Genomic DNA, 72,089 nt, shown 5'->3' on the forward strand with positions numbered 1-72,089 from the left:
AGTCAACAAAGCGTCTGCCTTCAGCTCAGGTCATGAGTCTAGAGTCCTAGGATGGAGCCTCCAGGTCAGTCTCCCTGCTAAGTGGGGGGAAGTCCTCTTCTCCCTCTCTGCTCCCCTCATCCTGTCCTTGCTCATGCTCTCTTGCTCTCTTTCTCTTCAAATAAATAAAATAAAATAAAGGATTACCTTGCATGGTTTAATGTATTTAAAGCAAATTAACCTTTGTTTAAATATGCCTTTAATTATTCGCCATTTTTGTATGTTGAATTTTGTAACAGATATTTTTGTCTCTACAATATTTTAATCAATATTTTTGTAGATGAATATTATTTATCTCAGATTATTCTGCCAATGAATTATTAGAAGTAACTATTTTACTAGTCAAAATATATAAAGTTCAAAATATATCAAGTTCATTGGTGGATTTTACTTCTATTTTCAATATTTCAATGATGTTTTAAAATACTAACTTTTTGAATAGCCTCATTACAACTAACAAGGGAACTGTATTTCCAAATTAGCATCAAAATGGAGTATTCACACCATGAAACCTCTAAAATATATATAATTGTTATGTCATATTTTAAAACAGCTGGAAGTTTTATTGAAAGACCTCCAATGGTAAAGAAGAAATGATTTTTTCTTAAGGAACTATTTCAGGTAAAAATATTTTGTCTTCTATGTGTATATAAGCAAGGACAATAGAATACAAACAAAATTTAGAATAAATTATACTTACTTTAAAAAAACTTTGTTTTGAAAATACTGACAAAAAATTGATTTATGAAGCCTATATAATCAAGAATTTATATAATCAAGAATGCAATTCAAAGAAAATTCTTGTTATGTGAAAAAGTAAAATCTCTGTTTCTTTAAACTATTTAAAGTTCAGCTTTCTGTTTCTTGTAGTAAACATTTCCAACTAACACAAAAATTGAATTCTGATAAGTGAACATTGAGAACAACTAACAGTGTCTATAATAATTATATTTCAAACTGCTTTCCATAATGCAAAATTAAAATCTGTTGTAATTGTTATAGAAATAAACTACCTAAAGCAAATAAAAAGTAATTTGTATTTCAATATTTTTTGAGTAAAAAGTAGTTTGCATAACGCCACTAATTAAGGTAGGGATGAAGATGAATATTGGACACTGTGATTAGTGGTACAGAGAAAAGAAAAAATTAATTTCTTCTCGGGAAGAGGATAGGTTCTATAACATATTTTTTACAAGCAGGTAATCTGATGATTTTTGAGAGCAGTAGGGTGTCTATCTATCTATCATCTATCTATCTATCTATCTATCTATCTATCTATCTATCTATCATCTATCTATCATCTATCTATCATCTATCATCTATCTGTTTTAGAGAAGGAAAGCAAGGGGGCAGTGGAAAGACAGGCAGAGAGAGAAACAGAATCTGAAGCCAGCTCCACACCCAGCTTGGAGCCCAAAGCTTGGAGCCCAATCAATCTCACAACTCTGAGATCATGACCAGAGATCAAGACCTGAGCTGAAATCAAGAGTTAGATGCTTAACTGACTGAGCCACCCAGGAGCCAGGAGCAGCAGGGAATTCTATACCTTCACACTCTAAAACTGTAAGAGTAGACAATTTATCACTGAAATTAAACAAAACAAAACAAAACAAAACAAGAAACAACTCATTTTATTCCTCTAACTCAGAGAAATGCTTTGTTCACAAAGGGTATTATTTACTTCAGTTACTCCTTTATTTATTCAATTAGTTGACACAGTCTCTTTTCATTGTCTTCTATTTGTTTCTGGGCAGCCACGTCTCTATGCTACTGCATGGACGTTCCCTAGTCTCCCCACCTCCATGTCCCAGCCCAGTATTCATCTCCCAGAAAAAAAAAAGGGAGGCATTAACTGAGTGGCCCCCAGGCCACCTCAGGAAGAAGTTCTCTGAGGAAATTTGAATCATCCTTTGGCCATAAAAAAATAGGAGCTACCAGAAACAAAGATATGTGGCAACCCTGTGTTTTCCAGCTTGAACTGTTTATCCACATTCTCTTAAGAAACTGTTGGGGTTAATCTTGTCATTCTTCACTTTCTGATTTTCCTTAGCCATTTGGAGAGGCCCAAGACACCTCTGCCATCCATCATGGAGTGAACTCACATCCCTGCCCTACTAGACCATTAATCTCCTCTAATCTCTTAACTCCCAAACCCTTCAAGTGTGCCCTTTGCAAGGCACCTTCTGTCAACAGCAAAGCACTGATATGCTCCTAACACTGCTCTGAATGTTCTCTTTTCTCTAACTGAAACCTGGTTATTCTATGAACAGCACTTTCCCACAGGTTTCTCGAGACTTTTTGCCCTCTCAAGGCTTCACTACTAATAATTCCCCTTCCATTTTCTGTATATAGTCTCTCAGTTACTACAAATCATGCTCCTTTGCCTTCCTAAAAGTGGACAAACACAAATTAGCTTCCACATCCCACTCCCACCCATCCCTCGCTGTAGTGCCACATCTCTGCTCCCACTAAGCAAAACTTATTGAAACAGTCTTTTGTAAACAATACTGCCACTTTCTTGTGCACATTCTTCTTTTACACCACTAAGAGAGAGCTCTGTGTTCTTATTTATTATTTTATTTGTACAAATGATGATGATGATGATGATGATGCATCTCAACACCAGGATAGCAAATAAAGCATGGACAATTTCTCACACATCATCATCATCATCATCACTATTTGTACAAATACTTTTTCTATTTAGCAAACATCACACTAAAAGGATCAATCTTTTCAAAATATACAAATGATACAGGCTAGCTAACCACTAGCATCATTCTTCTCCAGACAATTAATTAGCCTTCTAATGTTTCCTCAATACAATTGCCTTATTACAAAATTACAATATATTTAGCAGTCAAAATAAAATAATAAATAAGAACATGTTCTTGTTGGCTCAAAATTCTTGCTTAACTTAAAGTTATACACAAACTATGCTCTGCTTACTTATTCAAGTTTATCTGGTATCATTTTAGAGACATTTGGCACATCATGCTACATGAAGTGTAGAGATGCATAAGGATACATTTCACTTTCCCACCTTTCTTGCCTGTGTGTTTCCTTTACTACACACACAGTAAACTATACCTCTGACATTTCTGATCACCAAATATGTGGAAATTTTTCTTCATAAGAATCCTTCTCTGCAATACCAGCTGGGTGTCCTACAATTTAACTCAATTCTAATCCTATTTTCCTGGAAATAGCATAAGATCCCCCTGGTTTAAAGCTCAGTCCCATAAGACTGATTTTATGTGAGTTCAGAAGCCAATCATAAGTACTAGGTCTCCATGTTATCCACAACTTCTGTCTGACTTGGCTACAAATTGGAGGCTATCAGAAACCCCACCTCAGATCTGATTAATTTGCTGAAGCAGCTCAAGGACTTAGGGAAACACTTACTTATGTTTACCAGTTCATTAGGGATGTAACAAAGGATACAGATAAACAATCAAATGAAGAGATATACATGGTAAGGTCTGGGAGGGTCCCAAGCAAAGGAACTTATGTCTGCATGTAGTTGGGATCCATCACCCTCCTGAAGTGAATGTGTTTTACAACCTGGAAACCCTCTGAACCCCATACTATTGGGAATTTTAGGGAAGCATTAAATAGGCATGATAGATCATTAACTCCATTTTCAGCCCTTCCTCCTCTAGAGGCTGAAAATTCCAAGCTTCCAATCATGGGTTGGTCTTTCCATTGACAAGCCTTCATCCAGGGCCCACCCAAAATTGCCTCATTAGAACAAAAGACACTCTTATCACCCAGGAAATGACAAGAGTTTGAGGACTCTTATGTCAGGGACAGGGTCAAAGGTAGAATATTAGAACAAAACATGTTCTTAGTGCTCTTATCATTTAGGAAATTACAAAGATTTTAGAAGCTTTATGTTAGGAGCCAGAAGCAGAGCCAATATGTGTTTTTTCTGTTATCTCACAATAAGGAACTTTGTTTTAATGTTCCCTTTTTTCCTCAGGCCTGTTTCCATCATTTGTGGTTGGATCCTTCTTATCATGTAGAACTCAGTGTGATGATCACATCCTTAAGGCTTTCTCTAAGGATCCAAACTAAATAGGTTTTATTTTAACTTGTTAGTCATTTATTAATAACTCATTCTTCACTTATCATTGTATCTATTTATTATTAAATCTATGTCTCTCTTCTCTAAAATATAAGCTTCTTGTCTGTCATGTTCACTGCTACTTACCAGCATTTTGAATTGTGTGTGGCCCATAGTAGGCCTATGATAAATACTTGTCCAGTGGCTTTCTGGATATTTTTTTTTCTAAAGATTTATTTATTTGAGAGGGAAAGAGAGAGAGTAGGTGGGACGGGCCAAGAGAGAGGAAAAGAGTTTTGAGCAGACTTTCCACTGAGCAAGGAGCCTAACACAGGGCTTGATCCCCAATCCTGAGATCATGGCCTTAGCCAAATCAAGAGTCTGACCTTTAAATAACTGTGCTACCCAGATACCTTGATTTTCTGAATATCTTAAGTGCTGCTCAGGAAGTCACATAGTAAGTCATTATGGGATATCACTGAGTGCTAACTAGAGCCAAACCAAACCAAACAAAAAAACAACCAAATCCTTATCCTTTGAGACATGAGATGTAGCTAAAAAATAATTTCAATGAAGTCATTTCCTTCCTAAAGCCCATGAATCAGAAACTCGTTGAAAAGGAATGTTCATTTTTAAAGGAAAAAATGATCAGTTATTACTTGGTTCTATTTATGATGAGGACAAAGCTGAAAGATAGAGATTTGAGATTCACACAATTCAATAATCTGGGAAATAGAAGACCAAAGAGAATAAAGGTCTAAAAAAAAAAAAAGAGGAACCAAAGAGAATAAAGGTCTAAAAAAAAAAAAAAAAAAAAAAAAGAGGAACTAACATAGTAAAACAAATTGTTGATGTTAGGAAAGAAGTCTGTAAGTCAGAATAGTGTAGAACCTCATAGTAGAAGAAATATAAATGTAATTAATTTTATAATTTCTATATGAATTGACATGGCTTTAGCTTTCTAAGTGTAGCTAATTTACCATGCTACAAGATTTTTAAAAGAATTTACTACTGAGACTTAATCAAGGGAAAGTGAGATACTGATCTGCAATCTCCTTATCCAGTTTTCTCAAAGCTCCACATTTTTAAAATAAGTGATAGAGTAATAAAATGATAAGTCCAGAATACAATGTAATAAGGAAAATGGACTCATTTGGTAACTGTTTTATTGTCTGTCACATTTGATGTAATTCCAGTTCACATTTTGTAGCTCAGTTTTTTAAAAAAAGTTTTTTTTTTTTTTTTTGTTTTGTTTTAGAGAGAGAGAGAGAGAGAGCAAGCATGAGCACATGCATGAGTAGGGGAGGGCCAGAGGGAGAGACTCTTAGGCAGGCTCTGCACTCAGCACAGAGCCCCAAGCAGGGCTGGATTTCATGACTCTGAGCTCATGACCTGCTGAAATCGATTGCTGGCTGCTTAACCAACTGAGCCACTCAGGTGCCCTTAAAGTAGGTAAATTTTTATACATTCTTCTAATTGGATTTTAGAATCACGCACAAGGTACTGTAATTGTGTTAGTTTACATCTTATAGTATATGAGAGATAAGAGGAATTTGGGAAAATTGAGTTTAAAATCCTGAGTCTATTGTGTACCCAGTAACATTGGGAAATTATAAAATCTCCTTAAGTCTAAATTCTCTCACTTGTAAGTGGATCTATGTTATTTTAAATTGTTGTAAAAATAAGTGATAGAATATGTCTAAAGCTACTGAATCATTGCTTAGCACCACACAGAAGTGCTCAATATGTAGGAGCTTTTATTTATTTGAAAAGTAAATTATTCCAAGGTAGAAGGACATTATGTTGCCCTTAAAAAAAAATAGTCAATGTTTCAAAACATGTGTCTGTAATATAGACTTGCTACCTCATGTACCATGTATTTTTCTTTTATTGTAAGAAAATAATATTTTTAAATGTTCAAAGTTTCAATATTTATAAACATATTCCTTTAAAATCGTGAGAGTTATCGAGAGAAATAAGTATGTAAAGTGAGAAAAATTGTATAATAAACTCAATGTTGCAAATGGTAGTAAAATCTATTATTTTGTCCTTCATCATCTGGGGCAACTGTTTTCTCCGCACCATCCTCATCACTGCTTCAACCTTGTGGTTTAAATAAGAGCTAACATTTTATAAGTCTCAACTCTGACCATTATTAATTAGAAAAAGTTGCATATGTACTCAAAGATGTACTATTTAGCTACCTTCTCCAGAAATTTTGAAATTAGAATTTAGGAAAGGTAAAATTTTTGGAACTACATATGGTAACAGGTGTTAACTAGACTTACTGTGGTGATCATTTTACAGTGTATATAAATTTTAATTATTATGATATATACCTGAAACAAATACAATGTCACATGTCAATTATATTTCAAGGAAGGAAGGAAGGAAGAACGAATGAACGAACTAGTTCTTATCAATTGGTGAGGGGTGGCAGATTATGGCTATGGAAGCAATTTGTGGACATGACATCCACAGCTTAGAGGAAACACATCTGCACAAAGAGAGATTAAAGTTGACAATGTGAGATGGAGAAGCTGAAAATATTCCTTTACTTGTTTACAATTGTCCCTAAAGCCAGCTGCTCACGTGACTTGTGGTGGTTTGTTTCTGCGAAAAAATGTACTTCCCTTTTGGCCTAAGTTTGTTCAAGCTGGGTTTCCTTCAGTTCAAAACAAAAGTGTTCTGAGAAATGTTTATTGTCAAAAAATACTGTGTATAATTAACACATCTGAAGAGCAAAGCACAACAAACAAAACTAAATCATCTTTACATCATGTCATTTACATTTGAGAATTTCTGGGTGGAAAGACAACTTTTGGGAAATCGAGAATATTTTTAGAGGACAAAATTTTGATCTTCAGAGATATTTGGATCTACCCTTCTTGAGTCGTTAATTTCTCCTTCTAGGAGAAAATATTAGTAAACCCCCCCTCCCCCAAAGAGTACAGTTTGGCTTGATTGAAATTCATCCTTTTAGCCCCAAAGTATTCTTTTTTAGCAGCTGCATAAACAAAGGATTTAGTGCTTTCTATTGAGGATGCAACTCTTACTGGTGTTTGCATTATCCCTGGGTTCATCTGTTGGGTGTTCAATTTGTTAGGAAATGTAAAAAGCCTGCAATATGATAGGATTCTTGGTTTTAACCTTTGGCAGATATTTTAATTTCCTAAGTTTTTTTTTTTTTTTTTTACACTCTTCCATTCCCACCACTTAAATATTTTAGTTGTTACATATAATCATCTATAGACATTTTCAAAAAATAATTTCCTAATAAATTCACCCCACAGTGTTTTATTTAGAAATCATTTGAATTGACTACCATAAAAAATCAAGCACTGTCACCAAATGAAATCAAAAGTGAATAAGAAAATAGTGCTATTCGAGACTTAAGCAGTATCATAGGATTATCCGCCCGCTATTCTGATACTAAAGAGAAATGAGAATAGTGGTTTCTAAAATAAACATCAGGAAAATTATTTAATTTTGTTATTTATTTGAATGTGGTATTAGCAGATTTACCCAGAGAAGATGTTGCAGTCGTTTCTCTTTTAGTAGGCTATAGAGAGAAAAACAAATCAAAACTTCCTCTTTTTCTTTTTTTTAGCACATGAGGGGTTATAAAAGCAGAGCTTGTTCTGTAAAAAGATTGAGACACTTCTCCCAGCTATAAAAGCTGGACTGTATATATACACACTGAACATATTGAACAATGAACACATGCTCTTTGATGGCCCTGAGATCATCTTTTGAGCTGTTCCAGTTTACAATCCTTAATGCTCCAGCACCGATTGCCCTCCCTCCCACCTCCTCTGAACATGAAAACTCTTGTTTCTCCATTCAGCCTTTAATTATGTCTCATGTTACTCTTCACCACATGCAGTTTCTGAAGAAATGTCTGTCTTGTATCCCCTGTACTGGCCAAACAGGAGATAGTAACCCAGAGTTCTGACTAACTGAATGGAAAGAGAACTGAAGATGCCGTAATAAATAACATACTGAGAAAATATCTCCTTGATACAATCTAGTAAGAGGTGCTGTTTCTCTTGTTTTATCAATCAGTCACCAGAACACCTCTGTCGAATACGACTCACCTCGCTGAGATATCCAGCTATGACCACATCAGGAAAGACACTAAGCTGTGTGTTTATGAAGAAAAGAAAAACAAAAATGTAAGTTTACTTAAAATGACTAAATTCACACTCTGGGAATGAGAATAGTATATATTTTATTCTAAGTTTAACGTGTACCCTTTAGTAGATAACAAACACTAATGAGATAGTGGATTCTGACATAGTTTTATATCCTATATAGAAAAAGCTTCTTGGTATTGACATGGCCCGATTGTTCCATACACATTAATCTACACATAATTGTATAAAGCTCTGAAAGAACAATCTAGATGGAGAGAGAAAGAAATCGTCATTCGTGTACCGGCTGAGAGAATCGCCTTTGTATTTGTCCGTGGATTTTCTCAATTCTAGAGATACTGTTGCTCTTGTTCTTCTAGGTTTATCTACCATGAGCAGCCACTTCTATCTAATTAGTGTCCTACTACTCTTTGCAAAATATGACTTGATTTGTTAAGAAGACATCACTCCATGTGCTGAGTCTACTATCTGCATTTTCTTAAGTGTTCGTTCAAGAATGGTTTCTCTCCCTCTCCTTCATGATCTTGAGGTGCTCTGCCTCTTGTGCACTACCTATTGATGTGAGGCATCCTCTACAAATTCATGGGATAAATGTCTAAAGCATTTTTTGTCATATAAATAGCAACTTTTAGATGAAGATCCTGTATGAACAGAACTAACTCCCTCCTCAGTCGGATGGTAATAGAGATTGTACGACTTCCCGCGTGCCTTCCATAAGAAAGCTTCAGAAGAGTATAAGAGCCAAATAAAAAATGCTTAAAAATAAAAGTAATTGTAGAATAAAAAAAAAAAAAAAAAAAGAAGAGCATAGCTCAGTGGCCTAGACGTTAGACAATATTACCATAGCTACATCAGAAATAAAAGCATCTGCACTTTGAAATGCTTTTAAAAACTCACTTCCCATGATGGTTAAAATTAAATTAGTATATATAAAATATTATGTAAACAGTAAATGACTAACAAACAGTAAGAGCATCATTATTCATCATTAGATGAAGTCCATTCCCGTGTTATTCGGGGTTGGGAAGTGACTTCTAGTTCTGGTTGTTGAAGTCAAGTTTTGCAATCCACTGCTTTCCCTCCTCACTTCCAATGGATCTAAAACAAAATAACTAGTGAATGAGGGTATGCTCGTGATTATCTTGAGGATAAAAGCTGAACTCTTCAGGATATTTGCAGGCTGTTTAATGATACCTGCATTTTCCTTAAACTGATTTGTTGGCATGGTTTGCAACTAATTACTTTACATGATGTACAGTACAGTACTTTTTAATGCAATATTATACAAGGAGATTGATTTGGACAGTGACAGAGTCCCATCTGCAATCACTTATTTTCAGACTACACATTTTTCACTTTTTGCAGAGATATCCTCCAAATATTATATAATTTCATGATTTTTTTTAATAACTTCTCTCTGAAAAAACAAAAGAGGAAATGAGGTATGATTGACTTCTTTTTGATTCTCTATCCAAAACTTCATATGTTGTTGGGGGAAAAAAAGGCTACTCATAACTTTTGCAATTGTTTTGCCATCCTCTGGGTTGAATATGGTGTATAATGACACAAACTGAATTCTGAGGCATGTTTTGAAATAATGATGTGGACCAAAATATTCCTTTTACTTCTTAAAACTTCTGGGTTTGATTGTCTTTCTCTCTTCTTGCTTCTGTGACTAGGAAAGTTTGGTTAATTTAGTAATTATTGGAAATTGCATTTGGTGGACAGTGTGAGAGGAGAGGATTACAATCAGAAGAGCATTGTCCAATGTTTCAAAAACTTGACCAGCTATTGGCTTCGGAAACATGAGTATGGAGACACTGTATGGTTACAGGAGTGAACCATCTGGTCCAGATGCAAGTGGATTCCTTGGCATTATAGACTCACCTGGGTAGGAAGCATGCAAATGAGCAGAGGCCTCATGAGAAGTCAGTTGGTGGGAAGAAACAGCAGAGTAAGGCCACTTAGAACAGACACAATAATATTAAAAGGCAAGTATTTTTAACTTTTGAACACACATTTGAGGTTTCATCGGCAAGAGGGTCGGTCACAGCAAGAGACAAAAAAATGATGAGAAACATATACGTTAACCTCTCTGAATAGTAATGCCATATGTAGGAGTTTCCCAGCCATCAGCTCTGTCCCTGAAGACCATTTATACTTCACGGCATTAATATTCATTAGGTGTAATGCCATATGTTGCACAGCAAGACACATTGCCAGCAGACTGTTTGTCATAAAGCCAGATTTAATAAAGCATTGTAAAACAAACATTATGATGATAAATACAAAATGACAGGCTAATTAAGAGAATCTTAATTGCCATTTTTCCATAATAACATTTGTTTAGTTATATCTGTCTCGGTGCTCGCATCCTTCTTGTTCAGTTTGCATTCCGTGCATCTCCCTCACCACTCTGCCCAGGGGAAAATGATGCCACATATGATTTACAGCACTTAATGCCTCCTTTTCCCCTCCCCAAATCGATTATAAAGTAATGAATAGCTGCGTGCCATTGATGTTCACAAACATTGACCTTTAATCCTAAAGTCATGGAGAGCATCTCTAATGGAGGTGTGTGCTCACATAGCAGGTGAAATAATAAGTTGCACAAATCAATAAAAACTTGAAATCATTCACGAAATGTTTGGAGTTTACTTTTTTCAGCCTGAAAAAAGCCATCCTAGATTTCAAAAGTCACTATTACCTTTTCAAAAGGAAATTGAAACCCATCCAATTTTGCTGAACAGCTCTTTGGCCAAGCAAGGAGAGGTGATTTACCTGCCTTCATCATGTTGGTGAATCAAGGGTCTCTAATTTTCACTCAAGACATCTGTGTCATATGTCACAAGCTCCCTAACTGGCATCGTCCGTAGAAGATGAGATACCATATTTAGTCATTTGGATAATAAGTATCTTATATACTTCTCCCCTTCCTTTATAGAATATCATTTAAAATGTGTATATTCTTGTTATCATTTAAAAATAGAGGCTTACGAAAAACAATCAGAATATTACCTAGGGAAAGGATAAGAACCGACTCTCAAGTGTCTTTTCTGGAGGGGCACCTGGGGGGCTCAGTCAGTTAAGTATCTTACTCTTGATTTCAGCTCAGGTCACAATATCAGGGCTGGGAAATTGAACCCCATGTTGGGTTCCGCGTGGGGCATGGGGCCTGCTTAAGATTCTCTCTCCCTGTCACTCACTCTTCCTCTCAAAAAAAAAAAGGTCTTTACTGTATTTCCTCGGTAATTTTACTAGAGTGCAGGTTCTGGTCGTCTGCTTTGCTGTATTGTGGAATGATTGGACTGAAGGGCATTCAAAGTCAGGTGTGTGCTGGTAAATATTTAATAACAGGTTCTTAGATGAAGAGACAAAAAAAAAAAGCCCCTCTGATTTGTAGGATTTGCAGATCTCAATCTACCAATGAGTGTCACTCAGCAGGAAGTTAAAAAAAATGCATATGATTGGCTATCATGAGTGCTGATGTAACATATAAATGTACAATGAACTAATTATCAGTAGAGAGCCATCGCATCTGAGTTATCCTTTTTGAAGGACAAAGGGAAAACATTCTGAATTTTTTTTTTTTTTTGTATTCATGGTTTATTGAAAATCTCTGAGCTCAGGGACTAGAAACATCAGCTATGTATTTACATAATCTAAATAACAAGAATTCTATTGACAAATCTTTGCCAAAGAATTATGATTTTAAAAGTAGTTAAATTGGTACAAATATCAACTCCAACCAGAATTCTAATAATGTTAAATGGGGCAGAAAAAAAAGTCACAAAGCTTCTGAAACACAATGTTAAGTTTTTCTCAAATATATCTAGAAAATGTGTGAATAAAAATATATTTTTTTAAGATTTTATGCATTTATTTTAGAGAGAAAGAGACAGCAAGAGAGAGCACAGGCAGAGAGAAGAGGGAGAAGCAGGCTTGCCGCTGAGCTGGGAGTTGAGATGGCTCCATCCCAGGACCCTGGGATCACGACCTTAGCCCAAGGCACACTGAGCCAACTGAGCCACCCAGGTGCCCCCGAACACAAGTATTTGAAATGGCTCTTCCAAAAATATTTTTTGAAAAAAGTTGATAACATCTTTTGGTATTATTTGTTTTATAAAAATTATCTTTCTTAAAAAATCAAATAACTATTAAATTAAATAATAATTCTTATTTATTTTCTTCTTATGGTTTGTACAGTTATAAAGTTCAATTCTGTGAGGAGAATTGAATTAAGAATTGAATTAAGAGTGAGGCTGAACACACCCTCTGTTAAGATGTACGAAAAATCAAATGAGAACCATTAGTTTTATTTTGTTTTTTTTTTTTATTTTTTTGAAGACCATTAATTTTAACAAAACAATTGACTTCTTAATGCTTCCACACCACCCACTAATTCTTTTTTTTTTTTTTACCACCCACTAATTCTGCAGTTGTTATAGTGAATTTGAACATGAGATTTTCTATTTCATCTAATGTTATTAGATGTTTCTCTGATCAATTACTTTGTGTCATTATAGTTAAATATGTTTGTAAAGTTCAAGCATGTAATGATTTACTTAATTTTTTCATAACCATCATAATTAAGCTTGGCTTTGAATCCATGGCTTTGAAACCATTTGCCAAGTCTTTGACTTTTGAAAAAACCTAACTTTTTTCTCTCTCTCTTTTTTTAAAGATTTATTTATTTATTTATGAGAGAGAGAGAGAGAAAGAGAGAAAGAGAGAGAGGCAGAGACACAGGCAGAGGGAGAAGCAGGCTCCGTGTCGGGAGCCCAACACAGGACTTGATCCCGGGACTCCAGGATCATGCCCTGGGCCAAAGGCAGGCGCCAAACTGCCAAGCCACCCAGGGATCCCCAAAAACTTAACTTTTCTGAGGATAGTTTCATTATTGATAAAATAAAATGGAACTATATATATTGAGTATGCAAAACATTTAGTGAAGTAGCTGATTTTAAAAAGCCCTTATTATTCTTATGTGCCTGGTGTAAATCTCTGCACGTCCTTTGGCCAGTGAAGAGTAGGAATAGAACATTTCACTTTGTTCCTAGACCTTATTTAATGGAATCATCTTTTAATTTGCACTAGCAAGTTTTCAGATTGAATTGCATCCATTATAATGTGTATTTACATCTTTACAGTTCTATTTATTGCTCTATGACTGGTTCAGCAAAGACTTGATATTATTTAGATCCGAACTTGTTCAGAGTACATTTCTAATAATATTGTGGCTAATAGTGTAATCTAATACCAAATTATTTGTTGTAGTCCATTGCTATAGACTGTATCCCGTATATAGGCCACCAAACATAAAAATGATAATTGATGGACTAAAGAAGTGATTTGAATTTGTGTAATCCTACTATTCCTGCGGAAGAAACTACTTGATGAGTTTGTCCTTCTCACAAATCAAATCACATTTTGAAAAGGTAATATTATTTCTAGGTTTAACAACTTTGATCAAAATGGGGATGTAGTCATATTACAACAGAAATTCTAATGACTATAATTATTTACACATCCTATATAGTTTTGTTTTCCTAATTCCTGTTCACGTTTTACAAAGCTCACATGTTTGTCATATTCCTATTTTTCTTGAAAATAATGAAGATGTTTGAACAAACAATACACATTTTCATTATTTCAATCTTTATTCTTAGAGGGATGAGTAAGCATCCAAAGTATATTTGAAAATGTGTATTGAAGTGGCAAAAAATAAAGAGACATAAATTCTCAAAATTAGGGGCACCTGGGTGGCTCAGTTGGTTGTGTCTGCCTTTCGTTCAGGTCATAATCTCAGGGTCCTAGGTTTGAGGCCTGCACTGGGCTCCCTCTCAATGGGAGTCTGCTTCTCCTTTGCCTTCTGCCCGTCTACCTGGGGCTCTCTTACTCACGCTCCCTTCTTTCAGATAAATAAATAAAATCTTGGGAAAAAGAATCTCAAAATCAATAAGTACTAAATCTTGTTATTTCTTTTCAAGTAGAGTAATGCTCATAATGTCAACAAAAGTTAAAAGAGCCTGTGAGAGCATTTTATAATGAAAGCAACAAGTAAAATCTGAAGGGAGAATTCTACGTGGATTATATTTTTGTTGCTCTAATTTCAGGATTTCTAAACACACCTCTGAAACTAAGAAAAGTGCACAAGCAATTTTGCAATGCAGTCAGCAGGTTCATATGTCTTTTTCACTTTTCAAATCATGAAAACCACAAAGTAAAAATAAAAATATGAACTTTATTAGGATGAAAGGAGAACATCCCAAAACAAAGTTTTTAATTTCTATTGTTCTTACTATCAAAGTTATAACCTTCTTTTACTGAATAAATTTTATTAATGTTTGTCTCCTCTGACTTCTATACTTCTGTGATTTAAGTCAGAAATTTATTTTTATTTTTAACTTAAACTCAATATATATCACACACTCATGAAACTATAGGTTTAAGTAATTTAAACGCAACAGTATCATTGTCATGAACATAATTACATAAAACAGTTGTATAACTGGTTCACAGTTAAATAAAAAGGCAAATATTTAATCTTCAATATAAGGAGAAAAAGAATCATTAAGCAAAATGGTACTGAAAATTAAGAAGTAAACCTATTTCATAGAGTATTCCTATCCTGGAATTTTATTGCCCTAATCTAATTATCATCTTTATGAAAACTCTAAACTTTACCCACAGGTAGTAGGGGGTACTATTAATTTGATCGTTTTAGCAGAATTTTTTAATTGGTTAAATTCACAGGGAAGCATCCAGTTACCTTGCCTTTATGCTAAAGATCAAGAATTGCTTTACTTTTTTTAGGGTTTTCCAGATGTTTGGGTATAAAAATCAATTGCTTTTTGTGTAAAAAACTGTGAATCCATTAGCTGGGCCTTAGGTTTAGTCAGAGAGTAAACATGGGATTTCTATTTTTTAAAAGCTTGTATCATCAGTCTAATCTCAGGAACATCCACCTGAAATTGATTTCAATAAAATGAACCTTACATTTTGAGACAGAGGGGAGAAGTTTAGTTTGGTACAAAACAAGCCAGTCCCCTAATTTCTTGGCAGTTTTTACTGCTAGATGGACTGTGAGCTCATCTTTAACATGAAGGCAGGGCCGTCTCTGGGCTTGGCATTGACTCCGTGGAGCGTCAGGTTTCCAGGCTGCCTTATCTTCCATCTGGATACTTGTCCTACTGTTGGAATGGGCTAAACTCAGTAACTCAGTGAACCCAGAGCACTTAAGCAATTCCTTAGTAGTATGTAAAATAGTAGTAAGTCTGTGGATTCTCTGAGATGCAGCTTGCCAGAATGATAGATTATTAAATGGCACTTGCTTGGGAAGAAACATGGGTATGAGTCTCTACATATTTCCTACATTTGGGCAAGAGATTTAGCACTTTTACATTATATTTTATATCCACTCTATTGTTTTTGTTATCGCAGCTCTTATAATGTGATTGCATGTATGTTTTAGATCATGAACATTCAAAGAAGCCTAAATTAGGAAATACTATTTTATATTAATTTTATGCAGATTCTGCATAGAATGGACACTTCTTTCTACATAGAAAGGACACTTAAAGTAGATATTTAGAAAACCTAAGCTAATATTTAAAAGTCAGAAAAGAGGAGCAGATATTAAACAAATGTTAGAGCAGTAATAGTTTAAATAGCGTGGGATTTCTGCAAATACAAAAAGATCGATGAAAGAGAATAGGTGTCTCTTAAATGAAATGTATATATACAAGTGTTCTATAAAAAAGAAGTGTCATAAGACAATGTAAAATGAATATGTGTCCAATAAATTATGCTGACAAATTGGCCAAGGGAAAAGAAAAATCATGTAACTTCCTCACTTCCTATATGTCATGACAAATCTGACTACCGTAGCCATTCCTCATGTTTGTTACGTCTCACAGACCTGAAGTAACATACATCACTGTCCTGCGATGCTTGTGACTCCCCAGTAGAAGATACATATGTATTAGCTACTCCTGAAAACCCAGAAGTACACTTCCGTGGGCAGGTCCCACGTGTTATGTAGAGTTGGTAATTCCAAGGAACTAGGATAGCCCTCAGCCCACAAATTATTGTCAACAAATATCTGCCTCACTGATTATTATGCATTGGGACTCTCTATCCAAACCATCTAATAGCCAACACAAAACAAAAAAGTTTCTCGCTACAGATACAAGAGTTGGGGAAGATGATAAAACCTGTAGACTACCTGTGAAGACACATAAGGAACCTACTATTCCTCAGATGACCATCAAACAGTCTTTGCAAGAAGACAGTAAGAAAACAATAATTATCAGCCTCTTCTGCAGTTTTTTGATGATTCATTTTGTTTCAGATTCTGTTAATTTTTCTTTTTTTTTTTAATCTTTTTGTGGTTGTGTTCAGGATGCATTGATAATCTACGTAGCATGTGGCTTTTCATAAGACTTCTTTGTGTCAATCTCTGTAACATAGTTCAAATGACATATCAAAAAGGTTTTGTTTTTGAATTTGCGCCTTGTAGGTCTTTATAGTTACGTTATACTGACTTTTCTATATCTCAATGCATGTGCCTTTTAAGTTATCATGAATGCACATACGAGTCCTTAGAATGAATACATTAACCAGAGTAGTAATATATGTGGGAAGGGAAAGAGACAAGAAGCCCAGTTTATAAAGGCAACAAACAATAAAAACATCAGGGGTAACGCATTGCAATTCAGATTGTAGAACAATATGACTTTACTTTGCTAGAACTAGTTCTACTTACTTTGACCACTAATCCTGCTGAACTTCTAAGAAACTTTTACCTTGTCTCCTCTGTAAAATTTTTGGTAGATACGTGTAAGATAAAGGAAGAGGAAAAGGCTTTCTGCAGCAGGAGGGCATCTTTCTCAGATGGTCCGACACACAGCTCTCCCCCAAGATGTCTCTCTTTTCTGTTTCCCTCCTGCCCACTCTCTGCCCGTCTTGGGGGTCTGAGCGTCCCCTTGGTATTTCACAGTGTGACAGAGGGCCCGGAAGTCCGTGAGAAGTGAGATGCTGTCTGTCTGTCTGTCGTCAGAATTACAACAGAATCTGTTGGAAGAATCACAACGCCATTGCCTCTCTGAGATGTTGCTACCTTCTCAGTACACACGGTCCTGTTGGGGGAGGACCTCTAGACTCTACTTTTCACTGTCTCCCGTCTGTTTCTCTTCACTCAAATCTCAGACTCCTCTAAGCTGGATAAAGTAGGAAAAAAATTTCCCCTATAAAAATTTTCCAAGTTATTTCTCCCCTCATGTCTGTTTCTCCAAAACCAAAACTAATGTGGCAATGGAGGGGGGGGGATCAACCCCAAATATCTTCATTGTTTAACATATAAATGATTTTCTTACACAGCTTTATTAAAAGAGGAAAAACTTAAAATACTTTAAAATCTGGATTTCTAACATCTCTTACAAATTTTAAAAACTGAGGTTTATGAGGTCCTACCTCTGCATCACAGAAAATAGTGGTGACTTAGTGCTGCTCACTAAAGAAGAAACTTGTGTTCTCTATTTCATGATCAGAACTACCCAAAACTGAGGATAGTTTTAGTTGCCACTTATCAGTGATATTTTACTGCTGTTTCTCTTACACCTGGTCATTTTTCTCTCTCATAGGGCCTGCCTTGGCCCCTTTCTGCACAAGGGTCAAAGGGCTTAAGCTTTTGGAAACCAAATACAAAAATCCTGGAAGGCTTTTTATTTTCTATCTTGTCATACCCCCTCCTGGGAGCAAACAACACAGACCAATCAGTTGTTTCTGAAGGACAAAGGAGAAGAAAGCATACCGGAGAAATAAAGGACATAGTTTGGTATCTTAAAAGTATTGTTTCATTACTGACTTGTCAAATTACTTTATATATTATTCTAACCATAACATAAACTAATACCGTTAAATCTGCATATAGCCCACCAAAATGTAACACTAGTTTATCAAACCCATACCCATAGTGCTTTAGATTTATGGATGATTTTAAAGAGGCATCCATGAAAATCAACTCCTTATAAATGTAATTTTAATAAAAAGTCAAATATAATTAATTCAAAATAAAACCAAATGACTCAAAAACTGCATAAAAAATTTGAAATGGACAACCCACCAGAAAGGCTTTAGCGAGAGATGGCTAACATAGAGTTCCAGCTATTATGTCATGCTAGTTAAAGCTGTATTAGAACGGAACCAGAAGTGTTTGTCTTTCAAAGGACCAGATCTAGTCTGTAAAAAATCGATTTCCTTGCAGGTGGATACCATAAACATACTGAGGTTGTGCTAATGCCTCACAGAGTGTTACATGCATAGTAGGGCCTTGATATAATCGGGGGGGGGGGGGGGGGGAAATGACCACATGCTGAACGAAGGGGAAAAAAACAGGAACACATTAAAAGCGTTCCATTTTTTTACAGTAAATAGAATATGTCACATGTATTAAATAAAAGAATGTGCTTTACAGATTAATTATCTGTGGGAGTAGATTCATATTATCCAGACGTAAAATAAAAATTCTTAGACTTATAAAAAGGTTTATATACTTTTAATAGGAAGAGATGAATTTCTAAACATGTTTCCAGACGGACTCATGGCTTCTAAGCTGTCTCTGCATGACATAGCCTACGTATTTCTTATTTCATTTCTTTCTTCTGGATGAGAATATTCCAGTTGTACACATGAGGAAATTAAGTCTGAGTGATTGACAACAGGACCCCGAACCAGGACTAAGTAACAGAGTTAAGAACTGAGTTAGTATTTGTTCACAGGAGTGTACTGTGTGTTTGGAAATTCATGCAATTTGAATTTACGGTACGGTATTTCTGACCTGTGCATGTTTGTGTCTCACCTGCTCTTCATACACACATGTCAGAAATGAAATGGTTTCTTCTTCAAATCCTTTTCCTTTATTTCCTCAATCTTAGAGAAAAAGCAGTCTCTGCTCAGATAATATAAAGACAGAGATTTTCAACACATGCACACACATGCACACACACACTCACAGGCACACACACTCATCATCTATCAAAATTATGCTAAGAAAGAGGTAAGCAGACTAGTCTCTGACCTAGCTTACCTCCTTCATTTAATAAATGAGGAAACTAAGTCCCAGAGAGAGTGTGTGTTAATTCAATTAACTTTATTATTGTTTGCTTATAGCTCTTTCAAAAATTCTTTTAGGCAGTTCATAGAAAGGGCAAATATGGCAATATATATAATATACAGAGAAAAATTGGAAACTGGTATTGGATAAATAAATAAATCAATAAAGCACATGGCTGAAGTGCTGTCTTTAACATCCCACTGTATCCAAGAAAATGCAGGTACATGGTTGATTATAATGGTTATGATAAATGCAATAAAAATATCTACCAGTAAGGCGGTAGACATCAAGAAATGTTTAATTCTGTACAAAGAAGTCAGGAAGGCTCCATAAGGAAAGTTTACATGAAGGGGAATTAGAATGTCATACTGTGATTCTCCCATGAGGCTCATATATAGAGAATAAACAGGTGTCAAAACTTTGTTCCAGTTATTAATTAATTAAAAAAGCCAGTAAAAAGGTCAAGCTTCCTCCAAAGAGATTTAAGAAATTGGATTTTATATAGGCAATCATGAATGACATTTTTATTTATTTTATTTTATTATTTATTTTAAATACTAGAATAAGCTTATGAGCATAGATACAAAGTTAGAGATCTACTTCAGGAATGTTGATGTGAGGATTTCTGAGGACCCATTCAAGACTCTAGCAAAACAACCACAGCTTGTGAAAATCTTTTTTTTTTTTTAAAGCAAATAGCCATTTGAAGTTTCTGAAGTTGTTCTAAGGGCATACAGGCACATAGCATATGAATAACCATTTGTTTAAGAAAATCTACTAAATTTCAGTAAGAACTGTGAGAATCTTAGGCCTTGAGTCATGACATACTCGTTTTCTACTCCCATACCCACAGCTCAATGGGATGGAAGCTCCATTCTGGGTAGGTAACCTTGAAACAATGGGGCTTCTTGTACCCCCATCTCCCAGTTAGAGGCTATAATATCTCCATAAAGGCGCAAGCTGCCAGGATTTCTCATAACTCAACCCCCAGTTTGAGGTATCAGAAGATAGATTCTGTATGAATATGGTACAGGAGGGCTAGGGGCTTGTCCCACGGAGTCGAAGAATGAATCTCGGGGATACAGGAGAGTGAGTAAAGGCACAGAAGTTTATTAAGTAAAGATACAGAGAAAGCTCTCAGGAGTGAGAGGGGTCCGGACAGGGTTGCTACTGAAGGCTTGTAGGGCTGGTCTTTTATTGAGAGCCTAATCAGGGAACCTAAATCCTTCTAAGATTATCTATTGACCTTGCCTTTGAGTAAGTAGTAGTGATAACATCTTTAATGGCTTACTTCTTCTTTGGGCTCTGGTTATTCTTCGTTGGTCACTGATGACTGTCATAAAAAGACACCCTCTCTGCTCACCTGGGGCAGTGTGGTCTGGCTTGTTCCTCTATCTCTGGTTTCCTTACACCTCAGCATTTTGGGGATTTTTGTGAGCCTGCTCCTGTAGCCTGCTAGCCTGGCCTAGCCCTGTTTGTCCTTGACTCAAATACAGCTGAGAGATTGGAGTCTCCTTTCATCCACTCAGCTCTCACTTGCATATGGATGCTTGAGGCCAGGAATAAGAGACAGAGAATACTGGATAATGAATTTCATTCCAGAAAATTCATGGTGCAGAGGTTCCGTGCTGAAGAGGCAAGCCAAGAAGACCAGAGCCTACCATCTCTGTCCAGCAACCTGCTCTAAGTCAGGGGTGTCATTGCAATAGTAGATGGCCTCTGTCCTTGCTCCCAGCTTCAGAACCATGGCTCAGAGACCTTTCACAAGAGAAAAGGTAAGTCATAGGAACAGAGAGATTCAAGGTCTTCCTGAAGGAAACGATTTTATTTAGAAGAGTATTGGAAAAGTTTGCAACTAAAGGCCCCTGTAAAATCAATGGAAATTCTGGTGGTATGTTAATAAAGAGAAGCTGGTAGCTTCATGAATCAATAAGCTAAATCTTAAATTTGGTAGCTTATGAAAGAACTGAGGAAACAGACAATTAAGAATATTGGGAGATCAAAACACACCTCAAAAACTGGCCTCAAAAATGTCCCTACAAAGGAGCATCTATTTAATTGGACCTATTTTTGCTCTAGTTTATTGTCAAAGACAATAGAGCAATCAGCTGGCAATTGGTGGAGCCTAACATCTGTGATACCAATAGAGGCAGATAGCTGAACAAAGAAACCAGGAAAGAGACAATAAAAAAAAGTCCTACTACACCACTGACCTATCCGTATGCCCAAGGCAGTGCCCTCTTGAGAGAAACATCAGAGAGTTGACACAGAGGGAGAAATAGACTTCACTAAATTAGTCTAACCAAATCATTAAATAAATGAGCAAATAGCACTCCTGGAGAGGAGAGGCAGTCTATTCAGAGTTGCTACAATATATGATCCAAAATACAGAGTGTTTGACAACAACAATACATGAGACATACGAAGAAACAAGAACTTCGTGGACTTAAAAATAGGGAAAGGAAAAGCAGAGAGAAGGCTCAAATATTGAACTCAGTAAAAATCTTCAAAGCACTTGTTGCAAACAACATGTTTCAGGAACTAAAAGAAACCAGGTTTTAAAAAAAAGGTACAGAAAGATATAAAGAAAATGTCTTCTATAGAGAATATCAATAGATACCAAGTTAATGTTTCTCGTGACAATGAAGTATAGCCTTTGGGTTACATTTCTACCAGAAAAAGATTATTTGCATATTTACTAGGTGCAAATAAAGTGAAAAACTAACTTGCACATGCAAGTTAGCATGAAACTTTGCAAAGTCCAAGTCGTTGATTGTCAGGGAACAGCACAGTCCAACAATGGCAGGGCTTCTAGAAGAAAAAAATCTCAATACCCCTTAGGTGGTTCTAACAAACAATCCTTCAGTATGACAATGAAAGCAGCTACATGCCTTCCTTTAAAATTTTAGATAATTTACCTTAACAAGAAATACTTCCCCCCATGTGGACTAAGAAGAAAAAGATATTCCATGCAGAGGCAACAACATATACAGAGACAAAGTGAAAATAGCTGGTGCATGGAGAGCAACCAGTAATTCACCAATGACTGTATATTCGTTATTAGATTCAGAAAAGGAGGCTGGAGAGCTACTATCAAAAGTCTACTCGTGTGTCTGGCTAGGTAAGAAGTTTGCACTTACGTAGCTATTAACCTGCACCCTTTACAGATTTTAAGTAACGATGGATACCATTTTAAAGATAAGGGCGAGAAAGGCAGAATTGAAGGCCAATAGACTGCAAAGACTACTCTTGCACAGTCGTCTAGATCCCTGCTTTACGTATAATGTGTGCACATATCACTGGGGAACATGTCGAAATTCAGCTTCACATTTAGTGGTTCTGGGAAGCAGCCTGAGATTTCCATCTCTGAAGAGCTCCCAGGGAATGCTAATGCCCCTGGTCTGTAGACAACGCACTGAGTAGCAGGAAACAAGATTAGCACTGCCTAATATAAAAGTAATGCAACCCATCTATGTAATTTTATTTTTTTTAGTAGCTGCATTCAAAAACAGTGACAAGAAACCACTGAAATTAATCTTAAAAATACGTTTTATCTAACTTAATATATCCAAGATCTTGTCATTTCAACATGCTTGCCAAGAGAAAGAAGATGGCTAACCAGATATTGTTTGTTCTTTTGTTCATTCTGTGTCAGATATCCAGTTTGTCTTTTACACTTACCACACCCCTTAGTTCAGATTCTAAGTTTTCATTGGGAATACCTATGTTTAGATTTCATAAAACTTAACATTGAAAAGGATTTACTTACCAAGGTTGTTCCAAACATTCTCAAAATTTTTGCAATAACAGTGTCAAATTTCATTTTTACAATTCAAATTAAAATTAATTAAAATTGGAGTACCCGGGCGGCTCAGTGGTTGAGCGTCTGCCTTGGCTCAGGGCATGATCCCAGGATCCCAGGATGGAGTCCCACATTGGACTCCTGGCAAGGAGCCTGCTTCTCCCTCTACCTGGGTTTCTGCTTTTCTCTGTGTCTCTCATGAATAAATAAATAAGATCTTTTTAAAAATTAATTTAATTAATTAAAATTAAACAAAATGAAGTATTCAGTTTCTCACCAGCTACCATATTGGAGAGCACAGGTCTCCATGAGATGAGGGTCAGAGCAAAGGAGGACAAGCAGTGCTATGTTGTGGCACATGAAGGATCCATGAAAGGAAAGAAGTATAAGAAGTAAAACAAACAAACAAAACCCCAAAGAGTTATTGAAAAAACCAGGAAACAGTATCAATTTATTCTTTTGGCTGAAGCTGATCGTATGCATCTCTTCCCAATTCTTCATATAGTGATATCGCATTGGTTCCTGTGAATTTGGCTATGCTGAGCATATCATCAGAGATGGTAACGGTTCATGCTGCCCTTCCTCCCCAAAAGCCAGTTGTTAAATATTTACCAGCACATCGCTAGTTAAAATATTTTAAGAATCAGATCAATTTGTTCTCATTTTCCAATAGTTTTCCATCCAAATGAAATCTTAGATCATTAAATTCACTATGCATTCTGGCTTTAGTTGATTTCTCCAAAATCAGTTACATTTTGATATTAGATTACTCTGCTTTTCCTTCAACCTGCCAAATTTTTTTCAAGTTAGCATTTTCTTTGCTTGCTGAACATTTTCCCCACAGATCTGTGAATTTCATACTTTTACATATTTGCTCAAAGGTTTATTTCTCAGAACAGCCTTCAGGAATCAGTTTCTCCTTAACTTTGGTGATGACCTATCTGCATCCTTACTTTGTTTTTCTTACTAGAATTAAATATAACCTGAAATTATATCTTTTTAAATTTCTTTTTTATGTTTTTTTTTCTTTCTCTGGAAATAAAACATAAGCTCCTTGAGGACTTTGTTGGTTTTGCTCTAGTGCCTCAAGCTCCTAGAGCACTACATGGTGCATGGTGGCATGCAATAATAATTTGAGGCCTGTAAGAATAATCAGGTGAGTAAACGTAAATGGGCCTATGATACAAGGATTTGGTAAATGATTTGGTGTAGATGATAAAAAATAAAATAAAAAAGCCAAGAAGTCCTCCAGTGTCCAGGCTTAGATGATCAGGAAGGTATTCATGAGGTAGGTTAATAAACGTAAAAGGAAGGACAAAGGTGGAGATGAGTATTACAAGTTCAACTGGTGAACTGTCTCCTCCCCACCATCAATTCCAGTGCTTCTCAGTCCCTAAAACCTGAGTTCTGAGTGCTGAGAAGGAGAAGCCAAAGTAGTGAAGTAAGAGGGTTGGGATCCCCAGTATCTGCTGCATGATCCTCCTCTACACTAGTGGAGTATCCAGGCTTTCAGAGGAGGACCCTACAAAACACCACTGTCGAAACAACGTAGGCCCTTGAGGAATAACCGTGACTGCAGGAGAAAGCAAGATGACTCCCCAAAGACACCAAAGTCCAAACATGGCCACACTAAGAGCTCTTAGATTAGGCACACCAAGGGTCACTGCAGCAGGGTATAAAGGGGGTTGAAGGCCTCAGGAGCCCAGTAGAAACACATCAGAGCCATGACAAGTAGGGCTCTATGACGCTGGATCCACAGAGCTTTTCTCATCCTGGGAAACATTAAGGCCCTGCAAGTGGGTTCTGAGCTCAAGTGGGTTCTGGGTTCAAGTCATCTATGTATTTCATAACCAGCTCAAGCTGTTAAATGATTTTCCCAGATCTGTACATTTTATGGGAGTTCAAGTAGTTATTGCAGTCATATCACAATATTTTCAGTTCTGGAAATATTTTTAAAAATAAAAGTTTTCTCATATCTGTCAGAAATAATTACTCTAAGGATAGAATCCTATCTATTCACTAGCAGATACCCTTCTCTGCATGGTGTTATCCACTTGTTGGCTCCACAGTAATGTCATGACTCTTCTATGCTATTCATATATGTTATTCTTATATATTTTGCCTTATTAATTTTCATAACTTCAATATCTAAAAATAATGGGTGCTGACTATTCTGTCTCTGATTTATTTTAAAAAACAAAACAACTTTTGCTCTCTTCTACTTATGGGAAGTAGCCATAGTGGCATCCCATTGAGAGATTAACTGGGGCCATATGCAGAAGCACCCCACTAAACAGTGAGGAGAGAGATGATACAAATTCGAACCTGAAATTGTATTACTTGATTGAAAATTAGAGCAAATGAAATTATAAATAATTCAGAATAACTGAATTCTGACTTTAACTTGAATCACTAAGCTAATTTTTACTTTTTAACGTCCACATGTGTGCATTCACTAGGGGGTATCCTGGTTATTATTTAAAAAAAATAAAAAATAAATAAAAACCCTGTCAGCTAAAGTAGAGATCAAAATACAAATTGTAACACAGAGGAACATTATGTGAATTTGTGTCACTCCCTGGAGAACTTTAGGTTTATAAAAAGCAATGAATGGATTACATGAAGACATAAATATGCTTCTGCATTTTAGTCTGTGACAGATATACTCATATTGTAATGTAGTCTTAGAGCTACCCCACCTCAGGCTATGAGCTCATCAGCGCTCTCAAGCTCAACAGGGTCAAATCTGGCTAACGTCTGAAAGGGTGACCTCCCAGGAAAATCCAGGTGCAGGACGATATAATGTTAACAATTCAATAGATGACATGGTTCTCTTTAAGTCACTAATAAGCAATTTCCTTTCAAGATCACTATGCTACCGGATGTTTCTTTGTAAAGATTCAATACATAAGGACATTTAAGATCTCGTGAATTTTTTTTACTAACCTCTTTATTATCATTTATAATCATTCTGTGTTGAAAAATATTGGGGAAACCCAGTATTTTTATTGCAGTAAAATATATATCACATGAAATTGACCATCTTAACCCTTTTTAAGTGTACAAGTCAGTGACGGTAAGTATATTTGTTTTGTGCAAAAAATCGCCAACACCCATCTTTAGAAGTCTTTTCATCTCGAAAAACTAAAACTCTATGCCAGTTAAACAGTAACTCCCCGTTCTCCCTCTTATCTGTCCTTGGCATCCATCACTCCACTTTCTGTCTCAATGATTTTGTTTTTGTTTTTGTTTTTGTTTTTTTAATATTTTATTTATTTATTAGAGACACACACAGAAAGAGAGGCCAAGACACAGGCAGAGGGAGAAGCAGGCCCCATGCAGGGAGCCTGACATGGGACTCGATCCTGGGTCTCCAGGATCAGGCCCTGGGCTGAAGGCGGTGCTAAACCGCTGAGCCAACAGGGCTGCCCTGTCTCAATGATTTTGACCTCTCTGGGTACCTCATGTATATGGAATCATATGGTATTCATTTTTTTGTGGTTGGCTGATTTCCTGTAGCATAATGTGCTCAGATATAGCATCTATAATATAATAATATCTTTTTTTTAAAGATTTTATTTATTTATTCATAAAATATACACACAGAGAGGCAGAGACACAGGCAGAGGGAGAAGCAGGCTCCATGCAGGGAGCCCGATGCGGGACTGGATCCCTGGACTCGGGGATCATGCCCTGAGCTGAAGGCAGACGCTCAAACACTGAGCCACTCAGGCATCCCTATAATTTAATAATATCTATATACTGCAGCATACATCAGAATTCCTTTACTTTTTAAGACTGAATAATAAATATTCTGTGGTAGGTATAGGCCACAGTTTACTCACCCATTCATCTGTTAGTGGACACGTGAGTTTCACTGTTAACATCTTAACAATATTAAGTCTTGCAACCAAGGAACGTTGGAGATCTTTCCATGTATTTCTTCTTTAATGTATTTCAACAATAGTTTGTATTTTTCACTATACAAGTCTTGCACCCCTTTGGTTAGGTTAATTCCTAAGCATTTTGGTTTTTTTGGTGCTATTTCAAATATAATAGTTTTCTTAATTTCCATTTTACCAATTCATTGTTAGTCTGTAGAAATACAATTGTGTCTGTAAACTTTCTATCCTGCTACATTATTGAATTTGTTTATTAGTTCTACCTTCTTTATTTTTGGTGGATTCTTTTTTTTTTTTTTTAATTTTTATTTATTTATGATAGTCACAGAGAGAGAGAGAGAGAGACAGAGACACAGGCAGAGGGAGAAGCAGGCTCCATGCACCGGGAGCCTGACGTGGGATTCGATCCCGGATCTCCAGGATCGCGCCCTGGGCCAAAGACAGGCGCCAAACTGCTGCGCCACCCAGGGATCCCTTTGGTGGATTCTTTTAGAGTTTTCTAAATATAACATCATATGATCTGCAAATAGATATAATTTTACTTCTTTAATTCTTTTCTAATATGAATGCCTGTTTTTTTTTTTTTTTTTCTTATCTAATTGCTCTGGTAAGACTTCCAGTACTATATTAAATAAAAATGATGAAAGCAGCATTGCTTTGTTCTTAATCTTAGAGAAAAAGTCTTAAGCTTTCATCATAGTGTACAAAGTTCACTATGGGATTTTCATATATGGTTTTTATTATGTTAAGGTAGTTTCCTTTTATTCCTAGATTGCTGAGTGTTTTTACAATGAGAATTGAATTTTTTCAATATTTTTTCTTGCATCAATTTTATATTGTTGTTTCCTTTCATTTTATTAAATTGGTGTATTGTATTGATAAATGTATAGATGTTGAACCATACTTCTATTCCAAAAATAAATCTCACTTGATTATTGTGTACAATCCTTTTGAATTTGGCTTGCTAGTATTTTATTGAGAATTCTTGCATTGATGTTCATAAGGAATATTAGCTTCTCATTTTCCTTTCTTTTACTGAAGTGTAGTTGATATACCATGTTACATTAGTTTCAAGTGGTTTTCTCTTCTTGTAGTATCTTTCACTGGCTTTAGAATCATTGTAATGCTTGCCTAATAGAATGAGTTAGGAAATGTCTTCTATTTTTCAGTTTTTTGGGAGAAAAATTTAAAAAGAATTAGTATTGACAATTTTAAAAATATTTGGTATAATTCACCAGTGAAGACATCATGTCCAGGTCTTTTCTTTGTCAATTTGTTTTCCTTTTTTTTTTTTTTTCTTTTTTAATTACTAATTCAATCTTTCAGTTATTCTGTATTTTTTCATGGTTTAGTCCTGGTAGGTTTTATGTTTCTAAGAATTTTTCTAGGAATCTAGGATACTTCCACTGTATCTGAAGTATATAATTTGTTCACATGCAATTCTCATAGTTCTCTTATTAAATTCTTTATTTCTGTAGAATTAGAAGTGATGTTCATTTTCATTTCTGATTTTAGTAATTTCAGTCTTCAATACTTTCTTCCTTAGTCCATCTAATTAATGCTTTGTTGATTTTGTTGACCTTTCCAAAGCAACTGACTTAGTGGGACTGAATGAAGAAGACAGATTACTTGTCATGGCTAATTTTATATGCCAGTGTACCTGGACTAAGTAATATCTTGTTATTTGATTAAACAAATTCTAGGTGTATCCGTGAGGGTGTTTCTGGGTGAGATTAATATTTCAAACAGTGGACTGAGTAAAGCAGAAGGCCTGACTAGAACAAAAAAGACTGAGCAAGGGATATTTTGTTCTCCCTGCCTACCTATCTCTCTGACCTTGGAGACACATATATTCTGTTTATGTGGGGGACCCTGGCTAATACACATACTATATCTAGTCTAGCATGCCCAGTTCTATGGGTTCTTTGATCCCTCTTTATACTCTCTGCCTCAGGAGTTTGACATTTCTACCTTATTTAATGTGAGCCATTAATTTCTCCAAGTTTCCAAAAGTCATCTTATTAGCACGTTGTCATTCTACCACAGTCCTTGCCAGAGAGCCTGAAGAAACCCCCCCTGTAAGTAGGGCTAGCCCTAATCCAGAGGCAGCCCATCCAGGTGCCTTCCTGAAGTTTTAGCAACAAAAAGCATTCTGTTTGTGATAAGAAAACCATTTCCCCCCACACCCTGATTGGAATGTCCCTGAATAGGTTCATGTTGACCTTCTGAGAAATCAACCTGGATGCTATGCGACTCCCGCGGTTCTTTTGTCTTTAAGCGAGTTTTTTTCTTTTGCCTTTAAAAGATACCTGTAATTGCTAATCGGGGCTCTCTTCCTCTTCAGAGGCGGAGAGCCCGTTTGCGCAAACGTCCAATAAACCCTCTTGCTAATTGCATCTGCCTGTCTGGGGTCTGAGTCTCTGGGGCGTCCGCCGGGACACGTTGGCACCCGTGAGCCAGGGTCCAACAAGCCAAATACTATATTCCAGGATAATAATAAGATAAATGTTCCCTTATCAAATCTTATCCTCTGCCCCATCAATCCTGCAACTTTAGAATCAAGTCTCATACTTTCTTGTTTTTGTCTATTCATCATAGCTAGGTCCAACAGTCCTTTGGGGTATAATCCCTTTCTCTTTAAGTAGGTTCAGCACCTTCCTAGCCTATTTATACTATGACTTGATCTAGTTATTGATCTTGTGGCAGGAAAGTAATGTGAGTCTAAAAGTACCTTAAGAGGGTTACATGTTGCATATTTATTTCAAGTGAGAAGCACACTAGTTTTTAATAAGAAGGACAAGGTCATATCCATAGAGTGTAAGGGAATATGGATTTTTTTCCCTTTTTTTTTTTTTTTTGGAACATGGAATTTTTTTAAAAAGGTTTTTTGTTTGTTTGTTGTTTTTGCCTGTTTGACTTGGATATTCCCTGGGTATTTGTTGGCTCTTAACTTTTTCAGCCAAAGCCCTGACCTTGGCAAAGCAGACCTGAGAAACTGAGAATTCAAATCTCTCTGTATGTATCTCTATTACTTTTGTATTAATTTCTAAGCCTGGATCTTGATGTTTTTTTCTCTCTTCTAGGTTCATGTAAGAGACAAGACTTTTTAAACTGCTGCTAAAGAAGACCTCTGACAGTCACACTTCACTTTCATCCAGTGATCATGCACCCTCAGTTTCTCATTCATTGTATTTCTCCAATGGGACAATGGTATTCAGCAAAACTCACCAGATTCCATTGTTGTTATAATTAATAATTTCCCCCAAACCCTCACTTTCCTAAAATATTGCACCTGCCTTCAATCTTTTTATAGTGGCAGTTCGTTCTAATTGACCATTAGCAAAATATTAAAAATTGCACTTTAGCCTACCAGGTCCATCCACTACCAGTGAAGAGGTCCTCATGACTAGTCTACAAGTGCGTGACCCAAATTCAAAGCCTTAGATTAGAATCTGCTTCCTTGGACCAATTCAGCACAGATTGCCTTAGGTCAGGTTTCCTGGAAAATAAATTTTAAAACAGAGATTTGTGTGCAAAAGTTTTACTGGGAGTTTCATTGGTACAACAATGCTAGCGAAGTAAAGGAAGAAACCAGCAAACAGTCACAAAAAAGGCCTCAACCAATCTTATGGATGTCCCCTCAGAGTTGTGTTCTTAGAGTCAAATAGGTCAGGCCTGCATATCCTTATATCAACCAGTCCCAGAACCAGCAAACTTTTTCTTTAAGGACCAAGTACTAAACATTTTAGGCTTTGTGGGTCAAATTAAATTTCTGTCACATATTCTTTTTCTCCCCCTTCTCCTCTATCTTCTTCTCTTTTCCCTGTTCTTCTTTCTCTTTTTATTCATTTTCCTATGAACTTTATTTTCTGTGCCCTATAAAAACAGACTGTAGGCCATATTTGGTTTTAGGCCATATGTTGCTGACCTCTGAAGTCAACACCTGTGGGGTTTTTTTTTTGTTTTTTGTTTTTTTTTGGCATGAAGGGGATGTGACCTTGGACTAAGTGATTCTCTTGAACCTGGAGAAACTCTGAGAAAAAATCTTGGTGTGGCCAACTTTCAACACTTGTAGAAACAGAAGATAGTGAGTGACTCAATCCTGAGTGGAGAATCTGGGTGGCACTACATATACTATTAGTGGAAATTGTATTCTAGCAGGTGACAGCAAAGCATAAACATAATAAGTAAATAAGTAAACAAATAAAGAGGATATTATAAAGTCATAAGTGTTCTGAAAAAAATTAAAAGTACAGTAAGAGAGGGGGATCAAAGGTGGAGATAGGTTTCACTTAAAATACTTGTATTAAACTCATTAGGATGTTTAAGTATGTCTTTTATGGAGATAAAATAAAACTAACATTTCATATCCATAGTTTGATATGTTTTAGCAAATGCATACAGCTGTATAAATATCGTCACGATTAAGATATAGAGCATATCCATTACTCCCAAAATTCCTTTATGTCTCTTTGTAATCTTTCTTTCATCCTAAGCTCTTAGCAAATACTGTCCTGTTTTCTATCCCTATGGTTTTGTCTTTCTAGAATGTCATATAAATGGAATCATGTGGTATTTATGTTTTATCTTCTATTTAACATATGCTTTTGATATTCATCTATGCTGTTGCATGCATTAACAATCTATTTTTTTAATAGCTGAATAATATCCTATTAAATGGATTTACCAGAGTTTGTTTATTCATTCACCAGTTGATGGATATTTGGGTTTTATCTAGTTTTCTCTTTCTCTCTTTTTTTTTTTCTGCCATAAAGACTAAACTTATGAGTATTTGAATCCAAGTTTTTGTGTCAACAGATATCACCACTTGTCTTGGATAAAATATATAGGCATGAAATGGAAGGGTTATAAAATAAGTGTTTACCTTTAAAAGAAACTGCCACACTGTTTCCTAAAGTGACTCTATAATTTTGCATTCCCAGCATCAGTGTATGTGATTTCTAGTTGCTCCACATTCTGAGCACCATAAGGTATTGTCAGTTTTATTATAGTCATTCTGGTAATTACATAGTGATATCTCAATTATGGCTTTTATTTGTATTTTTCTGGTGACTAAAGGTGTTGAGCATATTTTTACATGCTCTTTCACTATTCAATTGTCTTTCTTGGTAAAGTGTTCAAATATTTTGCCCATTTTATACTGTTTTTTTGTGTTCTTATTGAGTTGTAATTATGAATTTCAAGTACAAATGTAGCATCATATATATGTTTTGCAAAAAAAAAAAGATTTTTTAACATTGATGAAGACTAATTTATATATATTTCCTTTTACAGTTTATGATTTTTTTGTCCTATGTAAGAAATTGTTGCCTAACACAAGATCACAAATATTTTAATCCACTTTTTTCCTTTAGAAATTTTATAGATATAGCTCTTCTTTTTTTTAAAGATTTTATTTATCCATTCATAGTGACAGAGAGAGAGAGAGAGGCAGAGACACAGGCAGAGGGAGAAGCAGGCTCCACACAGGGAGCCCGACGGGGACTTGATCCTGGGTCTCCAGGATCACACCCTGGGCTGAAGGCAGTGCTAAACCTCTGAGCCACCAGGACTGCCCCAGATATAGCTCTTCTTATTTGGGTACCTAGTCAATATCAAGTTAGTTTTTGTATATGAACATCTAATTTTTCCGGTGTCATTTTTCAAAATGATCAGCTTTTCATCACTGAATTATTTTGGAGGCTTTATAATAAATGTTTGGCTCTACCACTATTTTTCTACTTCATTTATATATCTTTATGTTTTGATCACTATCTCATTTAACCATGTGAGTTCAGAGCCTTTGTATGTATGGGGTTGGGAGAATGGTGTGGATATGAATAAGAGGATATAATATTTTATATTAAATCAATGTGATAAGATTGATTTCTTGTGAGATAATAATCTACTGAAAATAAAATAATGAAATATATTCATAAAGATTCCAGGCACATCGATAATATGTCATATTTTGAAATAAAAATTATAGGAAGGTAGATTAAATATTCAAATGATTTCAAAACAAAGATTTTAAAAAGTTACCCTTTTATTATCCACAAACTTGTTTTGCCTGAATCAGATGAAAACGTTGCATATCAATGTTTTCTTATGTTCATTCCTCAAGTATTTATTGAAATCCAGACAGTCACTGCATTGTCTTTGAAGATGGAACTCAGAAGATTGTCCTTAGGGTTTTCAAGGTGGTAAGAAAAATCTATGCACATAATCAAAAACTTCTGTAGTAAGTGCTATGAGCATGTAATCTTGTGGAATTCAAGAGAACTTCCCAGAAAAAGATAGTAGCCCTAACTTTTGGAGATAGAGTAGAATTTACCTGATAAATCACCAGTTAGAATTCTATTGGGTGAAAATGAAGGATTTGTATGAGTTTTGTTTTATTTTGTTTTATTTTTTCTGATGCCCTGAAAATGTATTTTTACTCCTGCCACTCTCAAAATATATATTGAGGACAATGATCAAATACTTTTCTTGATAATTTCCTAAAAAGTACAGTGTTCTTTGCCTTTAAATGAATGAAGTGTGACTAAGCAATTATTTATCTTCATTTGACAGATGAGAACTAGAAGTTTGATAGCTACTCAATAATATTGTGCCTAATAAATATTCAAACCAGGTTCTATCTTGTTAATTATTTTATCAGAGGGTATTTCAGAAGCTCAAAAATGTGAATGCATTTTCCAGTGTGGCTAACTGTCTCTTGAGCAGTAATTTATGCTTTGGTGGGTTCTGAATGCCTTTGGATGACAATGATGATGATATATTGCAAGGAAGCTATGATTTATCACAAATGATACACACAATGAACTACTGGGGAAGTACAGAGTAAGATGTAAAGCATCTTGGGATCTCTCTCTCATTATACTGATTCTTAAATATTGTTTCTATTTCCCTCCCAGTCTATCACTGCCACTTGATAAATTATTTAAAATGGAAGGAATTTGACATAGTATTCAAAATCCATTCCATTAGATTATTGAATTAAATGAACTATAAATTCATTTTAACCATAAAAGCATTTTCACAAAATAACCATTGGAATTGGGGACTAAAGGCAATTAGGTTGAGACACCTGGGTGGCTCAGTGGTTGAGCGTCTGCCTTTGGCTCAGGCCATGATCCCAGGATCCGGGATTGAGTCCCACATGGGTCTCCTTGCGAGGAGACTGCTTCTCCCTCTGCCTATGTCTCTGCCTCTCTTCTCTGTGTGTCTCTCATCAATAAATAAATAAATCTTAAAAAAAATAAAGGCAATTTGGCTATATTTATTTTTTGCAAAAGTTTTTGTTAAATATAAAATTTAAAAAGTCACTTGTTATCACTATGTTAAAAAATCAATACAGAATTACTAAAAATAATTTTTTAAAGATTTTATTTATTTATTCATGAGAGACATAGAGAGAGAGAGAGAAAGAGAGAGAGAGAGAGAGAGGCAGAGACACAGGCAGAGGGAGAAGCAGGCTCCATGCAGGGAGCCCGATGTGGGACTCAATCTCAGGTCTCCAGGATCAGACCCTGGGCTGAAGGTGGCGCTAAATGCTGAGCCACCCAGGCTGCCCTAAGAATAATTTTTAATATTTAACAAACATTTTAAAAGCAAGCATTCATTCAACTTAAAGCTGCACATTTTCTAAATCATCTTATTTCCATATATTTGACCAGAATTATTTGTATTTAAATTAACAACTGATGTTCTTTATTAGAAATTTTGGTTTATGGGGCACCTAGTTGGCTCAGTCAGTTAAGTGTCTGCTTTGGGCTCAGGTCATGATCTCAGGGTCCTGGGATCCAGCCCCATATCAAGCTCCCTCCTCAGTGGGGAGCCTGCTTCTACCCCTCCCACCTCCCGACCCCTGCCCCTGCTTGTGCTCTCTCTCACTTATTTTCTCTCAAAATTATTTTATTTAAAAATAAAATCTTTTTTTTAAAGTTTTAGTTTGCAATTATAATTACTTAAAATGGTAAAATGAGGAATTATTTGTTTAATAGATTCAAGACATTATTAAGGAGACAAACAACAAAGAAATTCCTTGGGGATTACAGTTGGGAAATCCCTGACATGAAGTATTATATTAACTGGAACAGAAATATGTGGATAACTAAAATATTGTATAATATCTAGTTCCTTATATTTTGAATTAAATCTTAAAAAATAATGTGTAAGAATATTCATGTATTGTTGAAACTTTCATGTCTGCCTCCCAAAGAAAATTAAAATCTCCATGAGAATTAAAAGATTTAACAAACTTTATGATATAATTGTTTTTCAACTAAAAGATTTTTATTTTGAAGCTCAAGTGTATTCTCATGGTGCAGGATTCTAGAAGTGATATAAAAAGGAAAACCTAGAAGCCTTTGAAGATTTACCTATCTGGTAGCTAAATTACATCAAACTTTATACAACATACAGACCTCTCAATAACCTTAGGGCCAGACATCAAATCCCTCCCTCAAGAAGGTAAAGAACATGGAGATTCAGTCACTTGTCTAGATTATTACTGGTATATAGCAGAGTCAAGATTCAGACCTATATACTTATAAACCAAAATCCTGTGCTCTTTCCCTATAATGTGAACACTCATGAGGATCTAAAAATATACCAACTCCATTTCTGTATAGCATATACAAGAGCATAAAAGGTGAATCAACTTTCAAAAGTATATAAATAAAAACAACTATAGGAATAGTTTGCACTTCTTCCTATAGTCCCTCTAAGTACAGCTAAAATCCTGTACATTATATACTAACTACACATAAGTAGGCTCTGAAAGAAAGAGGGAAGGAAGCAGACCATCTAGGGATCTTAGGACTCAAGGAAAGACATGCCAGTTAGTTCCCTAGGTTTTCATTTTCTTTTATCACAAACTGAGTGCTGAAGAAGTTGGCATCTACGAGCACAACAAAGCTCCAACAACAAAGCCCTATTGTTCTCTATAGCCCAACACTAAGGAAAAGGGCAGCAACACAATATAGAAGATGTTTAGACAGGAGTCATATGTAAGTGATGAATCCTTAATCCTAAACCTGAAACTAATATTACAGTGCATGCTGACTGGAATTTAAATAAAAACTTGGGAGAAAAAGAAAAAAATGAAAAACAAGCAATTGCTCTACTCCATGTAGATGGAAAAAACAGTGGCTCCACCTCTAGCCCAATGAGTAAATTTGAGTAGGAAGCCCAGACTCCCAACCTTAGCTTGCTGTGACAAAGTATTCTGTTCCTCCCACAGAGGGGTGATGTCACAGAAGGCTTATTGAGAATCCTGGATTTCTATGGTCACCCAGCTGTAATGAGCACCCCTGCCCCTCTCAGCTGGGTGATGTGAGAGGGTCAGTAGGAAGAAACTGAATTTCACTGTATTCTAGTAGAAACAAGGCATCTTTGTCGAATAAGAGGCAATAACAAGGTGCTCCTCACCCTTGTAGCCAGAGTGGATGCCTAGTGAGTGTTCTGAACTCTCATCCACATCCAGTAGTTATGAGGCACGTTTTCCCCCCATCCCTGAATAACAGCAGAACTTAAACGGGGAAACAACTTTCATGTCTACCTGGCAGTAAAAAGCTTTCTTGGGCCGCCTGGGTGGTTTGGTGGTTGAGCATCTGCCTTTGACTTAGGTCGTGATCTCAGGGTCCTGGGATCGAGTCCCACATCGGGCTCCCCACGGGGAGCCTGCCTTTCCCTTTGCCTGTGTCTCTGCCTCTGTGTATGTGTTTCTCATGAATAAATAAATAAAATCTTAAAAAAAAAAATACCTCTCTTCTCTGAAACCTTCATGATTCCAGAGGAGACTTGATAAAATAGAAGATTTTTAAAAGATCCAGTGTGTTGTAAAATGATATATAAAATGTCATGGATAATCATGAAAGAAACCCATCACACCAGGAGTCAGAAAAATCTCAGATTGAATCACAAAAGACAAGTAGTAGATATTAACATTGATATGATGCTGATGTTGGAATTATTTAGCAATGTTTTCAAAGTAGCTGTTATAAAAACATATCAACAAGAAATTGAGAACATGTTAGATGGAGAAGATTAAGAGGTACAAACTTCTAGTTATAAAGTCACACGGATATAAAGTAGAGCATAGGGAATTTATGCAATAATATTATAACTGGTGACAAATGGTAACTAGACATTATGGTGATCATTTCATGATGTATGTTTCACCTGAAACAATGTTGTATGCCAGTTATACTTCTTTTTTTTTTAATTGATTTTTTTAAAAGATTTTATTTATTTATGAGACACAGAGAGAGAGAGGCAGAGACACAGTCAGAGGGAGAAGCAGGCTCCATGCAGGGCACCTCGATCCCAGGTCTCCAGGATCAGGCCCTGGACTGAAGGTGGCGCTAAACCGCTGAGGCACTCGGGCTGCCCCCAGTTATACTTCAATAAAAAAAGAAATTACAAACAAATGAAAACAAAGTAGAAAGTCTTAACCAAGAAACATAAAATATAAAAAGAACTGGATAAAAATTTTAGAAATAAACATAAAATAACTGAAATAAAAACTCAATGTATGTGCTCAACAATAGAAGAGAAAGAACAGAAGAAAGAATCAGTGAAGTTAAAGATTGAACAATAGAAATAACCCAGACTGAACAGCAGAAAGAAACAGAAAATAAACAGATCCTCAGAGACCCATGGGTCGGTAACAAAAGATATAAAGTACCTGCCATCAAAGTCTCAGAAGAAGAAAAAAAACAAAGTAAGTGGTGCTGGACAAGTTTTTAAATAAACAATAGCTAAAAGCCCCAAATTTGGGAAGCAAACAAAATACCCATAAGCCTACAGATAAAAGAAGCAGAGGAACCCAAAACAGGATAAACCAAAGATATCCATGCCAAGACCATCTCAAAACTAAAGACAAGAAAACAGAGCCTTGAAGGGAGTGTGAGAAAAACTATACCTTACTATGAGGAACTATTAACGAAACAGTGGATTTCTAATCAGAAATCAAAGAGGTGTCATATTGTTTTTCAGGTAATTAAACAAACAAACAAAATTGCTATCCTAGAATCCTATCTCTTCCCAAAGTATAATTTAATAATGGAGTAGAAATTAAGGCATTATCAGACAATGAAAAACTAAAAATGGTTTGTCACGAGCAGAACTACCCTGAGAGTGGCTTAAGAAAACTCCCAAAACAAAGAAAATGATGAAAGAAGGAAACAGAATATTAGAAATGAAAAAAGAACAATAGAAAGAGTAAAAAAAAATGAGTAAACATAATGGACTTTTATATCTTGAGTTTTCTCAATTATCTTTGATAATTAAAGAAGAAATTATAATATTCTAATGTGCTTCTCAAGGTATAGAAGTACTGAAAATCGTTTATATTATAAATGGGTGAAAAGATTTTAAATGAAGGTGAGTTTTCTATACTTCACTTCAACTGGTTAAGTGTCTACATTAGCACATGATGATAAATTATGTACTTAAGTGTAATACCTAGAATAACTACTACAAAATCAATATGAAGAAATACATTCAGAAACACTAAAGATTGATCAAAGGGAATTCTAATAAAGTATTTAAGTGACTCTTGATACACACAACAACTTGGGTAGATTTCATGAACAATCTGTAGAGAGAAAAAATCTCAGAATGTGGCAGATTTGATTTATGTAACCTTTCTGAAATGGCATAATTACACAGCTAGATAACAGATTAGTATTTGGGGGGGGGGATTAGGAATTTTCGGGCAATAAAGGGTAGCAGAGTGATGTTTGTGGTGACAGAATAACTCCCTATTGATTGCAGTGGCAGTTACATGATTCTTTGTGATAAAATGACAACAATAAACACACATGGTACCAATATCACTTTTGTTATTTTGATATTACACTCTGGTCACACAAGATAAACGTTTTGAGGAGAATTGGTGAGGGGTCCCCAATACCTGTTTGTAATGTGATTACAATTTCTTAGGAATCTATTTTTCAATAAACATTAACAAATACATACATAATAGCAGAATTTGAGCATGGGTTAAAACAATTCCCTGATAATAGCAATAAAATGCAGAAGCTGGGAGTCAGAGTATTGGGAAACAAGGTGAGCCATATTTATTTGAGATCCTTCCGCAATTCAATAAACATATCTGTGGTTGGAAACATAGATAACAACAACCATAAAACTTCATTATCAACCATCAAGGAAGGAACTCTATATAGGGATACAAGCCAGTCCATGCCTGAGAAAGCATCTATTGTATGGCAAATATTTGTGAGAAAGTTGCAGACTCTTTTCTCTTGAAAAATAAGCATCGGGCAGCCCCAGTGGCTCGGCGGTTGAGCGCCACCTTCCTCCCAGGGCATGATCCTGGAGACCCCGAATTGAGTCCCATGTCGGGCTCCCTGCATGGAGCCTGCTTCCTCTGCCTGCAACTCTACCTCTCTCTCTCTCTCTCTCTCTCTCTCTCTCTCTCTCTCTCTGTGTGTGTGTGTGTGTGTCTTTCGTGAATAAATAAATATTTTTTAAAAAGAAAGAAAAATAAGCATCAATTCTTATTTTATGGTCTTTTCAACAGAAATACTTGGTAAAATGACATTAGAAAATCTGTGGCCTGGGCGCCTGGGTGGCTCAGTGGGTTAAGTAACTGGCTTCAGCTCAGGTCATGATTTCAGGGTCCTGGGATGGAGCCTCCAGGTCAGGCTTCCTGCTCAGTGGGGAGTCCATTTCTCTGCGTCCCTCTGCCCCTCTCCCAGCTTGTGCTCACACTCTCAAATAAATAAATAAAATCTTTAAAAAATTTCCATGGCCTTTGATGCATCATCTCCTTCAGGGGGTATAACCCATCTCAAAAGGACTACATTGGACAATCTCCAGGCTCCTACTGTCATGCCATTACATCTAACAATTCACATGATTTCATCTTCAAAGGGGGTTGTTTGGGAGCTGAGTCTTTCACATATTCCCTTTTAAAAATATAAAGAATGCTGTTATTTTGGAATAAGGCTCTAGAATGTACTTTAAACTCTTTAAAAATAATTTTTGCTTCTCAAGTGTGACTAAGTCGGTGATTCTAATGGTCTCCGAAATGAAAAGAGGAAAGAAAAAAAAACATGAGTTAATACAATTATTATTTTTTAGTACCTATATGGCTATCTAATTGATTTTATATAACAATGTCAAAATCTTGCTAAGTTTTTAGAACCAACTGTTTTTTTATAAGCTATCCTTGACATTTTATAAATGCTAATATTTTTACATTTGTTTGATGCAGACTATAACTTTTTGTATCAAATGGACACATATTATTACTTTTGCATTTTGTTTTAGTTTAGTGTGTACAAGAGCAGTGATTCTTTACTACTACATAAAAATAAAATAAATAAATTTTAAAAATGGAGATATACTCCAATTATTTTGATCAGTGATTATCTTTAGTTTTATATATTCTGATTGCAAATAAACATTGTTACTTGAAAATTTTATAGCTTAATTCTCCTTTTTCATAAAATTATTCTCTCAAGTTATTTTTATGTGATAGATCTTTATTTATATATTAATTTGGGAATTGTTTGAATGAATAATATAAACCCACCTTCATATTTTGATCTGAATACTTACTAATACTTACTCATAAAATTTATTAATAGAAGGCTTTTAGTTTTATTGGGACCATATAATTCTATAAAATAAAAATATTGACCCAAGCTATCTTAATCTTTGCAGAGCACATAGCTGGAATATAGCAGCTACCTAATATATATTCATGAATAAATATGTCTTCATGAGAAAAATAAACAAGAAGAGTAAAAAATAACTTCAAAAATGAAATAAAACAACTTGTAGCCGTGTAACCATGCTGTAATTTCTAAGCAAAGTACACATTGTCTACATGTTTGTGTATGCATGCGTGTATCTGAAATATCTGACAAAGTATTACTGTTTAGTGAGCCATCAGTATTTCGGTAAAATCACCTTCCAGAAGAAACTGAGTACATCCATAACCTCCCCAAAGATCAAAGAAAAATAACCATAATGGGAAATATCCAGTAAGTTAAAAACAGACCTACTATATAATATTTCTTATTTTTGTGTGTAATTATTGAACAGATTTCACTTTTTCTTTATATTAGCAGTATAAAAGATAAGTGTATCAACATGTACAAGGAAATAATAAAATATTCTTACTAAAATTACTATTGTTTAAAAATAAAAAACTAGCACACTCATTGGCTATATATTAAAAAAATATATATATATATATCCCAACTAATGCCAAATTCTAGAAATTCTGCACCATTCTCTCTGAGTCTATTATAGAACCACTTCATGGAATGGCAAATACTTATTACATTCCTCAAAATTCCCAACACACCCAAACAAGACAAACATTCTGAATCACAAAACTTTCTTTGAAACTTAATCACGGCCTCAAAATTCTTGTTAATGCACTCTAGGAAACTATTGACATCGGAATACGTAAGTATGATAGTCATAGTGGAGATCAACTTGTCCTTTTTTTTGTTTGTTTGTTCATTTTTTTAGTCAACATTCTAAACATATCCTCTAACATCTAATCCTTACTGGTTAGTGCATCTGAAATGGTTATAAGAATTTTACACTATTGTAACATACAGTGCAATTTATATCTAAATATGAAGGAACTTCTCTAGCTTTCTTATGACACTGAAATAGAAGACATGCATCCCATATGACACAGCACTTCTATTTCTAGTTGTTCCACTCTAGTGAACTTCACACAGGTGTCTACTAAACACATATGTAAGACAATTATGGCAATATTTATTAATAATGAAAATAGAACCAATTAACATGAGTGAATAAGAAAACGGATAAATTTTAGTATATTCACAAAATGGAATCCAAGCAGTTAAAATCAATGGCCTTGTACTTTCTATATTCATTCTTTATTCATTCAACTAATATTTTTTCACCTTTGCCTCACTCGTTTCACCCTGAGTCAGATGCTTTCCATAGTCTCTTTCCATCAAGCTGGAATGTCATTATTTTTTTCTTGCTGTTATGCCTGCAATTCGAATAGTTGTTACCAGTGAAAAGTTGTTACTTATTACTTCTCTTGCAAAATAAAGACATGGATAAGCATTTTATCTGTCAATATATTTTTCCTTTTGATTAAGAGGCCAGAGTAACAAAGACAAATACAATTAATTTCCTTTACTTAGAATCAAATAAGGAAGAGCTAACTCTTTATGCATACCTTATCTACTATTTTTCTCAACATGAAAAACTCATTTGCCATTTTCTTTCTCTAGTGGGAATCAAAAATCACAACCCATACAATCTTCTCATGTGTCACAAGTCAAATTTTGTAAAATCTAAGCAAATATATTTTTAATGTCTTAATATCCCAAATTGTGCTTAGAAGAAACAAAATTTCCCTTTAGAAATATTAAGTGCTATTAGGTTATCTGTCAAAATAGTATAAATGCAAGTGAAGGTGAAAGAGTTGTTATTTCTAAAGGCGATTTTCATTTTTTGCTTTATTCATTGAATACAGAAATGATACATTTAGTGTTGCCCTCTTTTTGCTTCTTCCCCTGTTTCTCATGATAATCTGTCATAGTCATCTGTGGAGGAAAGTCATAATATTGTCATCAATGCCAGCTTGAATGACAGCTTATCCTAATAGCTTGTCTTTACTGCTTCCTGATTTCCTGTTAGGCTTTCAGCTCTGAGTTTGCTCTTAAACTTGTGTTTGCATTCACTCTATCAACTGACATTGTTTGAAGTGTAATTTTCTTCAACTAATTTCTTTTATATACTCTTTACAGTTACTGGATAGAACATTCTTGAAAGTAGAGGGTTTGCTTTATTTAGTTCTGTAGCCTGCCAGGGAAATTGGCATGGAATCTGACGTCCGGAAAGTAATTACTAATTATTTTTCAAAGAAATGAGTAAATAGATAATGTTCACACCTTCTGAGCTCATTTGGCTGTCTTTGCCTAATAATATTATATTTCTTTGGTAAATTTAGCAGATTTTATTCATTATTGGACTATGAGAGATGTCTGTTCTGGTTGCATTCTTTTATTTTTCATTAATCATAACGTCCTTAAATTAATATTTTAATTTCTCTGAACTTTTTAAACCAACAGGATTTAAAACATGGGAATAGTTATTTTAAATAAAGAGCAGAATAGATTACATTTTGAGTTACTAAATAACATGGAACTGTGTCCCAATAATTTAAATATGACTTTCATCTATTTGTATATATTTCTTATTTGTTTGCTGTTTTACTTAATATGTGTGATTTTTAGTGTGTGATTTATATACATGATAACATTGATAACATGATAGGGAAAGTTTCTTAGCAGTTCCATTCTTTAAGGCACATTTCCATGGGCTGCAACTAACAACATTTGCATGATGGATCACATAACCAACTTTCTAACTGTACCAGGTTAAAGAAACACAGTTGTAAAACTATTTTCAGAATTATTTAAACATTACTCCAGACAAAATAATATTTTATCTTTTATTCAGCTCTACAGAGATTTAATTGACACATAACATTGTGTAAGTTCATGTTGTACAATGTGAAGATTTGACACACCCACATATTGCAAAATGATTACCACAATAGGGTTAGTTAACACCTCCATCATCTCCCATAATTGCCCTACTCCTTTAGCAACTTTCAATAATAATATATTTATGTTATAATGTAACATGTTATTTATTTAATAATGTTAAATATATACATATATTATTTAATAATGTTAAATATGCATATACACATATAATAATATGCATGATACTATATATAATATAGTATAATTAACTATAGTCACCATGCTGTACATTAGATCCCTAGAATTTATTCATCTTATAAATAGAAGTTTGTATTCTATGACCAACATCTCAGCATTTCCTCCACACTCAACCCCAGACAGCCATCATTCTACTCTTGGTTGTATGAGTTCATCATTTTATATTCCACTTATAAGGTATATCAAATAGTATTTGTCTCTCTGTCTAACTTCACTGTTTAGCATAATGCCCTCCAGGTCCATTCAGGTTGTCATGAATGGCCAGATTTCCTTCCTTCTCAGGGTTGAATAATAGTCCGTTGTACTAATATTTACATCTTTTTAATTGATTCATCTGTGGATGGACACTTAGGTTGTTTCCATGTTTTGGCCATTGCATATACTGTTGCAATGAATTTGGAAGTTAAGATACCTACTGGAGAACCTGATTTCATTTCCATTAGATATATACCCAGAAGTGAATGGCTGGATCACATGGTAGTCCTGTTTTTAATTTTTTTTTGAAACTCCATTCTGTTTTCATAAAGCTGAACCAATTTATATTCCTGCCAAGAGTGCACAAGGGTTTTCTTTTCTCCACATTCTTGCCAACTGTTATTATCTTTTGTCTTTTGATAATGGCTGTTCTGACGAGTGTGAGATGATATGTTATGGTGGTTTTGATTTACATTTCCCTGATGACTGAGGAAGTTAACTTTTCCTGTACCTATTGACCATTTGGATGCCTTCTTTGAAGAAACATCTATTCGGTTCCTCTGCCATTGTTTAATCAGATTATTTGGGGATTTTGGCTATTGAATTGCTTAAGTTCTTCATGTATATTGGATATTAACCTCTTGTCAGTTGGTTTGCAATTACTGTCTCCCATTCCATAGGATGCCTTCTTCATTTTGTTGCATTTTTGTTTGTTTGTTTGTTTGTTTGTTTGTTTGGGGCTCTGCAGAATCTTTTTAATTTAATGTAGTCTCACTTGTTGATTGTTACTTTTGCTACTTGTGTTTTTTATTTCCATACCCCAAAAATTGTTGCCAAAACTAATGTCAAGATGCTATTTCCCTTCTACATGTTTTATGGTTTCAGATCTTCTGTTTGAGTCTTAATTTGTTTCTAACTAATTTTTGTGAGTGGTTAAGACAAAGGTCCAGTTTCATTTTTCTGCATGTCATTATCCGGTTTTCCCAATACCATTTACTAAAGAGACTATCCTCTCCCTATTGGATATTCTTGGCTCTATGGGGTTATTTTTACACCAGCACCATACCATTTTTTTCACTATAGTTCTGCAACATACTTTGCAATTGGCTAGTGTACTGTGTCCAAATTGGCTAGTGTACTGTGTTCAACTCTGTTCTTCTTTATCAGGATTAGTTTGGCTTCTGGGGGTGTGTGGTTCCATATAAATTTTAGGTTTGTTCTTTTTCTATGAAAAAAATCATTGGAATTTTGATAAGGTTTGAATCTATAGATGGGTTTGGATGGTATAGACATTTTAACAATATCAGTTCTTCCGATCAATAAACATAGAATATCTTTCCATTTATTTGTGTCTTCTTCAATTTCTTTCATCAGTCTTATACTTTTTAGTGTACAGATATTTCATCTCTGTTTAAATTTATTCCAGAATATTTCATTGTTTTCGCACTATTGTGAATAAGATTGTCTTATTTCTTTTTCAGCTATTTCAATGTTAATCTATGAAAATGTAACTGATTTTTGCATGTTGATTTTATATCCTGCAACTTTACTTAATTGGCTCATTAGTTTTAATAGTTTTTTTGGCAATCCCTTTAGAATCTTCATTTATAAGATCATATCATCTGTAAACAGACTATGTTACATCTTCCTTACTAATGTGTATGTTTTTTATTTCTTTTTCTTGCCTGCTTTCTCTAGTGAGGACTTCCAGGACTATGCTAAATAGAAGCAGTCAAAGTGGGAACCCTTGTCATGTTTCTGATTTTAGAGGGAAAGTTTTCAATTTCTCATATGATATCAGCTGGAAGCTCATCATGGATGACCTTTATTATGTTGAATACATTGAATACATTGAATACATTACTTCTATACCTAATTTCTTGAGAGTTTTTATCAAGAAAGGATGTTCTATTTTTTCAAATACTTTTCTCCAATCATTGAGATTATCATATGATTTTTCTCTTTTACTTCACAATTGTACTATAACACATTTATTGATTTGTGTATGTCAAACCATCCATGAATCACAGAGGTAAGTCCCACTTGATTATCCTGTATGTTCCTTGTAATATGTTGAATTTGTCTTCCTAATATTTTGTTGACAATTTTTCCTAATATTTTGTTGACAATATCTATATTCATCAAGGGTATTGGCCTATAGTTTTCTTTTCTTGTACAGTCCTTATTTGACTTTGGTATCATTGTAAAGCGGGCTTTGTAAGTGAGTTTGAGAGTGTCCTCTCCTCTTCAATTTTTTGTAAGACTTTGGGAAAGATTAGTATTCATTCTTTAAACATTTGGTAGAATTGAGTAGGAAAATCAATTTAATTACTGATCTAATCTCCCTATTCTTTATTAATTCATGCAGATTTTCTATTTCTTCATGATTCAATCTTGGTACATTTTATGTTTCTAGGAATTTATCCATGTCTTCTAGGGGACCCTGGATTCCTGAGCTTCCCCAAGGCCTCTCTCTGGTCTCTAAGTGATTGTCCAAGACTGTATCCTCCAGGAGCTTTCAGCATGTGGCCAAGAGAAGCTGGAGCTGGTTCACAGGTCACCAGAGGGTCCTCTGCTGGGATAAAGGTCTATATGTTTATTCTCTGATGTGCAGATGGGTGAGACTCCTCCCAGGCCACTTGGCATTTAGTGTTGAATCCCACCAGCTCCTACAAAGGCATTTTGTTTGTGGATGAACAACAAAATTGTTATCGAGAAGGAATGTCTTATTAGGCCATCTTGCTTATATCCTGCCAAATATTATTTTTAAATAATCTATTCATTAATTTACAAACTTAATAATTTCACTAAGCAAAGGTTGTTAACCCTTCAGGCTTCCTAAACCTAGGTTAAACCAAGTATTAAGTGATTTTCTATATATTGTTTAAGATGAGTTATGTAATAATTAGATGAATTAGATGATAATATCCAATTTTACATAAGAGAAAACAGTGGCTTTCAGAGACGTTAACTAACTTGTTTCAAGAAGTGGAAATTCAATAAATGAAAGCACAAGGACAAGAAAATCAAGACCTCGATACCTGTAACCAACAAAGAAAAATACATATATTATTTAAATATCCCAAATAATGTGTTCACGCCGTCTTCTATATCATATGGCCTTGATGATAATATACCAAAGATTTTAAACTTTTTTATTTTTTTCTGAGTAGGTAAAATATATCCAAGTGGTGAAATAAACTCTAGAAAGCATCTAAGCTCAATTTATTCAAAAAATAATTAAAAGATTATCAGAACATTTATTTCCCTCAGGTTGGCATGATTTCATCTATGCTTTTTATTTCTATTCTCATCCTGATTATCAATCATGTTCTGCACAGCAGCCTGTCAAAATGTGCTATATTAGCAAATCTGAAATGCTTTGCTCATCTTTTCCTCAAAGCCCACACATTTTAATAGGACAAGTGAACTCAAATTGATATTTGGAAAGAAATAAAAGCAGAGACTAAATTAAGATCATCTTGCTTTGATAGTCTTTATGATTTTTTCTATTGGTTAAGAAGTGTTTGGTAATCATGGTAAATGCTTTGTTCAATCAGAATTTTTTACCATTCTGTATGGAAACACATACTATTATTTTAACCAAAATGGGGGGAAATGTGCATTTTTATTTTATTTTTATTTTTTTAAAGATTTTATTTATTTATTCATGAGATTTCAGAGAGAGAGAGAGAGAGAGAGAGAGGCAGAGACACAGGCAAAGGGAGAAGCAGGCTATACTTCAATTGCCGGGAGACCGAGGTGGGACTCAATTGCAGGTCTCCAGGATCACGCCCTGGGCTAAAGGTGGTGCTAAACCGCTGAGCTACCCAGGGATCCCCTATTTTTTTTATTTTTTATTTTTTATCTACTCTCTTAGCAACCTTCAAATATGCAACATAGTACTATTAACTGTAGTCACTATGCTATACATTACATTATCATGACTTACTTATTCTATAACTGGAAGTTTCTACCTTTTGACTCCCTTCACTCATTCCCTACCCTCTACCTCGAGAATCCACTAATCCGTTCTCTATAAGTTTGATTTTTATTGTTGTTGTTATTATAATTCCACATATAAGTGATATAATATAATACTTGTATCTTAGGCTATTTATAGCAATTATGTTGCATTATGCTACAAGTAATAAGATACCTAACCAAATATAGCTCAAAAGTAAGATTTATTCTTTCATAGAATAAGATCTTTAGTTCATATCACAGAATTTCTGGAGAAAGTGTGGCTTCAGAATGACTGATTTAGAAACTCAATGTACTAATTTAGAAATTCTATGTGTTTTCCTTCAAAGTCATAAGATGGCTGCAGAAATTTTAGGCATCATCATTTTACTTTACATACAAGGGCCCAAAATTTATTCTTTTTTTAAGATTGAGAAAACTTTCCAAGGAAATGCCTCAACAGATGTCTCCTAATTTGTATCCACCAGGTCTGCACCACATGCTCATACCTAAGTCAATCAATGTCAAGGGGAATGGATCTTTTATGAGTGGCTCACATTTTTTTGTTCACAATCAAATCAATGCCAAAATGTGAGTTAAATCTATTTTATTTTATCGTAAAATAGGGAAAATGGATGCAGGCTTTCAATAGACAATTAATGATTGTAAATACCTTGTGATATTAAAATAGCTAACACATTTTCTTGTTTATAATATGTATATTATCAAAATACAAATGGGAATGTATTGGTTCTGCTAATTTTACAAAGGCAATTAATTTGTCCCTTTGGGTGTTATTCTGTTATGTGATATCATATATAAATATATATGGACATGTATAGAAAAAAGATTAAAATTTCAATGTGTATATATATATATATAACAACTTGTTAAAATGTGGATTTTATTTTTTTTAGGTGAATAAAACAGTCTGTATAAAACAAAGAAAGACAATATAGTAATGCCACTATCACAAAAGAGAGATTAATAGGGGTTCGGACTATAAGGGAAGGCTTTGCAGATGTGGACATTGAACCCAGTAGTGAAGATTAGGTAGATTTCAAACAGAAAAACTAAAGAAGTAAAGTGTTAGGAACAATAGAAAGAGAAGGAACAGATACATGGAAACAGGGATGAACTAAATAGCTGGAATCTGGTTTGTCAATAGTGGAGAGTTGGGGGCTTATAGATCCTGTTTGATAAGCCTGAGTTCAAGACAAGTTTTTTAAAGCTCACCCTTTCATACTGCTGTTTCTGCAATTCAGACAAAAGGTACCTCTGGACTGTGAGAGACAAAAAAGAGCTCTTAATTTTGTTCCAGTTACAGTCATTGCTTTATTTACTCATGTTGACTTTGAGTAAGCTACTTAACTTGTTTGTAAAATGGGGATAATTTTCAGTCCTATTGTTTAGAATTGTGATAATGCAATAAGCATAAGTATCTCAAAACATCTTGCATAAATCTCTAGCTATTAATAGGTGATTAATATATACTACTGTATGTTAGTAATAATACTACTAGTTATTTCCTGTGATATTTATATAGATAGATCAATAGCTACAAAGATGTGATCTTACCAGTAGCTCTAGGTAAACACTTGAATATTTCTTAGCACATGGAGTCAATGTATTAACAATACTGAGACACAAAGGAGTTAACTATCTCAAACTGAAAATTAAATTACAAATTGAATGGAAATCTTTCCAATAAGAGATTTCTTTGTGTTGTGATTTGTAAGAGTGACCATTCTGGGATAACTTGAGCATTTTCATCAAATCCTAATGTATCTGTTGTGAAAATGTGTGGACTAACACCATGTTTTGATTTGTAGTATTAGTACAAAAATAATATTTTGTAAAGTCACCATTGTGAGTGTTTGAAGTGGAAAAACTATTTATTATTGTAATGAATTTAATCCTCATGAGTTCTTTGGGAAGTATTCTCTGTTAAAATTTCATTTAAAGGATTAAGTCAAGAATGGTTGAAAATAAAGAACAGATGACTCATTTGCAAAGAATCCACCAAGAGATCAATGTGTGCCGTAACACTTTATGTCTGAACTTAATAGCACTGCACAGTCTTAAAAATAGCTGAATCGAGGGTGATCTTTACATGACTGCATGTTATTAACTTATACCTGATAATAAACAAGCAGCTCCATCTGTTGTGTGCTAGTGTGTTCTCTCCAGACCTCACAGACTCATGTTTTACATGTCAGTGTTCAAGTGTAAATCAGAGAAGGCCACCCAAATCTTTGGAAACGGAAGAGTTGTTTAAACTAAATAAAAGCGTGTCCAACATGACAATCTGTGTGAATTACTTTTAAGTTTATAGCGTTGTATGGCATTACCTCACAAGATAAAACTTTGCATTGTTCTAGTTTCAGGTTGCATATTTAAATTCAGGTGTTTTCTCCCCCTCCATACTTCACGTATTTCAATTTTATTGACACATGTGTTAAGCAACTTAAAAACTCTATTTTATGTACACCTCATTATTTAAATCTCTCTTCTCAACTAAAATGCGAATTGACTGTCAAATATCTATGGAGTTTGCCTGAGAACAACTACAAAAGCATTTTCTTTCTTAATTTTTCATTCTTTTATTTTTATACAATGTAATCAAAATGATTTTCAAGGTGGAAACAGTGACTTTTTATTATTTATAATAAAAACAAAAGTTAACCCTTATTCTTACCAGAAAAATAGTCAAAAGCCCAAATCATCACATTGTTCATTTCCTTAAACAGATTTCTGTTAGTCTATAGAGCAGACCTTATTATTTATACTCAAGTACTTTTATGTGTCTATTGTGGCATGTTTAAAACAAAAATTGTTTTTAATTTTTTTCTTTAATAGTGAAGTATTTACTGGAAATTTACTAAGTATTAGGCAAGCTAAGCTGTAGAAATACAATGAATCCCAAATAATAAACACTCCCTCTATTTATAGAGGGAATAGATTACTTAGTTGGGGAAACAAACAAATAACATTAGTTGGGCATCTATTGATTTGTGAAAAGAAAAAGTATATTCAGGGAAACTGTAATATATGTGCATATTAAATCTTTATTTCTTTTTCTTTTTTTTTTAGCCCAGTATTTATCAGTATTTGTCAAAAAGGGAAATACTGGGTGAAAGTCTTAAGACAACATGATAGTTCATGAAGGGCAAAGAGGAAAAAGTTGTAAGAAACAAATTTAATTGAAGGAAATGGCTCCTAAGACAGACTTCTTGGCAATAAAAGGTCTACATATTGGTCTTGATTCCAATATGAAATTGCTCCAAAATGTCTGGGTTTTTTCCCCTTATTGTGTTAGTCATGAGGTCCACTAAATTTAGTAATTTGGATGAATAAATATCTTGTTTTAAATCAGAAATACTCCTGGGATAATTATTAATCCCATTAGGGGAAAAAATAACTACAGTACATCGCTTTCTTACTGCAACTTGACTTAAGCAGCATCAAAAAATGGAAGATGGTGGTGGGAAAAGAGAGGCAGATAATTGTGGAATAGTGTAAATTTTGCCAAGAATGGGTCATACCAGAGTTGTAGTTCTTCAGGGTGGTTTAGAGCTTATGAGGTCTCATGAGAAAGCAGAGGAAAAGCAGAGCTGGAAAGGGGAAAAGGCTATCGCCAGTGGAATCAAAACAAACTGGCCTGAAAAGGAAGAGGCCATTTTCTCCTCAAATATTTTCTCCAGAGACTGAGGAGTAATAGGCACATACCAGGAGCCAAATAATGGGTTAAAGCAGCTATTTGTGGGCTTGCTTGGGAAACACTAACATTTAACCTAGTTTATACATAAAAATATGTCCTTAGTCCTAAACAACTGACTCATAACTGCACTTTTGGAATACAATCCATTCATAAATTGTGGTCTCCTCCTATAATTACATTCAGACAAAAATCCTGTGACTCATAAACAAATTAAACAAATAATTTCCTTCCCAAACATCTGTTAGTTTGAATTGCAATCTTGTACACCAGCCACAAGATGCCTTATAATAACATGTGTGGTACAACCTTAGCATATGAACAACATGAAGTCATGAGTTCTTATGGACCTGGTTAGTCATGATTAACCATTTATTCGTACTCTTTTTCCCAAAAATTTTAGTCCTGACTTCTGAGGGCAGTAGATGGTAACTTCATTTTTTTCTTGGACAATCTGGAGGAAACATTATTTTGGAAGATAATAAACTCTGGGACTATTACTAATGACCTTGTCTTTCATTTTATAATATTCCTACAAATTCCATTTACTTTTTTATAGTTTAAATTAATTAAACCCATTTGACATCAGTGGAAGTAGTGACTAACTGCAGAGAATAAATCCAATAATTACTTATTGCCACAGACTTAGGATTTAGTAGGTTCCAGATAACATAAACAAAGGATGTCATTGGCCTGAATCCTTAACTAAATTAATTAACAAGGATCCAGCTTTCTAGAATTATTTGCCAAAGCCAACATTTTAATGTGATAATGAGAAAAAAAAGGAGATATTATATCATATGATAATAATGCTTGTTAATATTCAGTGCTTATAATATTCAAGATCTGTTCTATGGCTATATGGAAATATATCACTTAATTCTAAGAAAAATCTATAAGATAGTTACCTGATTTATGACACTCTTAAAGTGAAGGAAATGAAGGAGAAAAAGATTAAACATCTTATTCAAGGTTATATAGCTAAGTGGCTCAAGTTTATACAGCTAAGTGATAGAGTGAGTATATGTACACCATTAATGTCAGTAAAAGAAATATTTTGTGCAATTGTTAAAAACGTAGATGCTACATCAAAGCACACGTTAGTCAGTTTAGAAGCTTTTTGAAGAATTTTGGATTTTACTTTGTTACTTTACATCCAGGAGCAACTAACTCCAAAGACTATATTATAGAGATTATTTTTCTACATTTTTATCTTTAAAAGACCCTTTGTTATAAACCTTTGTCAAATAAAAACTTATTTGGGTCTCTTCAGTAAAATGCACTTTCACAGATTCTGTAGGAAGGAAGGAAGGAAGGAAGGAAGGGAGAACTGGTGAAAGAAAATTAATTTGAGTTATGTCATGATAGACATGTCTTCTCAATGCCACACCGACTCAGGAAATTAACAAATGTCTGTAATACAGGGTAATAGATAATAATTGTCACAAGAATATATGTAGAGTGAGCGACCAAAGGCAGTGAAAGTACATGCACAAATCAGTCCAAAGGAAAAAGGCCTTGAAAGATGAATATGTTTAGTAGTTACACAGATATGCTAACCTACAAATGGCATTTAGTGTGCAGAACTTTCCTTAGCTTATCCAGTGTAAATATTAAAATGTACAGAGGAAAAGTAAAGAGTAAGATTTTCAAAAAGGTATTTGGGGTCTCTACAGGTATCAATGACCTCAGAAAGTACTGACAATCAGCCACGAATTCTGTTTCATGAGTCGTGGTTGGCAATCTGGGTTTGGCTGGTCAGCCCTCCTGTTCAAGGGAGGGTTGCTCATCTACTGCAGTAGTTTGGAGATCTGACCAGAGTGGGTAGCCTCAGACAAATATCTGATGGTGGGTGGCAGCTATTGGCTGGGCTGCCCCTGCTCTCCTCTGTGTGCTGCTCTCCTCCACCACTAGCTAAATTGGACTTCTTTAAATGATGGAGAGGTTTCCAAGACAGTGAAAGCAGAAGCTGCAGCCCCCTTAAAGCTGAGCCTCAGAAGGTATAAGGTATATGGTGCCAACTCTATAGTATTCTGTGGATCAAAGTAAGTCACGAGGTCAACTCAGATAAAACATTCAGGAATTTGATTCCACCTCTTGATGGGAGCAAAATCACATCACCAAGAGGCCTGGAAACAGAGATGGATAAACGCATGATCACATCTACTACAGGGCCATTAAGTGTTTGGGATAATTACTGTATTTTTCCATCAGCATATAAACATGCTGCTAAATTCTTCTGTGTTTCAAAAGAAAAAAAAAACTTTTTCTTAACCCCACTTCTCACTGAGATAGCTCATCATCTCTATTGTTTTCCTTTGTAACAAATTTTCGAAGAGGAGTCTGTTTTCACAATCTAATTTCTTTCCTCCCATTCACTGTTAAACCCAATCCAGTCAGGCTTCACTCCTCACCACTCCACCACAACCATTGTTGTCAAATCCACCAACAAACTCCAGGCCATCAAATCCAGTTGTTAGTTTTTAGCCTTCCTCTTCAACCTCTCATCAGCATTTCACATTAATTCAGCACTCTTTCCTTCCTGTTCTTCACTTGCTTCTTAGGGTACCGTACTGGTGCTCATGCTGACATCTGCTATGCGTAGCATAATTGAGGAACTCCCTGCCCTGGTACTCTTGGATCCACTCTTGTTTTTGTGTGTTGAGTTCATGCTTCCAGTTGGTTGCTCCCAGGCAATGGTTGAGCACAGAATCAGCACTAACATATCATCCAGGAGATACAAAGCTTCTCCAATGGGGCTTCAGCTAGGAATTGCAGAAACATTCTCAGTACTGCACTATCATCTGAAACTCCTCTCCTTGTTCCTCCTTCCTCCTCCTCTTTTATCACAGTGCTAGACTTCCATCAAGATAAGAAAGTTCTCTTCACTTCCTGTGGCTGCCTGCCTCCCTTTTTCCTTCATTTTTTTTCCTACTAAAAGTCTCTTAGATATTTAATCTCAACTTGGTATCTGCTTCTCTGTGGACCCGAATTAACACACACTGTGTTGGTTTTGCATATACCTCACCGATTAATCCTCAGCATACTTTCATGATACCACTTCTTTTGTACTATATCCTATATGTTGAAATATCCAGGACTCAGTTTTTGGTCCTGTGCTCTCCACAATCTATACTCATCCTTAAGTGATATCATTTACACCCATGACTTTCAACAACATCTCTGCATCAATGACTATCAAATGTATATCCCCAGTCCAGAACTCACACAAACTCTATACATCCGCTACCTGCCTACTTGAGATTTCTACTTGGGCTTATGATAAATATTTCATTCTCAACATATCCAAGGATGAAGTCCTGACCAACTTTATCATGAAACAAACAAAAAACAAAACTGACCTCCCTCATATCCTTTCTCATCAGTTCAAAACTCAGACCCAAAAGCTTGAAGTTACTCTCTTCTGCTTTTTTTTTTTCTCTGTCTCATAGCCCATATCCAATCCATTACTAAGTTCTACTGCCTATATTTTCAAAACATTTTAAAAGCCTTTCATAGTTTCAGCTCTCCACGGGTGCCATCCTGGACAGAAGCAGACAGTCTTGGTTAGATGATGTCTTGGTTAGATTACTACAGTAGCCACCTAGCTTATCATCTTGACTCTAGAGTTGTTTAATGATAGTCTTTTCATTACAGTAGCATTTAAAAACTGAAGTCAGATGATGCCACTCCTCAAAAACCTGCATTGGCTTCCTGTTTCATTGTTACTCTATTACTCAGAGTAACAGAGTCGTTAGACTGTCTTCTAGTCCCACATATTCTAGGACTTTCTTACCTCTCTGAACTTGCTCCCTCCTCTCACTCACAGTTTTAATAGTCTAGCTTTATTAACATTACTCTTTTTGGAACACACCAATCCTTCTCTACCTTAAATTCTTTGCATCAGCCATTATACCTGCCTGAAACGATCTCCAATTACCCAGGAGAATGGAATGCCCAATTTTCTGGGTTGCTAACTCTCTTCAAGACTTTGCTCCAACTCCATCTTCTCACAAGTATTGACCTGACTACCATATTTAACATTGAAATTTACCTCTAATAACTGCTCAGCAACAGGTTGTCTCCTATTTCCTTTAACTTGCTGACTTTGATTTTTTTCATAACCTTAATCATCTTCATACATATTGCATATAGAATAATTTATTAATTCTTATGTCTTTAGTTACCTGTCTCCTCCCTTCAAAAATACAGGTTCTCCGCATAGAATTTAATCTATTTTGTTTACTGATGTATACCAAGCATATGAGCATTGCCTAGCACATAGTAAGTAGTTTACTAAATATTGAACAATGAATTTTTATTTATTATATAAATAATACATAGTTATGTATGATGTATATGGTAGCTCATTACTGCTAAAACAAAACTTTCAAGACTTTGTCAAAGATACTTTTCACTGCTCAACACTGTATCTTTCTCAAATAATCACTTTAAATGCTAATACCGATATTATGCAGTGTCAACTAATTAGAGCCTAATACAAACTATTATGTTAGCAATTTCCTCAATAACGCTAGAACTTTAAAACTCTTCAACTTTTTCTTTATGTCCTTCCTGTTTCTTTTTAGTTTTTTGTGGTTAGATCAGCCATGTTCAGTTACTTTGCACTTAACTATTTACAAACATGTTTATCCCTTCTTTTCAATACCTTTATTCTTCCTTAGTATAGTCATGTGATGGAATATAATGTAACAATGAGAATGAACAAACTATAGGTGCTTTTATCAACATGAATGAATCTCACAAACAAAATGCTGATCATAAGAAACCTGACACAAAAGAGAATCTACTGTATGCTTCCATTTACATAAAGTTAAAGGGCAAAGAGTGGTTACCCTGTGCATAGATGGGAGCAGTTTTTACTGAAACAGAATACAGGGAGCTTTTGAGTTTGCGTATAACTGGCTGAGTTCATTTTAAAACATTTATCAAACTCTATATTTGTGATTTTACAACCTTTCTCTAAGTAGACTTCAATAAAAAGTTCCTATTAAAAGAAATCAGATGAAATCGTAAGTCCCAACATTTCTACCTATCAAGTCTTATTCCCACAGGGCACAGATGTTAATATGGCCTTACAAAATTATTGTGAGGAACTATTGAGGCAATGCATATAAAACACTTTAAAAATGATGAAGATTATTATTATAAAGTAGTTTTATATACAACAACAAGCTAATATATAACTAGGAAAAAATAAATTTTTAGTCTGCTTTAATATGCTGAATTCTCTAAGAAAGTTTCAAATATTAAAATGTATTATATTCTACATTTATGAATAGAATCATAAAATAAAACAAGGGGAAAAATTAAAGATAGTGTAACCTTAAAATACATTAAAAATACTGCACAATACGTAATGCTTACACAGGAATTGACTATATTCTCAAAGTTTCTACTTGCAAATGAGAGATAGAATGCTTACTCACAGGTAAAGAAATTAACTGACTATAGGTATAAAAAGTTTAAAAAGTAGATAAGTGTGTACTTGTTAAAATTTTCACATTTTGTGTTTCTTTTTAAAGACATGTTTATTTGAGAGAGAGAGAGAGAGCATGAGCAGGGGGAGAAGCAGAAGGAAAGAGAATTTCAAGCAGACTCTCCACTGAACAGGGAGCCTGGTGTGGGGCTCAGTGTCATGATCCTGAGATCAAGACCCGAGTCAAAATCAAGAGACCAACACTTAACCACCTGAGCCACCCAAACACCCCTCACATTGTGTTTTTATGAAAATATTGGCTTGAAGTTGAGGATTTTGTGTCATTTGCTTAAAACCATCTTAAATGTCTCAATAGTTATTTAGTGGTTATTCACTTAGGTTTATGATAGAGACGACCAGATTAACTTTGAATTAAAAAAAATGAACCACTCAATCCATATTACCTGGGTTCCAATTATGTTACGCTATGATTAAGATTTTAGTAACATGTTACATGAGAAATTTAGACGACCCTATGGTGGTAATGATAACATTGCAATTACTGACTTAACATGTCAAATTAGAAAAACTAAAAAAAAAAACTAAAATTAGAAAATTAGAAAAACTAAATATCCAAAAACCAGTTTAGTAATATTTAATCCCCTTGCCCACAACTAGAATATCAGGGCTGGAGGTGCAAGGTAGGATTTAGGAGGGTGTCGTTTGTGTTCTGGAAGTATCACCTCTCCTTCCAGAGGTAAAGAATAAGGGGTGCCTTTTCCTCCCCTCCTCCTAATGAGAGGAGTTTTAACAGGGTCTCCAGAGTGTGCTCTGGAGTGCTCAGTGTGTGCTGCAGTGGTGTGGAACTCCTGCTGGAAAAATCCAAAGCAGCTTCATGCTCGTATTTTACAAGCCCAGGAGAGAGGATTCTAACAATGTGCATGTGTGTGCATGCTTGTATTTATACATTTTATTTATATGTGCAATTTTAAATAATGGATCTGCTTTTTTTTTTCCACTGAGATAGTTAAAAACTGGTATTTACAGGGGAGCAAATGGGAGAGGTGGATGAGAGATGGGAAGGGGGGGATTATAATTAGTGTTTTACTAATGAATAGTGAATGAAAAGAAAAGAGTGAATTAAGAAGATAAAGCAAACAAACCTTGAAATCCACAGAGAGAGACAAGAAATCATACTGAGGATACACTTTAGCAAAAGAAATTATTTTCCCCAGAATCCTTCATTTGGAATTCTAATGCTGTGATCAAAAGAAGCAGGAAGTAGTGGGGGCTGTAAAAACCAACAGTGCTATGGGAAATAATCCACTATGATCGACATGTAGAAGACAGAAGGACAGGTGCTGGGGAAACTTTCATTTTATTTAGTCCCATGCTTAGAAAAACCCACGGGAAGAACTTTTGGGTGCTTGATGTTGAATGTTAGCTAGAAAAAATATCCTAACACAACAGAAGGGGCTTGTGACAAGTGATGAGTTAACTTCAAATATTTAAAGATTTTTGTTTTCTCAAGAATAGTTTCATCTGAATTTCTCTATTGTAGAAATGTCACATTATTAGATACATTATTCTTTTTCTTTTCCATTACAGATACTTTTTAAAAAAAATTAGAGATACCTTCTCGAACAAATTCTGGCCTGTTGCTGGTAACACTGAGCACAATAGTTTTCTTAAAATGAATGAATACAGGGGACCTGGGTGGGGAAGCTCTGTTAAGCTTAGGACTCTTGATTTCAGCTCAGGTCATGACCTCAGCATCCTGAGATACCAGCGCCTGGTGAGCCTGCCAAAGGCTCTGTGTTCTGAGGGGATTTTGCTTGAGATCCCCTCCCCCAGCCTGTCCCTCTGCATCTCCCTATGTGCATACACATGGGGGAGCTCTTCTCTGTCTCTCTCAAAAAAGTAAATCTTGAAAAAAATAAATAAACATATACATGCTAATTATAAAAAAAATAACACATATTAAGTAAGATTTTAAGATTTTTCAAAACAGAAGGGCTAAACAGCAACAACAATACTTAGGCTATTTTATACACACAATTATTTTAATCATATATTTTGCACAATTTTCCATGCTGAGATTGGACTTAAGACTCTCAGAATGTTTGATCAGGAGAGGATCAGACATTTCAGTTGGGAGAAGTAACTAGTTGTGTTTGATGTCTACTGTCAAACAGTAAATGGTAAGAAAAACTTACATTGTGTCTGAGATACTTCTGTCTCCTTTGAGTTCAGGGACTACAAAGAGAGAGAGAACACTGGTACCAACCTAGGAGAAAATGAGATTTCACTGGAATAGTTCTAAGGATATCTGCCTACTCTGGGAAGTTAGGCCCCTTGTGTGAGAAGGTTAGCTCAGGAGAAGAAGTGTGCTATGCATTTGCAAGAAGGTACAATGCTTCCCTAGGGGCAAAAATCAACCCATTCAGTTAGGATTGACAGGTAAGACAAAAGACACATACCTACATTTTAATTTCAGATCAACAACATTTTCCTCTCTTAGTTGCACTATGTCTCATGAAATATTTGGAACGTACACTAAAAAGATTATTTGCTTTTTATCTGAAATTAAAATGTAACTGGGTTTTTGTTTTTGTTTTTTTTTAATTTTCATTCAGTAAATCTAGCAACCATGTATTAAGGGCATTTCCCAGAGAGCAGGCATGTAGTTGAGTCCAAGCACAGAAGCAGACACCAGTGTCTCTAAAAGCTCCCTAGGAAAGGCGATGTCATCAACGATCGGGTGGATATGAAAGGATTTTTAAGACTATAGTGACTCAAAAATTATCTATGCCAATATCTACAAAATTTAAAAAATATTCTTTATTTTTTTTTAAGATTTTATTTATTTATTTATTCATGAGAGACACAGAGAGAGTGAGAGGCAGAGACACAGACAGAAGGAGAAGCAGGCTCCATGCAGAGAACCCGATATGGGACTTGATCCCGGGACTCCAGGACCATGCCCTGGGCCGATGGCAGGCACTAAACCACTGAGCCACCCAGGGATCCCCTAAAAAATATTCTTAATTGAACTCTGGAGTAAGAATATATTTATGCTGTTTTCCAGATATTGCTCAAGAATTCTGGGGGAAAAAAGAATATGCCAATATAGCAATTCTCTATTAAAATTATTATCTGCAGAATAATAATTATAAGACAATGATGTGGGCATTCCAAAAAAATAAAAAAGTCATGGTCTTTCAATTTAAGATTAAGTACTCTAGGGACGCCTGGGTGGCTCAGTGGTTGAGCATCTGCCTTCAGCTCAGGGTGTGACCCCAGGGTTGAGTCCCGCATCAGGCTCCCCACAAGGAGCCTGCTTTTCCCTCTGCCTCTGTCTCTGACTCTGCGTGTGTGTCTCATGAATAAATAAAGAAAATCTTAAAAAAATAATAAGATTAAGTACTCTCACCACCATAATAAATGCCTATTTAGATTAATGTAACAGATTTTAAATCAGTAATTTGTAGAGGAACTTCAATTCTTACATTTTTAAGCATGGAGATTATAGTTTTTGTTTTGTTGACTTTGTTGGGTTCTTCATAGAGAACATGAAATAGATCATTACATTGAAGTAGTCTCAAAACAATGATTTCTACGATTGTTATGCAGATTTAAGCCTTTGCCTTCTCCAGTGATAAAAGTTTCTACAGATTTCCTTGTCCTCTTCTTCCTGACACAGAGAGGAAGAAACTCTCATAAATGGAGATTTATCTTATAAATGTAAGGGTAACTTCTACTAGTTTTTTTTTTTTTAAGATAGATAGATTTATTTATTTATTTATTTATTTATTATGATAGACATGGGGGGTGGGCGGGCAGAGACACAGGCAGAGGGAGAACAGGCTCCCTGCAGGGAGCCTATGTGGGACTCAATCTCAGGACCCCCAGGTCATACCCTGAGCTGAAGGCAGACGCTCAACGACTGAGTCACCCAGATGCCCCTCTCCTAGGTTTTCATAGCTTCTCCTGTGTCTGACACTTCTTAAAAATAACCAGCTCAAAAATAATCCTTATGCCAAAAAGTCATATTCTAGGGTTGCAGTTTATGCTCCCTTTCAAGTCAAACTGGAATCTCTCTACATTTTGATTTTAACTGCAAAGGGATTATCAGCCCTGCACTTGTCCTTCAAAAATATTCAACATGACACATCTGATATGTGTTGAACTGTGTCCCACAAAATATGTTGATGTCCTAACTCCTTGTACCTCTGAACAAGATTTGGAAATAGAATTATTGTAGATGTAATCAAGGTAAGATACTCAGTAAGGGTGAGCCATCATCCACTGTGATTGGTATCCTTATCAGAAGGGAGCAAACACCTGAAGACAGAGAGGGAGACCACCATGTGACAACAGAGACCAACTTTGGAATGATCCATCTCAAGCCATGAAACTCTAGAGGTTGACGGTTACCACCCATCAAGTGAAGGAGAGAGTAGCGAAGTAGAGCTAGCAGAGCACCATGTCCATGCTTACACCTTAATTTTGAACTTCTAGGCCCTAGAACTGAGTCCATAAATGTCCATTGGTGCAAACCACCTGGCTCATGGTAGTTAGTTATGACAGCCCTAGGAAGCTAATACATACCAAGAGGTCCATAAATTTGCCCCCAAACTGTTTATAAAAAGAATATTCATTATAGAAAAAATTAAGAAGAAAAATAATATTTGATTCTTAAGATCTATAGTAAAGATCTATAGTAAAGCAAATCCTCTAAAATATGGTTGTTAAGAAAAAATTTCTAGGAGACCCTTGGGTGACTCAGCAGTTTAGTGCCTGCCTTTGGCCCAGGGCATGATCCTGGAGTCCTGGGATCGAGTCTCGCATCAGGCTCCCTGCATGGAGCCTCTTTCTCCCTCTGCCTGTGTCTCTGCCTCTCTCTGTCTCTGTCTCTGTCTCTCTCTGTCTCTCATGAATAAATAAATAAAATCTTTTAAAAAAAGAAATATTTTGAGCATAATTAACACATGCCTTTTCCATGTAAGGAAAAAGGCAAAATAGAAGCTATAGCATTCATAATAGTCCATCTTCTATGACACTCTGTTCAGCTGGGTTCACATTTTGTCTAACAATAGAAATCATGGGACAAATAATTCCTTAAAAAAACTGAAATCATTTATTGTTTATGAGATGCTAGTTTTTTAATCAAGACCTTTAATTGAATATTTTCTCCTCCCACACACACAAAATTATGCATCTGTAACAATAAAATCACAGCAGTTTGTTATATTATGAAAATGTGTTTGTTAATCAAAGAAAACATCAAGTTAATGCATTGTGTTGTGTTAATGTTTAGCTAATGGATACATTTTGTATTATGTGAGCATCTGCTCTGAGGTTTTTGTTAAGGAACTTTCTCAAAGAATTGCTGATTAAAATGAAAGCTACTGGATTTCAGTAGTTTCATGCAAATCTCTTAAAGGAAAAGGTATACTCGCTAAAATCTAAATCCTTTCTTTGGTTAGTCAGTAAAACGAATGACTTTCTGACAAAGCTTTGAGTTGTACACATTTTGATAGACATGTTTAAGTGCACATAAAAACTGGTTTTTAAGACATGGTTACAATACATGACCTGATTCATTTCATAAATAATAATCAGAGTAAATGCTAGACTTTTGATGGTAGAAAATGCCCCCTGATAATCCCTTCTATTTGCATGTGGCTTAACAGATCACCAAATGCTTTTGTGTAAATTACCTCAACTTTGTCGCTAATAAGTGAGTCCGTGGATGCCGGGTTTCTATGGCTGGCGAGACTGCAGTAGAAGAGTAATGCGACTTTTTCAAGATATTTAAACTCGTGAAAGGCAGAGACTTTCCATTCCGTTCCTAGCGCTCTTTTCATTTCTCTGTAGATGGTGGTCAACCTCAGATCATCTTACCCCGGGTCATGATTTACACACAAATTGTTGTGCAGAGGAGGCTTCTGATTCAGGAATTTGAGTCTGACAATAGTCAGTGATCACAGCCACACAGCCAGTGGTAGTTCCGGGTGATCCCAGGAATATGGGAGTTCAAATTAGTGGCGAGGTCCCAGGATACTAGCGCCCTGCTAGCTGGTCGTCCTGAACACAGCCCTGCCCTAACCCAGCCTCGGAGGCAGCCAGGAGCTTATCATTCAGGACCGCACTCCCATTTTCATGAAGGTACTAAAATGCTAATCATGATGCAAACAAAACACAGATTGTAAAAATTTTGTGGAAATGAGGTTACAGCCGTGGATCGGAATAAACCTATGAGCAGGCTCAACCCTGACACATAGGATGTTGAACTGACAGTATTGTGACAAATTTCAAGCATCATAGGGCGGAATATTTGAACCTACTCTAAACTGCCAATGTTGGTCAGAATTAGCTGAGGGTGCCAAAGCAGGGTCTGTAAAACAGAGGCCTACGATGGTCCTGGGCTCACTTAAAATCCCTCTTTCTTTGGGCAAGGTTTACATTTTGGGGGAGGGGACTATAACTTATTATGCCTAATATGATATGATGAGTACACAACAGGAAAAATAAAATACTTGAAGATTAGGGCAGACACAGCATATTTAATTCCCCTAGAATGTCAATTTTGATTATATTACTGCCTGGAACTTAAAATTCATACATAAATATGTGTTGAATTGAAGGTACTATATCCACTTCAATACTTATCTGAAAACTATTTTGAGCATATATGCAAAGATATTAACCAAAACTGTAAAAAAAAAAGATATTTGAGTAGTTACAAATGAAACTTTATCATATCAAACATAATCTCAAGTTACATTAAAAAATCAGTATTAACTGGAAAAGAATTTAATGCATATGGCAGACAAATAACACTATTAGTCTTTTATGAGAACACACATATCTTTAAGATGAAAATATATGTCCCTACAGAAAAATGTGCAAAAGGCATTAAAAGAAAATTCACAAAAGAATAAATGCAAATGATCCGTGAACATATGAATGTTTTTAGCCTCATTAGCAATAAAAAAAGTAGTAGAATAATATGAAAAAAAATTTTTTGCATCTAAAACTAATGGTGTCCTAAGGTGGCTACAGTTAGGGTTATTTCACTCCCTGCCTCAGTGGTGTAAATTCATATAACTTTCTAGGATTTCTTTTGACAAAATGATCAAGAGGCTTAAATATGTTCATAATATTTGACTCAGCAATTGTGCTTATGATATTGTAACCTAGTTACGTATTTTTAGAGACAGCATTGTTATTTGCAATAAGGGAAATCTGTAATAGGGAAATCCAGGACTTTTGGAAATTTTTTAAATAGAGTAAAATTTTTCTAATTCTGGCATTCTGTATAGTCATTAAATAGCATGCCTTTAATAATAGCCAATAACAATGTGTAATACTAATAGCTAATAACAATTTTTAAATTGGACAGGATCTGTTATAGAAAAAGGCAAAGTTATAAAACCATATACAGCAACTTCTTTAAAAATAATTTACGTGCATACAAAAGAACACAAAGGTAAACTGTGAATGATAATTAAACATTTAGATGGTAAGAATATTGTGTTTTTTTCATGCAGTTTTCTACCTTCCATTATTTTTTTTTTTAATTTTTTTTTTTTTTTTTTTTTTTTTTTATTTATGATAGTCACAGAGAGAGAGAGAGAGAGAGAGAGGCAGAGACACAGGCAGAGGGAGAAACAGGCTCCATGCACCGGGAGCCCGACGCGGGATTCGATCCCGGATCTCCAGGATCGCGCCCTGGGCCAAAGGCAGGCGCCAAACCGCTGCGCCACCCAGGGATCCCTACCTTCCATTATATAATGAATTTTTCTACTGCAGGAAAATAAAATATGTGATAAAGATTTTTTAAAAAATGGGCCTCAAAGAACGGAGAAAACAAACAAACATCATGTTGTCCTATGACACTTCCATTGTCACCAATAGGAAAAAAAGAAAAAAATCAATCGTATCAAGGTGCCACTACAGGCCATTATTGCTGACTCAGTACCTAATTTTTTTTTTAACAAAAAGATTACTCTGAAAAATCTCAAGAAATTCAAAACACTACTCCTAAGTCATGCTGTCTTATTTTCTGTGTGGAAAACCTGAGGAATGATATAAGATTTCAGGAAAATCTCAGTAACAATTCTCTAGATTTTTAATTGTCAGTTCTGTTTTTCTCAAATATTCAGGATTCACAGATTGGGTAAAGGATATGAATTAGATTTTGGACAGTATATGAAGCATTTTTTTTCTATAAAGTCATACTCTGAATTACTACTAGTGGCCTTCTATCAACAACATGCCCACTGAATGATGCAGCCAATACAGAATCAAGACACTTAGGACAAGTTTAGGGGATTCATATGCAAAATCACTTTCTAAACAGAACGGTAAGTTTGCATTACCCTCCCTGTGAGAACTGTCAAGGTCATTATTTTTCTTTTGAAAAAAAATACAGCTATTACTTTAGCTTATACTTTACTTAAATTTGCCCAAAGTCCCTTATGTATAGTGTGAGTAAACATTCAAAGAGGTAAAATACAGTTTTTTAAAAAATATTTTCTTTATTTACTCATGAGACACACACAAAGACAGGCAGAGACACAGGCAGAGGGAGAAGCAGGCTCCATGCAGGGAGCCCGATTTCGTACTTGATCCTAGGACTCTGGGATCACGACCTGAGCTGAAGGCAGAGGCTCAACCACTGAGGCACCCTGGTGCACCCAAACACAGTGATTTTTAGATTTTATATTATCTGATATCATTAGTCCAACATTTAATCAATCTAAATATTTGGATAAATGCACATATATATTTATCTGATATTTATTTATTTATTTATTTATTTATTTATATACTTAAAACCTAAACAGACCAAAGTAAACTCAACAACAACTCAAAATAATATCTCCATAATTTTTGTACTTTAAAATGTTGTGAAAAGGTTGTAAACATCTGTGAAATTGATTTTACTCCATTGTATATTTAATTTGGTTTAGATTAATGTATAAGAATCCATGCTATAAGTTAGAGAACACAGTAACCTAAAAATTTTCTCCACAAAAGACTTCTCAATAAAGCTGTATAAGGTAATATCAATGACCTTAGCACTTTTATAAATACGAAACTTAAATATGATTTCATTTACAAAAATATATATATATTTGTGTGAATTTTCTCGGTTGTGTGTTAAATTGAGTATATACGTAGTACTACTCAAGCATCTCTGCTACAAATTTATCCTTTTTGAAATGTGACCAAATTAATCTTCCTAAAGCATAGCCCTAAATAATCACTTTATGCCTTAAATTCCTTTACTGGTTTTCCATTACTGCTACATTGTATACCAAGAATACCCTTGGGATATTCATCATGTTCAAACAGGCCTCCTTAACATTTCCAGTCTTCTTTCCCAAGGCTTCTTTATTTTCCTTTTTCCCCTCCCACTACATTAGGCTACTCATTTTACCCAGAACATATCCCAAATTCCCTTACCTTTTATTGCTATGCCTATGCTTTTCTTTCTATTTTTATATCATAATTTCCCCCCACTTTTGTCTCTGACGTATTTTTGATCCTTCAAAAGTTCAAAGGCTTTCCACATTCTTTAAACTTCATTTTATTTTTTCTCTATGAATTGCCTTGCTTACTCTGTCATGTCACTGGCACATTCTACAGTTTGCTTTGGTTATATAGATATTTATATTAGTCTAATTTTTCCATAACCTGCAGAACTAGCAGAGTACTTTGCTCAATAAATATTTGTTGAATTGAGGAGCAAGGATACATTAAATGGATAGTGTAAGGAAGGAATGACAGATATAAATAATACAGCATATATATCACTGAATGAAATGAGGAGAACATACAATTGGACTACAGAGGATGTGGCCATTATGTAAGCCAGTAAAATCACATTCAGTTTTGAATACATTCGTAGTTTTTTTATTTCACAAGCATAAGTTCTATTGGGTAGGGAAAGATAATGTTTTACCCATCTTTGATACATTTTCTAGCAGTGTTACCAAATCACTACTCTTTATAGTCATGGTGGACTCACCTTGAGCTTCCCCAATATATATTCAGGAATACACTAAGAATTCATTGGCTTTTAATGGAATTTAGAAGTCATGATTTTAAATGTTCAAGGCCATATAATCTATATTATTTTGAGAACTAAATTGTTTGTTTTTTTTTTTATTCAGAGCACTTTTAGGTTCACAATGTCAGTGGAAGATACAGAGATTTCTCATATACCCCATATCCCACATCTACACAGCCTCCCACATGATCAATATCCTCCACCAGAGCAGTACATTTGTCACAATCAACAAACCTACACTGACACACCATAATCGCCCCAAATCCAGAGTTTACATTACAGTTCACATTATGTTGCACATTTTATGAGTTTAGCTGAATGTATAATGACGTGTATACACTATGTAGTATCATACAAAGTAGTTTCACTGCCTCAAACATCCTTAGGTTCCACCCATTTATCCCTTTCTTTCCTCTAACCCCTGGCAACCACTAATTTTTTTTACTGTTTCCATAGTTTCGCCTTTCCTAAAATGCTATATAGTTGAAATCATACATTATGTAGCCTTTGCAGATTGGCTTCTTACAATTAATAATTGTATTTAAGGCCCCTCCATGTTTTCTTCAAGCCTTGATGTTCTTTATGAAATATGTCTTTTGAGATTTTTTTTCCTAATCTGTGGTTTGTCTCTTTATCCTCTTGACATTATTTATTGCAGAACAGAAATTTTTAATTTTAATGAAGTATAGCTAGTCAATTCTTTGTTATGGATCATGGTATCTTAAAAGCCTAGTATCTAAACAGTCATTGCCATGTTGAAAGTCATTTAAATTTTCCCTTTTGGTTTCTTCTAGGAATTTTTTACTTTTATATCTTATACGTAGTTCTATGTCTACTTTGAGTTAATATTTGTGACAGATGTGAGGCTGGTGTCTAGGTTCATCTTTTTGCATGTGTGTGTCATTTTTCTAGTATCATTTGTTAAAAAAGATTATCGTTGCTTCATTTCTTGTCTACCCCACTCACTGCCAAGATCGGTTGACTATATTTATATGGGGCCTTACATCCTTAAGTTTTTTTTTTGAGTATAGTTGATAAGCAATGTTACATTAGTTTCAGGTGTACAACATGGAGAGAAGATGAATTCTCTCTATGTTATGCTATGCTCACTCCAAGTGTAGCTGCTATCAGTCATAATACGATTCTATTAATATATCGTCAACTATATTTTCTATCCTGTGCCTTTTATTCATATGGGACCTTATATTAAAACAACAAACAAAAATAAAAACAAACAAAAAGAAACTTCCTGCAGTTGTCCTACCCAAAGCATGTAATCACAACATTGACTTACCGCATTCAAAAATTTAATTTAAACTTTGAAATTTTAAATCTTTAAGAGATAATATTTTTGAGCTATTTTATATAAAATGATGCATTTATTGAAGACATATTATAAAATATAGATTGAAGATTAAGGAAAAATTTATAACATTTTGCCATCACCCAGGGATAATTGTGGCATATGTTGGTACATACCTCTGACCATTTTTCATCTATTTGTATCATCTTTTTTCAAAAAAATTAGGAGCTAACCTTATACCATATTTTTCACTAATATTCATATTAGAATATCTTTCCACACAAATAAATATACTTCTGCAAAATGTTATTTGATGCCAGAATGCATTTGGTTTATTTTGATATTTTACTTCTTTTTTTTTTTTAATTTTTATTTATTTATGATAGGAACACAGTGAGAGAGAGAGGCAGAGACACAGGCAGAGGGAGAAGCAGGCTCCATGCACCGGAAGCCTGACGTGGGATTCGATCCCGGATCTCCAGGATCCCACCCTGGGCCAAAGGCAGGCGCCAAACCGCTGCGCCATCCAGGGATCCGATATTTTACTTCTTTAAATAATTGTAGGGCTAAATCTTTTTATCAGTGTTTGATTATTTGATTTGATTATTCTTAACATAAGATCTTCAAAATGAGCACTGAGGGGGGCACTTGGTGGGATGAGCACTGGGTATTACGCTAAATGTTGGCAAATTGAACTCCAATAAAATAAATAAATAAATAAATAAAATCTTCAAAATGAAATGCTGGCTCAAATGCCCCTCTCTTTCTATGTTTCTACACTTTAGAGTTTAGTTTTGTCTATCTAGGTTTCTTTCCTGAATCTGCAGATCTAGATCATTACAGAACGGAAAGCCTTTGGTGCCGTGCTGGCAAATAAGAAAACCACAACGAGACCTCTGCAAATTACTGTATCAGGTCACTTCCCTGTGATACTGAAACACATTTCTTAAATAATTACCAATGTGGTCTTTCCTTCTTTTCTACCAGAATTTGGACCAGTATTAAAACTAAGCTTCTCAGGATTTAAAAGAAAAACAAATGTACTCTGCCTGTTTGCTTGTACCAACAAAGTACCATAGACTGGGAATTCACTTCCTTGCGTTCTAAAGGCTAGAATTCCAAGATCAAAGTGCCAGCACGGTTGGTTTCTTCAGGGAGACTCTCTCCTCCTTGTGGATGGCTGTCTTCTTCCAGTGTCTTCACATGGTTTCCCTTCAGTGTCTATTTCCAGATTCCCTTTTCTTTTAAGGTCACCAGTCATACTGGATTAGAGTCCTCTCTAATGTTCTCATATAACTTCACCTCACTGGAGACTCAGGCTTCAAAAACGTGACATTCTGAGGTAGTGAGGGTCAGAACTACAACACATGAATTGTGATGGAATACAATCCAGCCCATAATATTTATATATTTTTATATCTTTTCTTCTGGGAAGAAAATAGCAATCTTTTTTTTTTTCCCTATTCTTCTCAAGTATAATGGCAAGGATTTAAGATAGGAACATTGTGTCCATCAGTAAACAAATCCTTCCTCATTTAATCATTAAGATTCATGAGAGCTGGTACTGGCTGTGTCTTGTTCATCTTTATCCTCATTGGCTAGTCCATTATCTAAAATGGAGCATGTACATAGTAAAGATTTGTGGATTAGATGAATAAATGAGAGAAATATCCATTTACTTAAGAAACTGTGATAATTGGTGCTAGGGAAAATCAAAACAGTACTATGTGGCTTTCAAAGAGTGCGTTATATCAAGGGAAGGATTATAACATTTGAAGTCTGATAATAGAGCCATATTTTAAACTCCAATGCTCTCAAGTGTTAGGGAAGTAATTTAAATGTGTGAAGCAGCTACAAATAGGAAAATAGCAATGATAGGGCCTTTTAAAGATCAGAAAATCAATGCTAAACCTAATACAAGGATACTTTCTTAGAACAACCACAACTATACTGTGCTACCAAACAAAATATGCCTGAGGGTTTATTTAGGACCATGGATATCAGTTTTTGATTCTTGTTTAGCATATGCAGTTCCATTAGTTTTATAGACTTATGAAAAAGTAATTAAAATTAAACAGCCAATGAATAGCATAGATTCTTCATATATACGGTAGGCACTCTCAAATTTAAGAAAGCACTTGTAGGTCTGATAATTCAATTTTATACATCAAACCATTGCCAGACAGTAATATGATCTAGGCAGTCTCTAAATGGCTCCTCTGGTTTAAAATATGTAATTCCATGTAGAAATTTCACCAATTCATAGTGTATATCAAGTAATAATAATAAACTTAATTTTATTTCCAATTATAATAATCGATGTGTCCTTGAATATATACGATTAGCTAATTGTATTTAGATTTTACTGAGACCCGTTTCTGTTTCTGTTGCTCTGCTGCAGTTTACAGATTATTTACAGAGATTCAAATCTCTTTGGATCCATTCCCATGAACTAATGGTATGTCTTTGTTTTTTTTCACAGCCACTATCAATTCCTTCCCTGTTGAGCTTTTCACATGTCTCAAATAAAGGAGTATATTTATCAGATGTTGAATGAATTCCTTTACCAAAACATATTCTCTCATAAAAGAGAAAGTCAATGATGAGTATTTTATATTCTACATTAAGCCCAGCACTTGATTTAACCTAGGGCTATATGTACATATAAATTTTCATAGACACAGTTAATATGTTTCCATTTTTATGGGCCTCTCAAACTTTTCAGAGAGAGGTGAAGGGCTGTTTAATCCCTTCTCTTTGATTTATGAATAGAATATATGCTTACAGAGCTTGACTTGCTGGTTCAACTGTTGGCTTTTTTTAAAAAAATCAGATATGAATTTGGGAAGACATTTTCAGATTTTCAATAAATATTACATGTTGCTGTTTAACACGGGAGGGATTTTCCCTCTCTCAATCAATTTAAAAGTCCTGAAAGCTTTCTGTGGAGCATTCTTTAGATGCAAGATTACAAGATGCAGCCAGAAGCAATGGAAACTTCTCTAAGAGGCCCAGCTGAGGACCCTGCTGAGCTAAAATGTCTCCACACGTTTTCCTGCTCATATTTAGAAGAACTGTAAATCGCTGGAAACAGCTACTTCATTTCTGTTCTCGGGCCAGGGCTTGAATCCTGCAGACATTCCAGGGGATATGGGTTTGAGAGGTGCAGCACATCCTGGGGGGGAACTCCCTCCACAAACCCCAGCTGAGGGGGCCGCCCTTGGAAAGGACAGGTTTCCCCCGCCAGGAAGACTGCATTATCTCTTCTCCCCAGGGAGAAAAATCTCTTTTGATCAAGTTTCCAGTTGCTTCAAGGTCAGAAAGGAGCACCTTGCACTAGTCTTGCTGGCTTTTTCCCAGCCTCCGAGTGGAGCCCACCTGCCTCCCTGCCAGCACTTGTTTAAACCCCAGCAGCAGCATCAACGAGAGAGGGCTCAGGAGAGGGATGAGACCTAAGGAAGTGCAGGTAGGAACTGGTGCCCAGATGTTTCGTCAGAGGGGCAAGCCCACAGTCCAG

General features: G+C 35.1%; 1 long non-coding RNA gene across 1 annotated transcript; it reads left to right on the forward strand.

Moving 5' to 3' along the window:
- Nucleotides 1-5,405: 5,405 nt before the first annotated feature.
- On the forward strand, nucleotides 5,406-35,342 carry LOC112913738 (uncharacterized). The gene is made up of 3 exons (XR_003233721.2): nucleotides 5,406-5,553; nucleotides 8,171-8,280; nucleotides 30,163-35,342. It is a non-coding gene; the product is annotated as an uncharacterized lncRNA (long non-coding RNA).
- Nucleotides 35,343-72,089: the final 36,747 nt, after the last annotated feature.

The sequence above is a fragment of the Vulpes vulpes genome, chromosome 1, assembly GCF_048418805.1.
Source record: "Vulpes vulpes isolate BD-2025 chromosome 1, VulVul3, whole genome shotgun sequence".
Lineage (NCBI taxonomy): Eukaryota > Metazoa > Chordata > Mammalia > Carnivora > Canidae > Vulpes > Vulpes vulpes.